Raw genomic sequence first — 72,089 nt, 5'->3', positions numbered from 1 at the left:
CCCACACGCGCGCGCAGACACGCATAAGCAGACACGCGCAGACACACGCGCACACACCGTATTCTTTTTATTTATTTATTTATTTATTTACAGGGACAGTGCATATTAATAAACATTTCTGTCAATATGCCAGAGTTAGCCAAAAGGCTATTTTTCACCTGTAGTCCCTAGACAGATGTCATTCTAAAAGAGAGTAAAAAGTTACATTTTACATAACAATATAACAACTACAATACAATTTAAACAAGCACTAAGTGAAGATGTATAATAAAAACACGGACCAACATCAGACAAATACATGACCACATACACACAAAGCAAGAAGCAAGCAGGAGGCAGCGAAAACAGGTCTAGTATTGGGCTAATGTTGACAGCTCTGATTATCAATTAACCATTGCTTTAACTGAATCTTAAATGTACTGTATGTGGTTACATTTCTAATGTATAAGGGGGTGAGGTTCCACTCAGTAGCAGCTCGAACAAAAAAAACGGTTTTGCCAAATACACTTTTCCCCTCAGGAATAATACAATCTCCCCTCGCTGCACCTTTGGTTCTGCTATAATCAGTCGTTCGAATGTTAATAAACTGACGTAGTGGAGGGGATGATAGACCATGAATAATTTTATAGAAAAAACATAGATCTGCAAATTTTACCATGTTTTCCCAGCTAAATAATATGTGTTTTTGTAATATTGGACAATGATGAGAAATGTATGGTTTCTTATCCAAAATTTTTACAGTTTGTTTGTAAAGTGATTGAAGAGGTTTCAGAGATGTGACACTAGCTTGTGACCAAATGGGTAAACAATAATTCATATGTGAGAAGATCATAGAGTGCATGTACATTTTTGCTGCCTGTGTGGACATTTGATGGCGAATGTGTCTGAAGTTACTGACATTGAATTTAATTCTTTTACAGATCATTTTTACATGTGAATTAAATGAAAGCTTTGAATCAATTAGAACCCCCAGATGTTTATATTCTGACACAATCTGCGGCCTTTCCCCTGAGACAAAGACATCAGGCTCAACAGTGAAGTTATTTTTTGACTTGCTGAAAAACATTGCTACTGTTTTCGATGCATTCAGTAGCAATGTTTTTCAGCAAGTCAAAAAAATACAGTAGCAATGTACAGTAGCAAAAATGCAGTAGCAATGCATTCAGTAGCAATGTTTTTCAGCAAGTCAAAAAATTCTCAGCATTCAACTCAATTTAATATAATTACTGAGTATGTTCAGAATGAAATGACGCTATACTATACAGTATTGTTATCGATAACTAAAACGATCAAAACTATGTTTTCGTGACTTGAAATATGATGAAATAAAATGATTTGATAAAATGATACAAATTTAAATGAAAACTTAAAATATAAAAATAATCTAATTCCAAATATTAATAAATACTAAAAAAAAAAGATGCAAGTGAAACTATATTGTATGCAATGATAAATTAAAAGTAGCATTTTACATTACCTCATTATGTTGCATGTTTGCAATCAACAAGAGGTTTCCAGTTAGAATCTCACCACTATATTCCTATATTGCATTTTAAATCCAGAACATCCGGCACCCGAACATAATGAGTCACAAAATAGACATTAAGATCAGAGTTAATCCTAAAAAAAAAAGGTAAATTTAAGCTTATTGCATTGAGATACAGTATCTAGCACAGTGTCCTTAACCTATTATATTTGCCCAAATGTGAAGAATGTGGTTTTTCAGTGTATATAAACATAGACAATTTCTTACTGTGCACAGTATGCATACGGCATTCTTAGTGGAAATTGTATGCAGTGCTCAGTAGACTGACCTCGCTGATCTTCTGTCATTATCACACAACCTCATCCCTTCCTGCAGGTTTGACGATATGTCTCTGAGAGGAATGCGGTATCTGTCTCAATCCACAGACTCCCTTCACAAACCCAATAAGGTCACAGCGTCCAATGAGTCTCTAGATGAAGGTGAGCAGACATATTTCTTCCCGTATTATACCAGATGCAATTTCCTGCCCTTTCAAATGCTTCAAAGAGAGTCCAACCTAAAATCTTTCAGGGAAGAATGACATTGTCCAGCATGTTCCCTCTTCAGCATGAAAAGCATTAGTTCTTATCATTTTAAAAACAAGTAATAAATTGTCATAGCTGTGGCTTTATGGTTTCTGCATGCATGTGGCGCTCATCTGGGAGAGTTTTGAATCTGCATGGGCAGTATTTTGTTCTTGGCCTTTTTCTACCCTTTCTACTCAATCATTTCCTTCATTCTTCACTTTCAGCAATGTATGAATAAATGTTTTGTTGGTTGCTAAAGGAACTGAGATGGTTGACAGCCGTCTAATGGGGGAGTTTGAAGCAGACGTGAAAGAACTGGAGGCCGACTCCTGGAGCATTACTGTAGATAAGAAATATCTGAAGCAACTCAAGAAGGACATCATTAAGAGGCAGGACGTCATCTATGGTAAGACTGTGGTAGAATTTAATACATCTTTAATTTTCTCTATGGTCAAAAGCATTTGCAGTTCTGAGTTTATATTTTCAAACAACTGACTAAATGAGTGCAACATTTTTCCATCAAGAGGTGCATACATTTTTAATGATCTTGTATTGACAATGCAAGAGTCAAGAACTCTGTCAAGTCTCCTCCAACACATCCCAAAGACGTTCAATGAATTTAAGTCTGGAAAATGATTCTCCATGCTCCCTCCCAACCATTCTTTCACAGTTTAATCTAGATTCACCAGGCATGCTGTAATATGGCCATGATGTGTCGTCCTACATGACTGTTTAAGAAATGAAAAGCTAAATACTCCATCAATTAGGGTTAGAACAAACCCCTTTTTTTTTTTTGTCCGGACAACGCATAAAACATCAAAAATCACAGTGTTGACCTTCACTTGAAGCAGTTACTCTTGGTTCCTTGGGTCAACAATAGGTAAAATGTAACATAGAACTGGGGTATATAACATATAACATCTAAATTAGTTTAAGTGAATAGTTTATAAGTAATTGGCAACTTTAACATGGGAATCTCATGCTGTTCAAAGAGTCTTCATCTCTATGCACTGGCCCAAAATCAATAAGAATGGTAACTGCTGCTTTTCCAGATGTCTGGATCTAAACATCATCTTTCTTTATCAATCCAGAGCTGATCCAGACGGAGATGCATCACCTGCGGACGTTACGGATCATGTCTAATGTGTACAGTAAAGGCCTGCTGACAGACCTCCAACTGGAGGTCCATATGGTGGAGAAGATGTTCCCCATGCTGGAGGAGCTCCTGGAACTCCACTCGTTCTTTTTCAGTGCACTGCTGGAGAGGAAGAAGGAAGCCAGTCTGGATGGGAATGGCTTTATAATCAACAGAATAGGAGATGTGCTGGTCAACCAGGTGAGGGTTTTTGATTTTACTTGGTTAAAGTATTTCTTACTTGGTTAAGTATTTTTTAGGGGCAATTTACTAAACACCATTTTCAACTAAAACCGGAACACTTTTCATGCATTTTGGCCATTCATTTACAATACAATTGCGTTTTTTGGGGTCCTGGAAACGTAAACTTTTAAAGTCCTACACGTTTTTGAAAATCATACCATTATCACCTACTGTGTACTACAATACTACAAAAAACGTAACACGTTTACATGTGTAGAAGAAATGAGTTTGTGCACAGGCGTGTCATTTTTCTTTACAAAGTGACGTCGCCAACTACTGGCCTGGTAATACAGCGTTCTTAGTCGTTTTCACGGATTCGAGTGAACAGGGATTTTTTGACAATGTACCCAAAACATGTAAAAAAAAGAAAAACCATTGTTGTCATGTATACCCTCAAACTGCGGTTTGTGAAGTGATAAACTACAAAAAATCAAATCACATAAATGCTGTGATGATAATATAAAATGAGTTCATAAGAAGTTCAAAATTTGAACAAAATAAAACACCTAGTAAAAAGATGAAGTATTGAGTTCACTCAAGTATTGTTTGTGCATGTTTTAACATGAATTATCAGCAGGTTCATTGTTCATATTCTAGCTCCTGTAGTAATTTATCTCGTGATGCGCTTCAGTTCTCAGACTCTAATGCAGAAAGCATGAAGAAAATCTATGGCAAATTTTGCAGTCGACACACTGAAGCCGTGAACGTCTACAAGGAGCTGCATGCCAGAGACAAACGCTTTCAGGCATTCATCAGGGTAAATTCTTTAATTCTTTATTTTGGTCATTCTTCCTAATAAATGCACAAAGAGATTTGCATGAAAACCTTGATGTGTTTTTGTTTCCAGAAAAAAATGAGCAGCAGTATTGTCCGGCGGATGGGCATCCCAGAGTGCATTTTGCTGGTGACACAGCGAATAACAAAATACCCTGTGCTTTTACAGAGAATCCTGCAGCACACTAAAGGTGACCACCTTTCCTTTGACCAGTTGCGGTCATGAGCTATGATTTTTTTTAAAATATCTTTCTTTAATCAGTCAGATAATTCTTAGCAATAGTGTTTGGACTAAATGGATATTCCAGCATAAAATACATATTTTGTGGGAGCACTAATTCACCCAATAAATGGACAAATAATTTACACTACCATTCAAAAGTAAAAGTTTTTACTTTTTAAAGAAAAGGGTTCATTAAATTTATCAAAAGTGACAGTATTTTAAACACATGCAATCCCCCACCCCACCAATAATCCTCCAATATTTCCACAAAAATATCAAGCAACACAACTTTTATTAAAGTTATTGAAAGTATTATTGCTAATTATAAGAAATGTTCACTGAGCAGCAAATCATTATATTAGAATGATTTCTGAAGGATCATGTGACACTGAAGACTGGAGTAATGATGCTGAAAATTCAGATTTGCATCACAGTATATTTAAATAAAAAAAGCAGATCAAGCCTCAGATCTCCAAACCGACCCATCATTGTATAAATAGCAGGCCAATATTTCTCTCTCGGTAAACACGCTTGTCTTACGGATGGGCCCTCTGCCGCACACATGAGCCACAACGTGTAAACATTCCACATTTACCGCAAATAACTTCCAACTGTTGCACAGTGAGCCTGAAAGGCTTTTTGGTCACGTTCCCAACAAAGAGATTTTAAAATGAATTAGAGCATCAAGTATAACACATATCCTTTCAGGGGCAATTTGAGAAGGAGCTTATAGCTCTCAAGAGGGTTTTATCCTGCCAGTCTAATACGATAATGAAACTAAATGCTTGCTCATTGTTTATAGGAATTTATTACAATTCAATATCATATAAATTGTGTGTATGTGTGTGTTTGTGCAGAGAACGAGGAGGATTTTGAGGACTTGACGCAGGCGCTTAAGCAGGTGAAAGACATAATTGCTTCAGTGGACAGTAAAGTAAATGAACATGAGAAGAAGAAAAAGTTAAAAGAGATCTACGGCCGTACGGACAGCAAGTCCATCACGCGCATGAAGAGCGGCCAGATGTTTGCCCGAGAGGACCTGCTTCGCTGTGGGAAGCTTCTCCATGATGGTCCTCTGCAGCTGAAAAACGCTGCTGGACGACTAAAGGGTAAAACTCTTTAATGTTGTTACGGTAAATCTCGTTGTAGGCCTCATTTCTTCAGCAGTGGGTGAAAAGGAATACTTTTATATATTGGGCATTCTTCCATTTTGAATTTGTGCTGAAATCTGATTGGCTTTATTAGCATCCAAATGTTTTTTGTGTGTGTTTGTGAGTTGGTTTTTAGTTATATGTTAATTGATGACAGATATTTTGAAAAAAGATTATATTGAATTAAGGTGCATTCATGCCATGTCGTAATTTACAAGATCTGAAATTGTTAAAAGCATCCTCGTAGAGCTCATAATTACCCCTTGTAAGCTGGGAATTTTCTCCTACTTGTACCACATGACCGCTGTACCCATCTGATGGCTGCAGATTGATTTAGGTGTTGATGGCGTTGACATAGAAATGCATAATTCCTAGTCCGACAAGTAGATTGTCACATGTTGTCATCTCAAAATTATGCTCATTACTATATGGCGTGAACACAACATTATAAAAATAATAATTATTATTTTCAACAATGTAAATCATTGAATTGAATTTCAATTTATTATTTTCTAATTAAAAGGTACACACAAAATAGTATTACATTATTTTGGTTATAAATATAAAAATGTAATATTTATTTTTTATTGAATGTTTACTGTAATAGCAGCATTATCGTTGTTCTTCCCCCCTTAGATGTCCACGCACTTCTTTTTTCTGATGTCTTTGTGTTCCTCCAAGAAAAAGATCAGAAATACGTTTTTGCATCTCTGGTGAGTGATTGGATTTTGCGTCCTTCTCATTTTTAACATTAGTTAAACATTTAACATTAGGTTTAGGATGTAATATTGACAGCTAGCGTTTAAAATGGATACTGCATATAATGGAGAGGGTTGTTTCTCACGCAGCCCGCCAGTTTTTGAAAACGCAAAAGGAACGAGCGCAAGTGACAATGGCAGGCGTCGAGCATTTACACTGCAAGTTGATTTATCCGCGTTTAATATGTCTCTAGACTGGATGCTAAGGCTTTTCAAGTTAGATGGCATCAATGGCTGCAATACACTGTATTGAATTAATACTATTGTGTAAGTTGGCAGTGGGCGGGATCAAACAGACTAAAACAAAAACAGACATTCTGACACGGAACACACATGTCAAAGTCATAAATAACTGGCTGTAGTATTGTTTTTCAGAGAAACATGTATGTGAACTTAGCATGTTTCCTTAATGTGTATCTGCAAACATATGGCATCTTGATGTGTTAGTACAGAAAAAAATATATATATATTATAATATTTACATACAGCACCTTCAATTAATTTAATAAAATAAACTACAGTATGACCTATAAATTAGCATTTTTTTTTACAGCATTTATTAATCTTTGTTAATGTTAGTTAATAGAAATACAGTGTATTCGTGTTTATAATGGGCTTCTATTAAGGTTCTGCATAGCTTTCTTCGTTCATGGTGTCTTTACAAACCCTTTGCTTTGAAAACTTGGACATTTCTCACAGTCAGAACAAAAGTATCATCCTCTGTTATTTTGGATTAATTTCATCACTGACTTCCTAAATAGACCTATGCTTTGCATTTGGCGAAGAACATGTTTAATTTCATCTAATTTCTGAAGACAGTTTGTTTGTAAATATGACCTTGAGACTGGGGGAAATTGATAATGGGAATATAACGGGATAAGCTGGCCTCATCATCAAGCCACAAGAGATCCATAAGACAAATGGTGCATTAAGTTTAATACTTAGGTTTAGAGATTGGTTCAGATTAGCAAACACACGGTGTAGTTTTTGTTTCCAGTGAAAATGTGTAAATGTGTTGATGTTCAGTTCAATTAGCTGGTTACTATTTTTTTTGCCCTGTTTTTCTCTCCTCCTCTTTCCCACTTTCCATCTCTCTGATCTCTCTTTCTCTCCCTGCATGTTCGTTCCCGTCACTCCGCCCTCCTCATTCTGTCTCATGCTTCCTTTTCTCATCAACAGGACCAGCGAGCCACCGTTATCTCACTGCAGAAGCTGATCGTGCGTGAGGTGGCCCACGAGGAACGCGGCCTCTTCCTCATCACGGCCGGCATCGCAAATCCCGAAATGGTGGAGGTTCACGCCAGCTCCCGAGAGGAACGCAACACCTGGATGCAGCTCATTCAGAAGGCCATGCAATCAATGTGAGTACCAGATATTCTGATCCATGCCTCTCCATTGATACAAGAAATAATATTTTTGCCTAGAAAAGAAAATGTATCACATAAAAATTGTTTAATAAAATTTTTTTAGTGGTGGATGGTTGTTGTTTTTTGGAGAAAACCTATATTCAGAAAGGTAATGAAAGAGTATTTGACGGCCTCTTGTGGGTTCACAGAGAAAAGGACGATGATGAGGGGATCCCGAGTGAAACGGAGGAAGACAAGAAGCTTCTCGAAACCAAAACTAAAGAAATGAGAGGTGAGAAGCTTTCTCTGTTAGCTTACAATATATTTGTATTTTTTCTCCCCTAAACAATAGTAGTGTATATATATATATATATATATATATATATATATATATATATATATATATATATATATATATATATATATATATATATATATATATATATATATATATATATATATATATATATATATATATATATACAATTAGAAAAAAAAAAAAAAAAAAAATATATATATATATATATATATATATATTTTTTTTTTTTTTTTTTTTAGAATATTCTATCACACACGTGCACACACACACATACACACTATTATTAAATATAATCTGTTAGCTTACAATATATTTGTATTTTTATATTTATATATATATATATATATATATATATATATATATATATATATATATATATAAAATAAACATTTATTTATGAAAAAATAAATAAATAAATGGATTACTTAAAATTATATATTTAATAATTTAAATGATAGAAATGTATATATATCTTAAAAGTGGGACTACTAATCACAAACCATATCTTTTGAAAACTTATTTAATGTATTGATATTGATATCTAATTTATGATAGGACACTCAATAGTGTATAAATAATTAACCATCATTTGCTTATGAATCACTTTTTTGCTTTATGTTTGCTGTTGTCAGTGTCAGTGAGGAACATAAACGATAGTTATGATCAATTTTATCACCTTTGTCTTATTTCATTTTTCTCATTACATTACAATTTTATGATTTCTTTTGAGGTGGCGCTGATATACCGTAGCAGTTCAAAAACACAAATAATGTTGCAGGAAAGGGTTTTAGTTTTTATTAAAAAAATCCACATCCCTAATTATTATAAATTTGCACATAAAACCACCTCCTCTCTCTTTTTAGACATGCTCCAGAGGAAAGATGAACAGATCGTTTCACTCCTGCTGGAGAAGATGAAGCTTTTCCGTGAAATGTGCGGTTCATCCGACGACATGGCTTCGCCAGTCAAAATGCTCTTCAGGGCCAACAGTGAGGACGTAACCAAGGGTGAACCCATCATGATAGACGCTCTCAGAGAGGGTAAGAAACGCCACCAGCGTCTTCAGCTGTCCTCCACCTGTCGTCTTCAAACTGATGTGTTATTTATGAGTTATTTGCGTTTGGTGGCAGCTGTGGCAGCATCTCATTTCCAGCTCTAATGTTCTTCCAGGACTAGTAACTCACTTAATGTAATGCGGTTAGTGACGTGCATGTGTGTGTTTATGTGGCAGTGGAGATGTTGCAGGCGCTGGTGAACAGCACTCTGGGAGGGGCGGTCGGGCAGCAGGTGGCCTGCGCTCAGGGGAACGTGGGACCTGTGTGTCTGCCACGAAGAGCCGAGACCTTCGGAGGCTTTGACAGCCACCAGATGAACATCTGCAAATGTAAGACATTTAATGTACTTAACGGGAAATTAATACTTGTTTGTGTAACTACATGCAAACCAACTTCATGTGCCTATTTTACTACAAGATTACATTTTTCATTGTTTCATAATTTTTTAAAAAAAAAGCAGTTAGTCAATGCCTTAACTAACATAAATTAACAATGAGCAATATATTTTTACAGCATTTATTAAAGGGGGCCTATTATGCCTTTTTGGGTCAACTAGAATAGGTTTTCATGTTTGAGATCATTTTTTTAACATTTTTAATTTTTTACATTGTTGCAGCACCTCTCTTCCCAGTCTGTCAGTAACGCTCTTTAGTTCTAGGCTGCGTTCCACTCCACTTTTAGATACGCACTTGCAAACTTCCCAAAGCACTTCCCCTCAGAGAATTCTTTGCCGCCATTTTGAAGTGCGTTCCACCTTATAAAGTGGATGAAGGAAGTTTTTATGGACAGACCCTCGCTCCCTTGATTTTGAGAGTCTATTTCATATGTACACTTCAGGTAGCTATAATGTTTATATCGTGTTCAATTTACTCCACCCCAAACACCTGCTAAATGTGCTCTGATTGGTTGGCTGGACCAGTGTATTGTGATTGGTCAACCATTTCGAGTGTGTTTCAGAAATATCACGCCCCTTACCATAACAGCGAGTTTCAGCTCGCTACTAACTCAAATCAACCTGGCCTAGCTCCTTTTTGTGTATGATTTAGGCAGGAATTATTTTGACACATACATTCCCGGATTAAAACTCAAGACTAGTAACTGTGTTCAGTAACTGTGCAGATATCTTAAAATAAATGTTGAGATTAATATGATTTAGTTGTTATTGTTAGTTATTTGTTCATAATTTTAACAAATCTTAGTGTAATGTGTCTCCAAGAAAACTTTATAAATCTTTTTTATATAAAGCATGATTGATTGCTGATTGGATCCTGCTCACAGTCATTGTGTTTGTGTGGCTGTAGACGGTGACAAAGAGGAAGCTGAAGATCTTCGGAGGACAGAATCCGACAGTGTACTAAAGACGGTAGGAAGACTGTGCTCCAGCCAATGAGAAATTAGCTTTGGTCCACGATAACACTATTTTACCCAGCCAGAATTAATGTTTATGAATCTGAATGTATAAATATAATAATATTTGATTATAATATAATCAAATGTACGGAACGTAAATTCAATATAATTCAATACAATACAATGGTTGACCATTGTATTGTTGTAAATTGGATTATTTATCATTTTAAAATAATGTAAATTACATATGGCGTCTGAAAGCATAATCTGGATATATTAATGGGTTATATCTGGATAGTTTGGTGTTAGTACCATTTTTTTAATTGAAATTATATATATATATATATATATATATATATATATATATATATATATATATATATATATATATATATATATATATATATATATATATATATATATATATATATATATGCATGCATGCAAGTCTCAAAATTTAACTTGAGTCTGGAAAGCGTATTAAGTTTAAAACAGGAAATTGTGTATATACAAACATCTGATAAACATCTTAAAATTAGTGGATCCTCATCTTCACATACATATTTAATTTTATTACTTTAACATTACTTTAAAAGCCCTAAAACAGTCATTTATAATGAGTTATGCATTCTATCTATATTAAACTTATTATATAAATACTGCCCCCTAGTGTCATTTAGTCTTTACTACACACATACACACTGTGATTATATCCTGTCAGGTTTTGTAGCTAATGGCAGTCATTAGTGCAGCGGGAGCTCAGTGGAGGGTGGAAAAATGAATAAGTGTCCATTAGGAGCGGCCAGCATCGGCTGACTCTTTAATGTGCGTAATGAGCAGCGGTGTGCTGGGCTCAGGCCTGCCCTCTGGTAGGTGCTGGGCTGATTAAACACTCTCAGCCGGGCTCAGTAAAGCTGCAGTCTCTGCTTGTCTGCTCCACAGGGAGGAAATGCCAACCTGCTGCTCCTGCTGAAGAGAAACAGCGAGGTAAGACAGAAGAGCATGCTTCTTTTAGAGTTCAGGGTGTTATCCTTTAGCGCTGCTTGGGGGATGCGTGTGTTGTTTTTAGCTGGCTGAACTGGCAAAGAATCAGTGGACTTGGATAACAAGTAGAGATGATAACAGTTTCCGATGACATTCTTGACTTACTTTTAGATTTAAATGGTTGTATGGATTTTTTTTCTTGCCGTTGTGAGACTTCGCAAATGACAGGTTTTCCTGATGACTTGTTTCCTGACAGCAGGTCCTGACTAGTGTGACTCATCTTCATGAACTCTTGACCTCACTTCAGGTGTGTATTCCAAAAAGTTTTATATATATATATACACATACATATATATACATACACACACATATATATATATATATATATATACACATACATATACATACATGTGTGTGTATATATATATATATATATATATATATATATATATATATATATATATATTCTAAAAATATAAGTAAATAAATATATTACAGACACACACACACACATATATTAGTATTTATTGTTGTTATAAATATATACAGTTACTGTATATACATGCTACTCTACATGATTCTGTCCAAATTTAAATGTATATTTATACATTTTAATATGAATATATTTCTAAATTTGTATATTTTCCTCGTACTAGCCCTACAATGTGTTCATATATAATGTCTTGTTTTAATGGTTTCTACTTGAATTTTACAGGCCGTAGTGCTGCAGCAGGACACCTTTATCGAGGACCAGCGTCAGGCCCTGAGCGAGCGCACCCCGTCCCGTTCCTCCTCTCGTTCCTCCTCTCGCCCCCCCTCGCTGGTGGAGCAGGAGAAACAGCGCAGCTTGGAGCGGCACCGTCAGGAAGCCGCCGCTCTACAGCGGCAGCAGGCCGCCCACGCCGAAGAGAAGCGACGCAAGGAAAGGGAGTGGGATGTGAAGGAACGGGAACTGACGGACCGGGAGGTGCTGGTGCATGTGAGGGAGGAGGAGATGCGAAGGAGGAACAAGGAGTTAGAAGAGGCGCAGCAGGAGCTGCTGGGAAGGAAGGAAGATTATCAGAGGGATCTAGAGAGACTGAGGGATGCGCAGAGGAGGCTGGAGAGGGAGAGGGAGCAGATGCAGAGGGAGCTGGAGAGAGTGGAGCACCTCCGGGAGGTGGAGGTGAGGCTTGAACTGCACATTCAAGCAGTGTTTTGGCCTTCATTTCATCAGTGCATCACTCATCAATCATTATTTATTTTTCTCTGAATAAATATCTGAAGGCCTTTATATTTTTACTGCAGTATTTTATCTTCTTTTTTTCTGGTGTTGAGAGCAACCAAATTAGTTTTGAGGAACTGTTTGTGACAGTCATTTAAGAAATTCCAAAAATACAATTACCATGTGCATGACTAAATAAAATTAGATGAATTAAGAAAGGTCTAATTTTAAACTTGATTTAACAATGAACCATTCTCATGTTAACAAACTTCTGAATATTGTCATGACTCGGCATCATTGTCTTGTTTACTCTGCATTTTTTTATATTTGTGAGATTAAAAACATGCATCCTAGAAAATATATATACATACACACATACAACATATTCTGCTTCTCTAATATGTAGTCTTTTTCATAGTAATCATATTAGAACATTATTATATATATATATATATATATAGGTCAAATTTTCTTATCAGGCTGATAACACTAATTAAAATGAACATAAAAAATTAACATATATTGGCCGATATACCGTGCATTCCTAATTAATATTGGTGCAATATTATACAGATGTAAAATAACTATGATATAGATTTAAACTGTCACTGTCACACAACTGATCAGTTTAGTCCTTTTTTGCTGGAAGAAAGTTATAATTTATTTTAGAAAAAGCTTACTGACCCCAAGTATAGATAAAATAAACATGTATTTATAGGCCATTTATGGCTGTAACATAAAAATATTGTATCTTCCAATTTTTTTTATAATAGTGAGTCTGTTCTTCAAATAATAATCTTTTCCAGACAAGCTTTAAGGAAATCTGCGTTCTAACCGACGTAAAGCCAGTCGATTAGTTTGGAGCTTGCTGTTTTGAGTGCTTCCCTTATAGACAGTCTATCAAACAGCATGCATGCTTTGATACTGTGATGCTTGTGATTGAGCTTGTCATTTGCTGCTCCCATTCTGATTTGAGTTTTCACTCATAACATATCCTTTATTCCACAGGCTCGGCTTCAGCGCACCCCTTCCAGCACATCGGAGGACTCTGTAAAGCTCCAGAGCAGCAGCTCCATAGAGCGAGAGATCTGGGAGGGCGAGTTATCGTCCAGCCCCAGGAAGAACTCTTTGTCCAGGATAGACTCCAAACAGAAGGGCCGCAGCCTCTTCTCCCTGGGTGGCAAAACTCAGAGCATAGAGGGTCAAAACCAGATGCCCACGAGACTGCTTCAGCTGGCTTCATCTAAGGACAAAAAGGACAAAAAGAAGAAGAAGAGCAAAAGCCAGTCTCCTCAGGATGCAGGTGAACACAGTGAACTCGCACGCACTAATTCAATAGAGATAATGATAAAGAATTAATTCAGTTAGCCTGCAAATCACAAGCTCCATATCCGTTCTGACTGGAATTGGTAACAAGTTCTCTGACGCAGAACGTCACACATTTCCATTTAAATTGCAAAATGATTTGTCTGGAGGAAGGGGGTTTGCAATAGAAGGTCTTTGCACATACTGAACAAGTGAATGTATCAATCTCAGATGTTTGTTACACTGTCTGTATTTATTGTGGTTCTCAAATCCTGCTGGTTTTTGTCTACAGCATCACATCTGTTGCCTCTGGCGGAGCCTCCTATGGACGGAGAGATCTTCTTCTGCTGATTTACCCATCATCCCTTTTGTCCACATCATTCCCTCTCATGGACTTTCTATCAAATCATGATGTCCCCTCTTCACAGTTTATGCAGTTTATGGTTCATATTACATGTTTAAATGTTACAAATCACACAGAACATGTCCAGGTCATATTATACCTCAAAATAAATGTTTTGTATAAAGGATTAGTTCACTTTAAAATAAAAATAACCCCAGGATTTACTCACCCTCAACTCACCCTAGGTGCATATGACTTCCTTCTTTGTGACGAATACAATCAACAAGTTATAATAATAAATATCCTGAGCCTTCTAAGCTTTATAATGGCAGTGAACGGACCCAAAAAAGTGCATCCATCCATTATAAAAGTAATCCATACAGCTCCGGGGGTTAATAAAGGCCTTCTCAAGTGAAGTGATGCGTTTTTGTTAGAAAAATATCCATATTTAACACATTATGAAGTAAAATATCTTGTTTCCAGCGAACCTCCTTTTTATATCCAACTTAAGGAAAAAACGTAACTAACGATGACATCAGACGTGGCGCAAGTTTTTGAACTGCGGGGGTGTTACATTCTGCGTTAGTTGAAAAAAGGTGGTTTGCCGGAAGCTAGATATTTTACTTTATAAAGGTAAAAAAATGTATATTTTTCTTACAAAACCCAATCGTTTCGCTTCAGAAGGCCTTTTATTAACCCCACTCCCTGGAGTGCATGAGTACATTTGTGAAGAATGGATGCCCCCTTTTTTGGGCTTCAAATTCGTGAGCCCAATTCACTGCCATAATAAAGCTTGAAAGCATCAGAATATTTATTAATGTAACTCTGATTGTGTTCTTCAGAAAGAAGAAAGTCATATATACCTAGAATGGCTTGAGGGTGAGTAAATCATGGCGTAATTTAATTCTTTAAGCAAAATGAAGCCTCAAGTTTGTTTTTATATTTATTATTATTTTGTTTTTATGTTATTTTATTAGGAATAATTCCATTATTTTAATAACAATTTAGCACATTTACCTCCAAATTTGTATTACTGTAATGTGTCCGATTTAGACACACTCACACGTATATATAAAATAAGTAAGTAATATTATTTTATTTTGGGGATAAATGTGACGTGGACATGTTTTCTATAAAATTGACCCAAAGAGCAAATTCCTACAGTCTTAGATTTGCTCTTAGTTTCAAATGTTTGTTTTTCAGATCTATCCCATCTTTCCATACATTGATAAAATGCACAGATAGTCTGAATTTCAGCGTCTCAGTTGTCAGCACTCATTTACAAATCAATTGTTCCACCAAAAGTTTTAGAAAATGCTAAATAAATGCGAACAATTGTAGCTTCCCTTTATTTGCCAACTTTTTAGGAAGAGAAATCATTTCGGCTCATTGCACACTAGAATGACTATTTAAAATTTAATCACAGTTTTAACATTTAAACGGATTAGGGGAAGAGAGGTGGTTTTCCATTTTCCCCATGTCTTCTATTTTCGTTTCTCGAAGGAGTCCCTTCTTTGAAATGCCACCGAGCACTTTAACACCATTCACTTGTTTCTCCGAAGATGACAATCAATTTTTCATTAGCATTCCAAAGACAATGCCCTAAGGACAGTTTTTTTTGGGAGGGGTGTGGGAGGTGGGCCGGCCGTTGTATAACATACCAAGGCATTTCGTGCTAGTTTGAGATTGTCTTATCCTTCTGCATTTAATACTTATGACTTTAGCAGGAACATTGAGCTGTAAATACTGTATGAATTGTAGACTGCTGGAGGATATTTAAAGCTACCTGCTGGACAGGTAACAGAGATAAACATCCACACAGGATAATGTACCTAGCCTATACATTCACCCTTATGGACCGAATGCAACGCATCATATCTAAATGTCAATAATAATAGGTTTAACACCCCATTTTTGCACTCAGTGTCCACTTATTTCATCATACATGACTATTCACCAATCACGCATACAGGCTTTTGGGCCGCTAGAAGGTTTGATGGCCTGATTGAGTTAAGAGTTATTTAATGGTCTAAGAACATTTGTTATTTTTAATCATTTTGAACATTTGTTATTAATTAATCAAAATGTTTTTTTTGTTGTTGTTTTTTTTTAAAGCAGTACATGCTCTTAAGGTCCCATTTGTGCAGGTTTGCATTGCAGTTTTCACCTGCATTGACTTAACTCCACCATGAGGGGGCAGAAGAGATGCATTTTATAATTGAAAGCTCCTTTATGGATTTACATAACTCGATGTCAGAGGAGACACAGTGACGCAATGCAGGAATTATTTCGTCATATGCTCAAAGGGAATTATTAATTTGTAATTTAAGGAAAATGGTGCCTATGGCCTTACAGAACTGTCAGTGACATTTTTGCCCTCAGGAACAAAGCGACAGGGAAAACTCAATTCAGGCAGTATATTGTTGACATTTTTCATAAACGTAACGCATAAATGTAAATTGAAGTTGCTTAGCCTTATGGTGTGCACTAAAATATAACCCAGCATTTTCTCAGGAGTATAGTTTTATTGTTTGCATCTTTATATTGACAGTAAGGTTTCATTTGTACATTTAAGGTACATCTGCTTTCTTGCTAAATTAAAAAAAGAAATAACTAATATCATGTAAATATTTTGTGTAACATGTTTAAATGTAAAATTCTGAAGAAGTTTAATGTGTGATGAATTTTGTAAGATGTGTTTGAGACGTAATGCTTTATTTATCATTGATCTGGTCTCAAAACAATAGACAATGTTTTCCTCACATTAAAAGTTATTGCAAATTTTCTGGAATATACTCTTTTTTTTCTCGTTTTTTAATCTGTTCATTGAACTGGAGGTTGTTGTATGTTTCATTCAAATTTACAAGTGGCTGGACAACAGATCAAGGTTACCTTTCCTTTTAAAAAGATTAAAACATTTAAGAAATTGCCACTGCATAAAGACTTGCATACAAACAGAACCTTTGATCTGTCTTTTTCATGCTGTTTGCTTAGAAAATTAAATAAATAAAAAAAACCTGGATTAATCAAATTCCAATGACACCACTACCTTGTTATTGTTGGCCAGAAATTAGAAATGATAAAGATAATTTCTACTTACCAGTATTTGCATGTCCCTAATCACCACCACTATATGCATTATATGCCTTAATATATTGAAAACAAGTTTTACTCTTTAAGATAACATGGTGATGAATTTGGATTTGAGAAGATTTGAGCAGAAGTTGCCATTTTTGTCATGTTGCTGGGTTCTGAAACCAATATAGGCAAACGTTTTGGGACATCTACCTTTACATGACATCCCATTCTCAATCTGTAGAGTTTAATGTGGAGTTGTACATATGTTTAATACAAAGGTGCACTATTGGGTTGAGGTCAGGACTCAGGTCAGTCATGTTCCTCCACACCAAATTCATGTCTTTTTGGACATTGCTTTGTGCACTGGTGCGCAGTCATGTTGGAACAGGAAGGGCCATCCCCAAACTGTTCTCACAAAGTTGAGAGCTTGAAATTGTCCAAAATGTATTGGTATGCTGAAACATTAAGAGTTCCTTTCTTTGGAGGCCAAGCCCAACCCCTAAAAAAAACAACCCACACCATGCTCCCCCCTCCACCAAACTTTACACTTGACAATGCAGTGCAACCATTCTCCTGGCAACCGCCAAACTCAGTCTCGTGCATCGGATTGCCAGACAGAGAAGCGTGATTCTCTGGTGTAGAGTCCAGTGGTGGTGTGCTTTACCCCACTGCATCTGATGCTTTGGATTGCACTTGGTGATGTAAGGCTTGGATGCAGCTGCTCTGCCATGGAAATCATAGGTGGAGTTTGGGCAGTGGCTAGAGCCATATTTTCACATAATTCATATTTCATGTAATTCATAAATGAACGTGATGACGAGGCAAAAAAGTTAGCATTTTCTACATATTAGACATATACGAATAAGAGTGAATTTGTGGACATTTTAAAATAAAATATTATTTGCAAATCGATTAATCTGATTATTTTAGTAGCCTACTAAAATGAGATCTATTACCATTCTTATTTATTTATTCCCTTAAATCCCTTTTAATCCTTTATTATTATTAATAATAATATTTATAATAATATAAATTATACACCTCCCCCCAGCATACACAATTATGTCTATGATGGACACCCATTCCATGAAGCGCTGTATGCACTGTTCTTGAGCTAATCTGAAGGCCGCACAACGTTTGGAGGTCTGTAATTATTGACTCTACAGAACGTTGGTGACTTCTGCGTACTGTGACCCTCAGCATGCACTGACCCTGTTCTATGATTTTATGTGGCCTTGCACTTCGTGGCTGAGTTACTGTTGTTCCCGATTGCTTACACTTTGTTATAATACCACTTACAGTTGACTGTAGAATATTTAGTTTAGAAATTTCACGAATGGACTTACTGCACAGGTGGCAACCTATAACGGTACCACGCTTTAATTCACTGAGCTCCTGAGAGCGACCCATTCTTTCACAAATGTTTGTAGAAGCGTCTGCATGCCCCCAGAAGTGATTGAAATCATGGAAGTGATTGAAACTTTTGAGATTGTATTTGGAGGGGCTTCCCAATACTTTTGGCAATATAGTGTATTCTGTTCTATATCTTACAAAAAAAAAATATACAAGAACATTTACAAAATTTTGAAAATACCATGAAAGCAACTAAAGAAAGACATATAGAAAAATAAAGATATTTAAGAGTTATATGATAAACAACATTAACATGAACTACTAAGGTAACATCAAGGAAACAAAATGTGTTCACACAAAAAAAGTAGCCTACAGATAAACAAGAAATGCACCAACTTTTTAAAGAGTTAAAAAAAAGAAGATATTTCTTCATAATATTTAAGAAATCTTATGTGGTTTTGTTCTATACCAAACTAAATTAGTTTAGAAGTGAGTTTACTTCAGTTTGAATTGAGGGGAAAGATAATACCATTAAAAAATGAATAAACTTTCCCCATAAAGAATGAAAAATAAATGGCATTAAAGCTGCAAGCAGCGATGAAAGGGCCCTCGCAACCGGGACCACCGCCACCTGCTGGCCTCAGGAAAACAGCCAATAGAGAGCGACATGCATTTAAGCGGGTAAGAAAAATGGCAGTCACTTCAATGTGTCAGCTTCCTGCCATGACAAATATTGGCATGTAGATGTCGTCAGGCCAGGACTATTATAAGATGTGAAGTTTGGGGCAGATTGGACATTGTATGTCTGACTTATAGACAGTAAAAGAAATGGACACAGCGACCCCATAGACTTTCACAGAAAAGTCAAGTCAATTAGAAGCACTCACTTCCTGATGGCTGAGCGTACTGCGCAGCCTCAGACTGAGCTTGAGGACGGAGATGTGACGTAAGCAACCTGTCTGTCTGTAGTTGTGAAAAGTGAAATCTGAATCATGTTGTCTAACTGTTACACTATCACTATCGGCTTCTCCCTTGACTTTATCAGAATTTATGTCTCCACGTCCCCCTGACTGTCTCATAGACAGTAAAAGATTGCTTGTGAGCGTCTCCTCTGTAATTTCTCTACTGTGTGATAGAGTCTCGTTGGTTATGACGCAATCGTTAGCCTATTTTTTACAAAAACAGCTTCTACGGGGTGATAGGGTAAGATACAAGGTAATGGAGCCTTTTATACATTGTCGTGTTTCTTTAGAAACAAACAGTGGACAAATGGAGCCTTTAAACGACTCAGATGTAAAGTTATTCACTGTCAAAGTGACGCAAAAATGAATGGGAGTCAATGGGATGCTAACAGCAGGTGATGGCTTGGTTAGCAATGGCAGCCCCCTATGGCTGGTACGCTTTCCAAGTGCTAGATAACCCCCTTGGACTTGTAACAGCTTCCTGTTTCATAGTGAAACATCAGATTTTGTGAGGCCGCCATGGACACACTCTTCAGGGAACAAAGATCTTCATAATTTAACATCACCAAGACCTTTAGATTAGACTGACTAAACATGATGTTGTTTTGTTAAATCCATAGATTGTAAAAAAACAAAAAACAAATCTCAATATGAGTAGTTAATCACAATGTAAAACGTGCTCTTTCCTGCTGCCAGCAGGTGGTGCTATGACTGTCATTGACTATTGCCATGTAGATACATTCAATGCAATTAGTGGTAATTGAAGGCGTCAAGGCGAGACAACACCTTTCGACGGGTTCTTAACACCACAGTCTGGCAACGGGTCAAAACGGTGTAAGTACTACTAATTAAAATACAATTAAAAATAAAGGACATTTAAAGTTTAAACATTTGTTTTATTATTTTGTAGTCTGTTTTGTATGTTATTTGCCCGGGTTTTTAGGCAAACGATCTAGTTTACAATAATTTGAATACATTTTTTTGTTGTTGTATTAAATAAATACAAATACATTTCTTTAAAATAATTAAAAACGAACCATAGGTTACCATCGTAATTTTGAAATGATTCGAAATTAAAGTTAGAAAAGTTTATGACAACGAAGCTGAAGTCTGTGATTCTGAAATCACGTGACTTGTCGAGACAGGGCTGCAATGCATGCGTACGAAATCGCCCAAAACAGTATTTTACAAAATAATGATGTCCCAATTTACACATAAAAGAGTACGAGAATATTACCACCCAGATTACCTTCTATTTGCGGCGAGATTCCGAAGGATGGACTTTACTTCTCCACGAGGTCACGGGATTTTTAAGGTGGTGCAAACAAATTCTGGCGAAAATGTTTTAAATACATGCTAAATAATATATGTCGTACACACGAAGCAAAATGAAATTTGCCTATATTTTTTTAAACTGAAAGTAAATGACTGTAGCTTTAACTTTCATAGCTTACCAAAAAATTATTTCAGAAGCAAGAAAATACATTTCCAATCTTGCAGTAGTAGCATTTAGGCTAAATGCAAATGTGGATGGAATAGCCTACTAGAGAGCAAAGCATTCTAAAATGCACTGGTCAGTCACAAAACCTCCTGGCCTAGGCAACACCTTTATTAACTCTTTGACATGTTCCTCACACTATTTCTAAACAATTTCTGCAGCATAGCAGGGTGTATATTTATGTATTATACAAATAGATTTTTGACATGAAATGTATTTTCTTGTATTGAAATGTGGATGGGAAAATATATTTTTAAATGCATTGATGACAGTCAATTGTAGAGTGTGTGTAAACGATCTTCACAGCCTGTGTCCTGTGTGTGTTTCCCTACAGCCATTAGCTCTGTGGCAGTGATGCGGGTTACCAACTGTTGGTTGCAATGCTGTGAAACCTGTTGCTAAGGTAACAAACATTCCAAGTGGACTATATTGCACGAGGAGAGAGAGTAAATGCATGCATGCAGGGATCACTGAATGTCTGAATCAAGATTTATTCAAAGAGTGATTTTGCTACAACCCACGAAGAGTGGGGAATTTTCATTTTCACAACTGGCTCAAGTCATGTGTGGAATTTTATTTTTTATTTTTTGTGCTAGATTGCCTCAATTCTGTGTGAGGCTGCTGGATTCTAGGTTCCTATAAAATGTGAAAAATAGGCTTGTATGTAATAGTTTCACTACTACTTTATTATTAAGAATACACTGTTGTTAATGAGGTGTGGAGCTCAAGTCAACGTGAAAAGTGTTTGCAACCGTAACGGGATATATTTTTGAGCGAAACATATGGAAGCTTGTTATGGAGTAAACAAAATATATTGTTAATTTCAACTTTCTATCTTACAATTCTAAAGTCAGAAGTATGAGATGTTAACTTACAATTGCGAGAAGTAGCCAGAACTGTGTAAAAAGTTGCAGTTACCATAAGTCGCATTACACGTAAAACTTACATCCTTGTAATAAATTAATGATGGCTGTCCCTAGATTGAGGCAACATTAGAGACAACATTGTGCTTTGTGTGAGGGGAGTGAATTTAATGTATCCATCCATTGCTGAATTAAAGTATAATTTAATGCATAAAATATTTATAAAATGCCAGCTATTGCCTTAGTAAGACAAAAGATTTTGAAGTTTTATCACAAAAATGTTTATAATGTTATTAAACACAATACAAAATTGAAATGTGGTGGGTGACATAAAAAGATTAAACACTTTTTTTCTAATAGGCAAAAAGATACAAATGAAAGAAACAAGTATTTTGATAAAATAAATTAAAAGAAAGTTAGTAGATGCATCAATAGTGGAGAGAGAATCTTTGCTCTCAGAAGTGAACTTGTTTGAGTGTTACATCACTCATGGGAGATCATTTCTGCTAACAGTTTATCAGTCATCAGCACTGTACCAGTAACACATAAAATAATGCAGATCTCTAATTGCATTTCAGGATGCGAAAGGCTTTTGCCCAATGGACCAGAAACTTTAAATGGGATGTGTGGAAACAATATTGATCAATATCAATACACTGACAATATCATAATTTGATAAAAGCAGCACTGGCCTTAAACTAAAAGCATTCTGATGTCATTCAATGTTTTGAAGTTAATTAAACGCTACTGTATTCTTGGAGCTTTTAAAGGTGAAGTATGTACCAGCATCAACTGGAACTGCAAAATGTTTTCACTAGTCTGTTGTCTAAAAACTTTCAAAGTTCTGTCATTAAACTCTAGATAGGCCGTTAACTCAATCGTTCGTGCCTGCTGTATCAGCAGCCAATGAGCTCTCGATGGACCGATTATACTGAAACACCAACTAGTGCTCACGAGTCACAACAACAACAAACCAGTGTGAACATGAACAAAGAAGCTGATGAGACCGCTTTGCTTGGCGCCGTGGATGGGAAATTTTGTTTTAAAAAACGAAAGGATGGAAGCGTCAACAAGAGCATGGTTGTGTGCAAGCTATACAACAAGGAATTTGCGTATCGAGCCTTAAATATCCTAAGCCTAAACATTGCACTGGTCTGCTGGACTGAAATAAATAGACAATATTTTGTTGATTAAGCTTATGTATTCAGACATTATTCAATGGTATACTAAAAATCCATGTGAAAAATTACTTGTCATTGTTTCAGGTCAAATATTTATATGCAATTAAAATGTGATTAATTTCGATTAATTAATTACAAAGCCTCTATATAATTAGATAATTTTTTTTAATCGAGTCCCGGCCTCTATATATATATATATATATATATATATATATATATATATATATATATATATATATATATATATATATATATATATATATATATATATATATATATATATATATAACATTACATTTTAACAGGTGTGGGAGAAATTACACACTTCAGCTTTGAGGACAGAAATGTATTATTTTTTATATCAAAATGTTCACATTTAATATCATGTTAACTGCATGCCCTGGTTTCAGATTGTGAATTTAATTTGTACTACTATAAACAGATTTGGCATTTAGTCCAGTGTATTTTAATACAATTTAGTGTATAATAATTAGTCTAAAATAAGGATAAATAATTTTTCTTAATGTGAGACAGTGGGGTCTACTTGAATGAATTGCAGATCCATTCTCCTCCTCAAGCTGTATCGTTCTCTAACTTTTCACTCGAATAGTGGCCTTTGGAACAAGTGTCCTTGGGGCTATGGAGCTCTCATGAACCTGCATTTATTAAAACTTTCTAGGTCCTATTTGCATAAACAGAAACGGGTTAGTTCAGACTTAATTGAGTTCATCGCAGTGGGTGGTAAGGGTCTAAGTGTTCCTCAGAATTCCAGTCATGCTCGTATCCTTGACTTATGTGCCTAATCACTTTCATTAAAAGTAAAAGATAAACACCTCTCCAAACTCCACTCTTCAAGCCTGAGTGTAGGATCACACTCGAAAAGTTCAAACGCAATGTACATTGCTTATTTTAGCCTACAGGACAAATGTGATGATTCAGTTGTTGGGGTTGAGTGCTTTTTTCAATTTGAGACTTGTGGAGATGCCTTTCTCCCACCACCGCGCTCGGGTGATGTAGGTGGTTGCTAAGGTGTTGCTAAGTGGTTGTTACCTGTTCAGAGATATTTTTAGCATATCTCCTTACAGTTGCTAGAGAGTGAAATGTCCACTGAGTGGCGCTAAACGAGTTTTTCTGCTTTCTTTAAAACAGAAGAACATGACCGTGGCTGTGGTTTTATTATATGAATAGGTTCTGACATGCTGCGTGTTTCAGAGCGAAGCGCATCACTGGGTTTTAGCAGAGAGTTTTTGTTTTCAGAGTCTTGGACCAGCTTTATCGGTAGGCAAGTAAATGTGAAAATTTAGTTTCCTAGTTAAAAATTGGACATGTATTTGACCAAAATTCCAGAATTGGCAGCAAGCTGACTATACAGTATAGATAGTGTTTATATGGTTGTCTTGTCAATGAATGGGATGCTAAATATCATTTTACATTTTAGCTTTAATATGATTTTGTCCAGTAAATTGGAAAGAATAACATGCTGTAACTCTCACCTTTCAGCATGCTGTGGATTGAGTGGGTTCTGATACTATTTCAGTCAGTCCACTTTTTATATGTTGAATTATTATTACTGTTATTATTACCTGCTAAATCCATAAAAGTAAATATTTAAATATTAAATGTCCTCCGTATTACAGTTGTCTGTATTACAATTTTACTGTTCTGTAAATAAACGTATTAATATTTCTATTATTATTATTATACACACAATTAAACACTAGTTTTTATTTTATTCCAATTGTAATATTTATTGATTTAAATTAGTTTATTTTTTTATTGTCCTTGATCATTGAAGATGTTTAAATAGCACTTTTGCCTCAAATCCATGTGCCGCTTCTTTCCCGAGCAACACAAACCGTCAAAACCTTTGCCGAATATTATAATTAAATGGGTTTAGTTAAGCAATTACTTTATAAGCTATTTAAACAGTGTTGAGTGAAACTCGCATCTGCAGCATGTTGTATATTGAGTGGGTTCTGATACTATTTCAGTCAATCCACTTTTTAGCTCTATGAAATCATTTCCTCCACCGCCAGTGAAATGACTCATTTACTAACTCGCTCATTACTACCAAACTCAATTTCTCTGCTTCCCACTGGCAACAGAAAACCTTCACTTTTCTTCCCATTAAATCAGTGAATTCAGGTTATTTCTATTATTGAGCTAAAAAGATGTATTGTATGTCGATATTTGTTTGGAGTGGAATTGCCTTGCGTAACTTGGTGAAATGATCCCTGTAAGAAAAGCTCAATTTTGTTTTGAGTTGAGTGCAGTGCGAGGAGCGGAATATTCCTTTTTTGATCAATGTTAAGCATTTATCCCAACACTGCTCTGACTGTATATCAAAACACTGTCTCGCCTCTGATATTCATTCATGTATTAAAGTCTGCGTGAAATCAAACTCAAAGTTTTTTGGCTTTTAGAATGAATAGCCAGCCTTATGCCGAGTTCATACTGCTTGATTTTAGCCCCGGTTTTGACTCGCCAACAGGTTTTGTAAAATCACAATGTGCTCTTACACGTGAGTGTCAATCACTGTGTAAATGATCAAAGACGCGATCAGAGAGAATCGCAGACGTCCGTGAGATATTTGGCATGCTAAATATCTGGACCTGTCGGCGATTCATAATCCTGTTTTGTGAAATGGGTTTTGACTGAAAATTACATCTACAATGACTGACAGTCGATGAGAGAGCAAGATACAGGGCAGTGGGAAGTTCAAGAGGAGTTCTAGACCAGAATATCAGTATTTGAATAGATATCTTTACAATCATATCAAACACAAACAAAGCACAAACAACAGCTGCACATTGCAAAATAATTTATTTACCTCCATCTCTCTTTGCAGGAGACAATCATTGCTCAGTGTCTCCCCTGCCATTTCCTCATCTATAATCTTTTTTTTCTTTTCTTTTTCTCTTTTTTGCTGCAAATCAGCACACAGACATTTTGGAATCGCAAGTTTTCTGCACTGTATTTTTAATGGCAATTCCAGTCTCGTGTGAGAACTTCATGCAGTGTGAAACCCCCTGTTGCCAATCCATCGTGCAGTGTGAAAAGAGCAGTGATCCGATGAGTTTGAAAATCGTGCAGTCTGAACTTGACATTAGTTATCTTTAAGCTAGTGTGCTTAAAAACAATGACAAAATTCACATTTAGAAGATATAAGCGTTCAAAACGTACAGTCTCTCACTTCCGCCAACATGGATCAATGATTTTGATGACATCACTCTGCACTCCTGCTTCTCGTCAGATTTTCTGTCCAATCAAATGCTCTCTAGAATCGGAAGCGTCCCACCCTCTACATTATTAATAGATGCTGAAGCTGTGGCTAAAATTGGTAATTTGTTCACACATTCACTATTTTCTACATAGCAAATGGCACGTAGTGCACTATGTAGGGGATAGGGAACGATTATTTTTATTGAGGCGAAGGAAGTCCGGTTAAATGTTATTGTCACACACATTGCAACATCACACACAGTCTGCTCTTGTCCAGAGACACGATAGCACAGAGCGGATCATATGAGCGGATCAACTTATCAGTGTTATATTTTAAAGTAATATGGTGGAGATTATTAGGAGAAACACTAAGAGATTAGGAGGAAACTGTGGCTGTACCTGAGCTCAACGCCTTTGGCTGAACTGTGTTATAAACTAAACACTGGCTATTTTATAAAAGGTGAGGAACTGTTTGATATGTCTCCCCCATTCTTCCTGTTTCAGTGGAAATTATGTCAACACAAGGAATAATGCTCTGCGTTTCAAAGTACTTCAGTGGGCCTTTAAAGTCCCAGTGAACCGGAAGTACCAAGTGAGTTTTCTTCTGTGCTGTGACGTATTTCCAAGTGAAACTGAATATTGAATAGAGGGCAGGGTTTAACTTCAGCGCTCCTCCTCTCCAGCTCGTACTCAGCAGACTAAAGCTTGGAACATGCAAGAACAAAGAAATTTGTTCGTTTTCTTGAGGTGGCAAGAACAAGAAAAAAGTTTGTTTTGACCAGTACATTTCAAACTTCACAAGAAAAGCAGGTGCCGATCATCTGCGTTTCTCTGTATTAACCACGCCCACTTTAAATCTCTGACCAATCACACAATAGTTCTGGGATACCCGCAATAAAAAAGTTCTGCTCAGGCGATGTGTCGAGAACAAGCTGCGAGAAACAAACTGATGTCATTTTGTTTTCACAGCCCTGGGAGCGAGAACTTTTTTCTCTGTTCTTGCGGAGTATGTTGCAGCCTTAACGGTTGGAGGGGATTAGTTAAAGGGTTAGTTCACCCAAAAATGAAATTTCTTTCATTAATGACTCCAATACGTTCCACACCCGTAAGACCTCCGTTCATCCTCAGAACACAGTTTAAGATATTTTTGATTTAGTCCGAGGGCTTTCTGTCCTTTGAATGTAAGTGTATGCCCACTTGCTGTCCACGTCCAGAAGGTAATGAAAACATCATCAAAGTAGTTCATATGTGAAATCAGTTGGTTAGTTAGACTCTTTTGAAGCATCGAAAATAAATTTTGGTCCAAAAATAACTAAAAATACGACTTTATTCAGCATTGTCTGTATATATATATACAGTCCCTGACAAAAGTCTTGTCGCTTATCTATTTTCTAGAAATACCTGATATTAACCTGACTTTTAATTCATTCATTGGTGTTAGAAATAGCTCATATGAAAAGCTAAAACCCTCCCAAATGATGTTTAATGCACTGAAATAAATAATTTTCACAGAAAAAATATTTATCATTTAATCAAGACAGAAAGGTCAAATTTTGGCAAGACAAAAGTTTTGTTGCCTATACAGAAATGGAACAAATTTACTGCAAATACAAAAATATGTCAGCAAATTAAGTTGTGGTGCTGTGAGATCCAAATTTAATATCTTCTATGACTTCCATGAGCTTGAAGGACTGCATCAATGCGGTTTGGCAAGGATTCATACAATTTATTGATGAAGTCATCAGGAATAGCTAAGAAAGCAGTCTTGCATGCCTCCCAGAGTTCATCAATATTCTTTGGTTTCGTCTTCCATGCGTCCTCTTTCATCCTACCCCACATATGCTCAATGATGTTCATGTCTGGTGACTGGGCTGGCCAATCCTGGAGCATCTTGATCTTCTTCGCCTTGAGGAACTTTGATGTGGAGATGGAAGTATGCGATGGAGCACGGTCCTGCTGCAGAATTTGGCCTCTTTTATGGTTGGGAATATAAGAGGTAGCTAAGATTTCTTGGTATTTTAGACTATTGATGTTGCCTTCCACCCTGCAGATCTCTCGCACACCCCCATACTGGATGTAACCCCAGACCATGATTTTTCCGGCACCAAACTTCACTGTTTTCTGGGTGAATCTCGGATCCATTCTGGCTCCAGTAGGTCTCCTGCAATATTTGCGGCGACTGTGGTGTAATTCAACTGAAGATTCATCTGAAAAATCCACCTTCTGCCACTTTTCCTGCGTCCATCCTTTTAGCAGGCTGTGGGCCTTGGCAAATGCCACACGGTTTTTAAATTGTCTTTTGTTTAGTGCTGGCTTCTGGGCACTGATTCGACCATGGAGGCCATTTCGAGACAGAATCCGACAAACTGTTCTGGTTGACACAGGGACTTCAGGTGACCAGGTCTCGTGGAGCTCTGCTGCAGTGGAAAATGGGCTGGCCTTGGATTTTCGAGCCAACAAATGGTCCTCTCGAGCAGTTGTCTTGCGGGGTCTGCCTGACCTGGGCTTGTCAAAAACGTCTCCAGTCTCTTCAAATCTTTTTTTTATCCCCTGTACTTGACGCTGAGACACATTGAAGGTGTCTGCCACATCAGCAGTGGATCTGGTCTTCAGCCTCTTGATAATCAAAACTTTAGTCTCAGGGTGAATCTTAGGCATGTTTGCAGAGGTCTAGTTGCAGTTGATGTGAAGGTCTAGTGTACTGGGGTTCTTTTTATACACACTTGAGACCTAATTGATCCATTATTAGTCACAGGCGAAGCTCATATGACAAGGTGACAGCATGTCTTTGCAAGAATTGACTCAATGGGCTTTACCAAGCTGTGAATATTAGAATACTTTTTGAAAGTTTATTTTTTAACTGAAACATTATCACAAAAGCTGGTGGGATTAAAATGAGCCATTTCTTGTAAAAATATTTCAGCGGCACTTTAAGTCAATTTGTACACAAGCGACAAGACTTTTGTCAGGGACTGTGTATATATATATGTATATATATATATATATATATATTTGTGTGTATGAGAGTAAGGTTAAGCTCAAAATACCCCACAGATCACTTTTTATGCCGTGTTAAAATTGTCCCCTTTTAAGGGTGAGCATAAATGTACCATTTTGGGGTGTGCCCTAAATGCAAATGAGCTGCGGAGCTTCAAGAACTCCAGTTAGCACCCCTGATCACCTCATGCAGATAACTAATGAAGCTGTTCAGCTTTTTATGTTCAAACTGGACAATGGTGAAGAGACTCAAGAAGTAGTGACATGTAGCCTGACAAGCCAGACCCACATCAAGATGTTTGGTCTGGAAACTCACCATTGACAGGGCTCAATCCAAGGGGCAGGATAAACGGTTGTCTTTCAAACTTCCTCTGCACGCGATAGGATAGCGCTACAACCAACCAGAGCAACGAAGGTGAAACAGAGCTCGTTGACAGATTAAACATTCGCTGTATCCGGTCGGCTAAACTCCGAACACATCTTCCCTTTTTAAGAATGACTTCAGTGCCGTTCTTTGTTCTTTTCTCAGAGAAAAGCTTAACTCCAAGTCTTCCAGAATCGCAGTCAAAGCTGATTCGAAAGACCGCCGTTCGCCAGTTTCTGTGTTTACTAGAAGCACGCAAACGCAACTCGGCCGTCATCAATATAACCCCGCCTACCGACTCTATACACGATGTGATTGGTCCGGCAAGAGTTAGGGGAATACAGCTCAGAAGGGTATTGAGAGTTGCTAGACGACACTTGCGGGCAGATTAAATTTGCTGCCGCTAGGGTGCGTCTAGATTTCTAGGCTAAGTGACATGCAGAATGCAACAAGATGTTCCTGAATGGTTAGTTGATTACATTTTTATGTAGCTGCTGTGGATTTTACTTTCTTCAAGTAATTTATTAGCATATTCTGTCATGATAATCTATACATTCTCAACATAGCCCCCTTTGTTGCATGTCCCCAGGGGCTGGTTTATGTAGGTTTTTGGGTTTGTGATGTCACTAACCCGGGAGGAAGCTTGTTGTAGTCCTTAAAAAGCCATTTCTTTAAAAGAAAATATCTCCCTTTGGTTTGAATTTTGAACTTTGTAACTTTGCAGATATATTATTTATGCTCAAACAGCAACATTACACACTAACTAAAGTTAAAAAAGTAAAATCATAATCAGCCACCCCTTTAATAAAACAAACATAATAATAATATAATTATATATAGTATAATAATATAATTAATTTAGATTCGATTTAAACTATGTAATTAAATGGACTTGATTGTACATGTACGTAGTTTCAGATGAGATGCAAACTTTCTGTTTAGGTGCATGTAATAATAGATCAAACCAAACACAAACATTTTTGTTGCAGGAAATGTTGTCTAGCATTATTTATATGTGGACTTCACAGAATAAAATGCACTGTGTGGCCCCCTCAAAATGAAGCAGAGCCTTTCACGTGGATATGCTGTTTTTACAGTTCCTCATCTTCATTCTTCTCAGCTGAGCCGGAGTCAATAGATTTGTCAGCATTAATAATTCCAGGGGACTCATTTCTCTGACTCATTTGTAATGTCTAGCTAGTGACTGCAGTGAATCAATCATGGAACAAAAATCCCTGTTGCCCAGGCAACTTCTCTGACATCTGTCATATTTTTGCGCTTTTCTGATGCCATGAGGTGCTCTTGACTTCAGCTGCTCTTTGAAGCATTTATATCACAGCCAGTGTGAAATTTTCAAGTTAATGAATTCAATTAATGAGACATACGATATATCAAGAAACCAATGCTAAAAACTTGTAACATATGGATCATTGTTTACATATTTAGAGCACATAATGTGCTCTATATGCTATAATACACTAAGGTATTGTAGGCACTGAGAAGCAAACATGTAATTTCCGCAGAAGCTCTAATGATATAGAGCTAATGACCCAATAGAGTTTCATTCAACACACCCAGCAGAGGTTCATGAATATTGTCAAAAATAATGTTCGTACAAAATGAAAACGCTTTCATGTATGGTCTGCTTATAGCCTTTTAACATCTACAAAACGTATATGAGCAATTATTTCATCTGTGAAGGCATGAATCTTTGAAAATTTCTTCCACTGCATCTCATAACAACATCTCAAGACTTTGACTGAATTTTAAACAGACTTACCATCTGAATACCTCTTTAAGTAGTAGGAAATATTAAGCGGCACGACTGTTTTCACAAATATTACAGTTTTCATATATTTTTGATTAAATAAATGCTGACTTGGAAAGCATAAGATACTTCTTTCAACCCTTCTTTCAACCAAAAAACAAACAAACAAAAACATTTGAATGGTATTGGTTTGGTAGATTGAGAATATCTAGGATTGTAAGAAATATCTATACATTTTTTAAATGAGGAAAATCATTGTTGTATAACATAAGGCAAAAAATTGCCGATCTTTTCACTTTCCTTACCTTAGATTGCACAACATAATGGTGTAGTGCTTCTACACTGTATAACATTCTACACCACAGGGATGCTGGTTGGTTTTTGCTTTATTCAGACGTTAAAAATGCAGTTTCATTGTAGAATCTGTAGCTGGAAGCTTTACACCAAGGTTTTCAGCTCATACATTTGATATCTGACTTGTGTGCATTTCAACCCTGTGGTGCCAGTTGCTGTTGGCTACATTTCCAGAGCACTAACACACAAGAGTGTTTGTTGAGAGCTTATAAACATCTTTGCATGATCAAACTGATTCTGCACTGCCCTGCACTTCATGTTTGAAATGAAATAAAAATTGTAAATCTATATTGCCAGCACATAAGATTTTGTTTAGCTGATGGGAAGCGTTGGGTGGTAAAGTTGCAAGTAACATGAGTTAAGTGATCTGATGACTTTTTCAAGTAACTAATAAAGCAATGCATTACTTTTAAATTTACACTAAATATCTGAGTTTCTTTTTTCAAATAAGTAATGCAAGATACTTTGTTTTCCCATTTATTACCTGACTCATGTCCTCATGTTAAGATTAATCGAATGTAGAGCTGTTGTGTGAACTTTCTTCTCCTGTGCCCCATTCTACTTAAAATTGTCCTTCAGTACTATGTCTGGGACTGCGGTGTATTCTTAGGTTTCCTTTCCTTCGAACAAATTTTTACCGGTCCAATCAGCAAACAGAGGGAGTGTCTGAGAACGATGCCGTTGATGTTGTGCGTTAGTTTGAGTTATAGTTCAGTAGTTGCGGCAGAGAAAGTTGCAAACGAAACCATTCATTCCGTTGTGGCACCGCTGCCGAATATCCAGACGTTAAAGCCGGAGCAATAACAATCTTTGCTGGGTGTTTGTTGGTGGCCATGGTGTTGTGGCCCTCCTCTCCAACAGGGTGAATTCGGGAAAAGTTTGATTTTCCAGCTCGCTCCGTTAGTGATGAAGGAGTTGGCTGAAACCCTATTCAGATGGTAACTGTTTCTCATGGGGTCGGAAGGTACTGTCATAATTTTACAGGGACTAGTCAGTTATTTTATTGCCGTCCGTTTCCCATCACCTGCGTAAAAATACCCAGCCGAGTTACCTACTGCTTTTGACAAACATCAGGTGTGTGGTGATGTAAAACCTGTCCAAATCCACATCTCTGAGTTTTCTCTGGGAGTCTGGGTGACCTAACCCTTTAATGACAGAAAAAGCAGTTGGCACTCCAGTTGCATGGTCCAAAGTCTCTTAAAACTGCAGTAGGTAACTTTTGTAAAAATGTATTTTTGACATATTTGTTAAACCTGTCATTATGTCCTGACAGTAGAATATGAGACGGGTAATCTGTGAAAAAAATCAAGCACCTCTGGCTCCTCTCAGCGGTCCTATTGCCATTTGCAGAAATACACCGCTGCCAGTAAGAAACAACCAATCAGAGCTAGGAGGAGTGTCTTAGCAGTGTCAATCAAGCTTGTGTGCGCTGATCACAATCCCCTCATGCACAGCGCGTACAGGCATTCAAATTCAAGGCTAGCTGCAGTTTTGCTTATGGCGGACAAACAAACCAAACTGCCAATTCCTAGAGTGGCACCTGCTCATAAAATAAAGACGGTAAACGGTATATTATCTTACTATAGCTATTTATTACTTATAGAAATAGTGCAAAGTCATATAGTTACATTACATGTATTGCAAAAATACGTAATGTTTTGAGGACCAAGTTTGTAGTCAAAGTATGGGCAGGACATAGTCAGTGTTAATCATATTGTTGATGTTTTGTCCGTACCGGTGAATGTGCCATAACTGTTTATCCGCCGTCATCGATGGCACTGCTTGTTTCCTGTGCGTTCACGCAGGCTCCGTTGTGATGGGGAGGAGCTGTGGAGCAGCAGAGAGCAAGGGGGAGTGACCTGTGAATTGTGCTTGTCAAATTTTCAGGCTAATTTGCAGCGTTTTCTAAAAAACGTCCTACTGTACTGCAGCTTTAATGAGTCATGGGTGTGTTTTGGGCGTAATGTGCAATAAACCAAGTCTCATCTCCCATTCCCTTTAAAAGCCAGTTTGCTTGCACCATGGCGGATTCGCTATTTACAAGGTGGAAATATTTACAGAGAGGAATCCATTTATTTTTAATATTTAGGCTACTTTTGTGCGCTGCTTTTGCCTGCACCCTGTGTGTAATAAGAAGCATGTACAGCATGTAACACAATATTAACGCATAAAAGTAACTTTCACCAACACAATTTTTGAGTGAAAATTGTTTCAAAGTAAAACAAAAACATTTTTTTTCTTGCAAATCCATTGCTTTTGAGATTTTGGGATATATTGTTTCCATCAAAATGTATGTAACTTTTAGCTTGCGTGTTAAGCACACTACTTTGAATTCATCTTTCAGACTTGAAAGAAAACCCAACAAAATACACATTTACATTTGATTATATTATCAACAGGTTATCTTATTGTGTCTGTTGAGAGTATTTGCTAAATTTTTGAAGTAATATAAATAAATATTCGAAATGTAGATATTTACAAAATGAGAATATTTAATTAGATTATCATTTTGCTTATTTAAATATCACATTTCAGAAAAAAATGATAATACAAAACAATTGTATTATACACTGCCTCGTCAAATAAAATAAATATTTTAGTTGCTGTTTGGATTTAAATAGGCAAATTCTTAAGAATTAATAATGATTGGATAATTATTGCAGTGATTTTTATGTTTCTAGCATGTTTGGCAACACGTCTAAACCTAATTGATGGAGTGTGTAGCTTTTCTTTTCTCAAACAACCATTTCTGAATGTTCAGGATGACAATGTCTAGATTCATCAGGCTCAAACTGTGAAAGAATGGTTGTGAGGGAGCATGAAGAATAATTTTCACACATGAATTAGCCTCTCTGAGTCCAGACCTTCAATTCATCGAAAGTCTTTGGGATGTGCTTTAGGAGACTTGACAGAGTGCTTGATTTTTGCATTGTCAGTACATGATCTGGACCAAAAATTGATCACTGCAAAATCACTGCAATAATGATCCAATCATTGACTCTTAAGCAATTTAAATCCAAACAGTGACTTTTTCTGGACGGGGCAGTGTATTGTATTATATAACCATTGTCTCTTTATCTAAAATTAAAATAATACTTTGTTGTTTTTTTAAATTCGATTGATCTCAGGGTAGTGCACTCTTGAGGCATTGTGATTCCTTAAGCACATTATCTGCATGGAGAATTGTAAACACTGAAACACTGTAAAGAGATACCGTATCTGTTTGTCTATAGCTACTTCTTTTTTGTCATGCCTAGATATGGCTGGGACCTCAAGGGGTTCGGAGTCTGAACCTGCCTCAGTGTATGGGGTTGTTTCCCCTGTTTTATCAGCCTCCAGGCAAAAAGTAATAGCACACCTCTCCTCTGTAAGCTCATTGATTTGAAGCATCATTCAGGACTGTAGAATGAACTGGATGAGTTACGAGCCAAAGTTTAATACTTGAGCCATCAATAGTAGTATTAGTGATGCATGCAAATTAAGGTTAGAACACAACAGATCAATTAGAACACAGTTTAGAGAACCCCCCCATTCATACATTGCATTTTTGGGTGAACTATTAATTTAGTCTCTCTTGCTCTTCACAGATGTTATCCCATAGATCGTTGCATGAAAGATCTCTTCCAGGTATTAAAGGGAGCACATTAAGTTGTTGACATGTACTGTATGCCAGTAAGAGAGAAGGAATCTTTACCCAAGGTTCCCCACTGCTCTGCCACACTGCCATCACTTAACACTGCGTACACTTTGGCACAGCAGATGGCCACTGACAGTGAGAAAACAAGCATGGACATATCAGCATGAGACGCTGGTGAAAGGGACAGATACCCTAAAGTTTTAAACTGTCCATCAGTAATATCCTGTCTCCTGACCTCACGGTTGAATCTCTTTATCTCATAAAGAAATGAACAGAAATTGTTTATTGATGCAGTTGCGAGTCAGTTTCAAGTGGATGTAGTGCAGTGCCGCGTAGACCTACCTTCAAACCTTTTAAACCATTAGAGGTCATGACATGAGAAATCAAATTTGACTTGAATGTTTTGGCATGTAAGAGGTCTTTGTACCATTAAAACATTCTGCAAGTTTCATAAATTAAAACATTCTCCTCATTATAAACAAAGCATTTATTTAAGCAAGCAAAATGTCTTTTGCAGGATTGCAGGATCAGTAATGTCACACGGGCAAATACATTTGCATATGGCAAATGTACATTATTACTGATGATGTTTATAATGATGTCTACAATGTTTAACTGCTTTTAGATTATCATTATGTGAAAATATTTTTTTTTTTGAACCCTAGGAAGACAAGCTCGTCTCACTTTAGTGACAGCTAAAGGGAATCATTTTAACATTAAAAAAATAAACAATATGACTGTTTCCAGAGCAAGACATTGACAAAGTTGACTCCACCCACTGGCATTCAGGCACTTAATGGCAGACATTTGCTTACACCGGATGAGTGTTGCTTCAAAAGCAAATAGAACCCATTATAATCACTGACACTGTCTACACTGGATACAGTATACAAGGGCTATTCAGATATTTCCCTGGAGGGCCAATGCGCTGCAGAGTTTAGCTCCAACCCTGATCAAACACATGCACCCACCTGTGATTTTCTAATGATCCTGAAGACATTGATTAGCATGTTCAGGTATGTTTGATTAGGGTTGGAGCTAAACTCTGCAGTGCATTGGCCCATTGGCCCAGGGCAAGATTTGAATAGCCCTGCTGTATACAGATGAGCGTTTATTTTCTACATACTTCACTCGCTTGAGTCGGTTGAAAACAGGACAAAGGGAAGAGTTAAAGAACGTTCGACGCGTCCACATTAAACGGCTCGTTTGTGTCTCTGTACAGACTTCAGAAGGATGCCAGTGCCGGAAACAAGTAGAAGGTTTATTTTAACAGCATCTGCAATCGTGTCGGATGATTATATGTTTGTTAAACATTTCATTTTGTAATTGAGGCACAGTGTGATAGAGATTTTGCAAAGAAACTTTTGTTGAAAGATGAAGTATTGGATCTGACAGCAGCTGCATTACAAACCGCAAGTAAATGATTTCATAATGCTTTGTTGGTAAATGGACAGTGGATAATGTTTTTTAAAACACTTACTCATGTGCAGTAGCTAGTGGGTGTTGATACGCAAAGATATTAGCCAATCATAACTGGCTGCTTTCTCACAAGACTATTCCCTGTAAAGGCCTCATCAATACAATTTTTTTAAAAAAAATTTTCATGATCATGACAAACGTTTTTTTCTCTGTAGAGATGAAAACGTTATCATAATGATTCCTGTTCACACAGATCCGCAGAAACGTCTAAAAACGCTCTATTATGCATGCCAGACAAGTAATTGATGTCACTTTGTGAAGAAAGACTGTGCTCGCACACATATGCATTCAAACATGCATCATGTAAATAAACGGCCACAATGTATTACAAGTTTTTCGCTTTTCAGTTGAAAACGTTGTTGTGAAAGCGTTTAAATTATCACTGAAAAGCTTCTTTAAAAAAATCTGTATAGTAAAAAGCGCTATATAAATGAAGGTGACTTGACTTGCCTTGACTTAACAGTTTTCTCCTGAAAAGAAACTTGCTGTTCATCAATTATCAGGTTGTTACTCTATTATTTTTAATGTACAAATTACAGTCACTTTTTACAGTGTATCTTCAATATACTTACATTGAACAGTTTGCTCATGGCACTGCAGTGTCACACAAACGTTAGCTTGGTTAACAAGTCAAGAATTTGCCTCTTCCAAGGACGTACCATTGATCAGGTAGCGACTAACTCAGCATTAAAATAAACTTAAATACACATATTAACATTTATTGCCATCTAAATTACATAAATCCCACATAAAAATGTGAAACGCTTAAAGGGGTACTTCAGCACTGGGAAGATGAATCTGTATTTAAACTGGGTCATCAATGTAGTAGAAATGTGAAATAATTTTTGAATTTGGTGCCTTCTAGATTGAGAAAAGACAGAAAATGTAGTTTTGTCTCATGGGGATGAAAGACTACAATTCCCAGAATGCTTCACTGCCATGTGAGGACATTCCCAAAGCCACTGCTACTGGATTACTGTGACTGAGTTGGAGAAGACACTACAATTAAAAACTGAACGTGTCTGTTCAATATAATGAGTGAGTCACCGCGCGAGTGTCACAGCACTGAGCACTAACTGCAGGATCAGATAAATGAGCTGATGAGCTCGTGATGAGAGCTGAGGTAATCGCGACTACACTCGCGGCATACATTCACAACGCAAGTTCAGTCTGGCGCATTTCAGTTCATGCCTTTGCAAGCTTAACTTTCATAGAAATTAATTTGAGAAGTTAAAAGACTTACATTGCTCACCATAGCTCCGTTTAAATGAGTGCCTGTAGCTGCGAGCTGAGCTCTGAGTGTAATCTCCATCCCCCATGTGCGGGTTCAAAACATGCGGAAATGGCTCCCTCTGCTGGCTGTAGTCTTTAGCCTTTGGCCAAACATTCCTTTTTTCCAATTTTTCCAGAAATAAAGTGCATAAATCTCTTGTCTCAGGGGGATATGAGGGGGGACAGCACAATCATTTGAATATGTTCCAGGGTTTCTACTGATACAAAGCCATATGCTAATCGCTGAAGTAACCCTTTAATATCAAGGCAAAATATGACAAATTACATCTTTGCCGTTCCAATCACTCTCTCCACAAACAACACAAATGGTTTTGTCGAACTTTGAGTGCCGTGCGTTGGCGATTCATTAAAGAATCAAGGAGGAATTCAGCCGCAAGACAGATTTCTGTGTTTTTTTTTTTTGGAATAAGGTAGGACATGTTGACCCTGCTGTTCTAGACTGAAGGTGTTGTCATTGGGCTTGTCATTAGTGTTGCACCAGGCATCCCTTCACCTCTTTTTCCATCCTGCTCTATTCCCCTTATTAGCAGCGAGCCCGGCCATCTGCACCAATCTCCCCAATGAAAGGATGGGCATATGGCGCACAGAACTGGCACGAGGTGCATTATCATATCAAACTCGTTCTCTCTCTGCTCCAGGGAATCGGCCACGCACCCACTGCTTCTTAAACGGACTCCATTACATCGATCAAACACCTTGACGGCACCTCACACTCGCTCTCTCTCTCGTCTGTGAGAGGAATGTGTGCTTTCATAAATATTTGACTGCCTCTCCTTGTTTGAGTCTTTCATCTCTCGCTTCTCTCTGGCCACTGAGCAGAATCAGCACAGGATCTAAAGCCTGAGCTGGCAAACAGTGGCCACTGATGGCAAGACTTGTTTTCTTTCACATGCGTGTTTGTGTTTGTTAAAGACGAGACAAATAAGATACAATAATAATTTTCACAGTAAATATTGAAATGGTTTGTTTATATGTTAATTTAGGCAATCGTTGCTAATAAAGTCTTAATTTATATTTTCGTATTCCTAATTTTGTTTTGGGGGATTCCTACAATACAAAGGTCAACGTCACTTAAATTGTCTCATAATATAGACTCAAAAACAATGATGCTGTTCACTTTTTTTTTATTTTATTTTTTATTTTTTTTAAAGAATGTAAAGAATTTTTGATTTAACACGTATGTATCAGGTTTCTGGTTCAAATGTGATTGCTTCAGGTTAAAATTGAAATGGTAACTTTTTGACTTGTTTTCATTTTGAACTTACCCAATCAAACAGGACTTCCCATCATGCTTTGCAAAGGGCTGAATAGGGAGTAAATATTTACTTATTGCAAAACATTTTTTGTTGTTGCCATTTTTGTGTGTGTCCCTTTAAATGCAAGTTAGCTGCTGCTCATGGCCCCCTTTCAGGAAGGGGCGGAGCTTGAAGAGCTAATGTTAGCAGCTCTGATTACCTGACGCAGTCGCACCATTTCAAGAGATTCTGTCAGTGTCGGGATCTGTTCAGCCTTTTATGTTCAGAGTTGAGTTCAAACTGGAGTCGAACAGTGATGGAGAGACTTAATAAGAATTTACAACATTTTAGATAGTTGATGAATTTATGTAGCTGATGTACTGTGTTAACTATCTTCAAATCATTGATTAGCGTATTCTGTCATGATGATCTATAAATTGCTTGTGGGAACTGTTGTAAGATGCCTTCAGAGCCAGAGAATATATGCTGCATGAAGATAGAACATGTATAGTTTAGTTTGATTATTGTTACAACTGATGTTGTCATCTTGCTTTGATGACATGCTACTGCATTTGTATTACGTACTGTATTGGAATTAATGTGAAAAGACAGATGAGCAGACTTCCAAATGTGCTCTACTACAACAACACTTCCCCTTCTCTAAAGCATCCCAACATGGTCTCACCCATTTGTCGTGTGTTACCAAGGCCAGGGTTTATAGATTTTAGGGTCTGTGATGTCACCAACCCACAGTGTTGGGGTAATGAGTTACAAAGTAACGGATTACAGTAAAGATATTACTTTTTTGAGTAACGAAGTAAAGCAAAGCATTACACAAAAAATATCAGTAACTAAACTACTTTACTAGACTATAGGAACATGCTTTTGTGCATTACCCAAGTTGTGTTTGCCTGTGTGTGGAGTTTTTTGATCTGTTTAAGTGTTCCGTGCATGCGCTGTGTGTGCTTGCCTCAGCACCGCTGCCATAGAGATCGATTTGAGTGACGTAGCTCCTAGTGGGAGGAAGGAGACGGGACAGGGCGGTTTGGCCAGTGGCGAATGTGATGTTCACATTACTTTCGCTTTAAATAAACATTTTCACTTTTTCTGCTGTCTAATGATTATTTGGAAAGAAAACCAAATGGAAGCCTACATGTTAAAGCAATGAATGCAACCTTTAAAGGGTTAGTTCACCCAAAAATGAATAAACCCTAATGTTGTTCCACACCTGGAACTCTTCAGAACATGGAACAAATTTGTTTGGGCAGGTAAGACAGGAAATACTGACGACTCATTTCAGGCACTTCTTTCATTTGGGAAACAATATCATGCACTATAGTCTTTAAAACTTTGCAGACCTTACAAACATCTATATTAGACACCACATGAAAGACATAGCTGAAAAAGCATAATAGAAAGGCACTTTAAAAACAATGTCACAAAAAGTCACAAAAAAGAGGTTTATAAGATTCTCTATGACCTTACAGTGCATGACCCTAGTTTATAATAATGCAATTAAAAGAAAAAAGGATATTGATTTAGGAATATGATTATCTGACCATTAGTGTTGTTTTTGCTTCTGCATTTCAGGGTTATTTTTAACTAAAACCATAAAAATTAATTACTTTAACATTTTTTTTAAATCAGTTAGTTGCAAAGGCCATATTTAAAATGTTCGTTTTTATTTAAGTTGAAGTACTCAATTAAATGAAACGGATAAATTGCTTAAACTTTTAATTACAATTAAAACAGAAAGTGGGGTGAATTCAGAGTGATTAGGACACTTTTTCAAAGTCATCTGAATGGCAAAACGTGTCTCAATCACCCTGAAATCACCCAATAAAAATAAAATATAATTCAAAATATTAACAAAAGCTATAATAGTATATCAGTCATAACATTGCTATGCAAAAGACTCCTCTTATGATTTGATAACATTTGCAAACAGCTTAGGTTACAGTTTCGTTCATAGACAAATTAATCATTAATAAAAAAAGTTAATTCAGTCTATTTTATTGTCAAAGATGCTTAGTAGTCAACATTTCATCTAATAGGTTTTATAATGTAGCAGGGGGTTGATCTTTAGTCCTCTGGATGCCATACAATAGCATATATAGCGAAAACAAATGAGTTCCTCTGGATCTTCTGTACATAGAACAAGCTCAAAATTTAGTGCTGTTATCTCTGAATTGTTGCCAAAGCAACTTCAGCAGGGACAGAGAAGATTAATCTTTAATCTCATTCCAAGTTTCCCAGCTCTCCTCAGAGGATACGAGATATTGTGTTTACCTTTTTGTTTCCTATAAGGGCGTTTTTTTTAAATGCTTTTAAAAAAAATTATAAAAAATATTACATTTGGCCAAATATGCATTTCATATCAATGCAGTATGAAGACACATAATTCAATCACAGTTATTAAGATGGGTATTCACATGGTCAGTTAAGTTGCTATACAGATTTGATAGCAACTTAACATAAAACATAAAATTATGATATTTGTTTTTTATTTACATCTATTTTACAGATTTGTCTCAAATTACTTCTTTAAAATACATTTAACCTCTTTCCTACACGCACACGTTTTTTCTTCCAGAAAAAAAAAATCTTAAACACTCACATGATTGTGCATGCAAACACAGTAATTCTGAAATTAAAATAAAATGACAAAAACAGATTGTGTTTGTAAAGCAAAAGTTCAAAGACCACATAGTACATTTTGAAATGTTAATTTCACATTCCTGTCACCTATTGATGAACCATTGCAGCATGAAAATTAGATTAAAGCTGTTTATCATACTTTTTAATCTAAAAGTAAGTTTATGCAAGGAAAATGAATATATTTTGTTTGAAAACATTGCAAACAGAAAACAGTAATTTTGATGTTTTTGACTGTTTTTCACCAGTTTTGCATTTGGCTTGGGTCAATGTCACTACTGGTAGCATAAGGCTATACCAGGACCCTACAGCGGGTTGCACGGGCAGTCCAACTCCTCAATCAATATGTGCCATTGCCAGAAGGTTTGCTGTGTCTCAAGCACAGTCTCTAGAGAATGGAGGAGATTCCAGATGACATGCAGTTACTCTAGGAGAGCTGGACAGGGCCATAGAAGGTCCTTAGCCCATCAGGAGGACTGGTATCTGCTCCTTTGTGCACAGAGGAACAGGATGAGCATTGCCAGAGCCCTACAAAATGACCTCCAGCTGGCCACTGGTGTGAATGTCTCTGACCAAACAATCAGAAACAGACTTCATGAGGGTGGCCTGAGGGCCCGATGTCGTCTAGTAGGTCCTGTGCTTAGTGCCCAGCACCGTGTAGCTTGATTGGCATTTGCCATTGAACACCAGAATTGGCAGGTCCGCCACTGGTGCCCTGTGTTTTTCACAGATGAGAGCAGGTTCACCCTGAGCAGACGTGACCGTCGAGAAAGGGTCTGGAGAAACCGTGGAGAACATTATGCTGTATGTAACATCGTTCAGCATGACTGGTTTGGTGGTGGGTCAGTGATGGTCTGGGGAGGCATATCCATGGAGGGACGCACAAACCTCTACAGGCTAGACAGTGGCACCCTTATTGGGATTAAATCCTTGGACCCATTGTCAGACCCTACACTGGTGCAGTGGGTCCTGGTTCCTCTTGGTGCATGACAATGCCCAGCCTTTGTGCCGAGAGTATGCCAGCAGTTCCTGGAGGATGAAGGAATTGATACCATGGCCACCCCACTCACCTGACCTCAATCCAATAGAACACCTCTGGGACATTGTGTGTCCCTCAGTGATGCCCTGGTCAAGATCTGGGAGGAAATACCCCAGAACACCATCCGTTGTCTCATTAGGAGCGTGCCCCGACGTTGTCAGGCATGCATACAAGCACGTGAGGGGCAATACAAACTACTGAGTACCATTTTGAGTTGCTGCAATGAAATTTCAGCAAAATAGACTAGCCTGCTGCATAATTGTTTCACTTTGATTTTCAGGGTGTCTTTGAATTCAGTCCTCTGTAGGTTTATAATTTTCATTTCCATCAAACGATGTGGCATCCTTTCTTTCATAACACATTACCTAGTCCATATTAGTATAGCTATCCAGCATGATATTTTTCCCCATTGAGATCTGATGTGTTTTCAAAGTGTTATACGCTCGATAAAATTATGACCACTGACAGGTGAAGTAAAAACAAACCACAGATTATCTCTTCATCACAGCACCTGTTAGTGGGTGGGATATATTAGGCAGCAAGTGAGCATTTTGTCCTCAAAGTTGATGTTTTAGAAGCAGGAAAAATGGATAAGTGATTTAAGTGAGATTGACAAAGGAAAAATTGTAATAGACAACTGGGTCAGAGCATCTCAAAAATTGCAGTTCTTGTGGGGAGTTCCCAGTCTGCAGTGGTCAGTATCTATCAAAAGTGGTCAAGCGACAGGGTTATGAGTGGCCAAGGCTCATCATCACGTGAGTAGCAAAGGCTAGCCTGTGGGTTCCGATCATACATACAAGCTACTGTAGCTCAGATTGCTCAAGAAGTTAATGCTGGCTCTAAAAGAAAGCTGTCAGAATGCACAGTGCATTGTGGACAGTGAACCCCTGTCCACTGCCGAAAATGCCAACAATGGGCACGTGAGCATCAGAACTGGACCACAGAGCAATGGAAGAAGGTTGCCTGGTCTGATGAATCACAATTTAGTTTACATCACTTGGATGGCTGGGTGCGTGTGTGTCGCCTTACCTGGGGAACACATGGCACCAGGATGCACTAGAAGAAGGCGCGCCAGTGGAGGCAGTGGATGCTTTGGGCAATGGTCTGGAAAATCTTGGGTCCTGCCATCATTGTGGCTGTTACATTGACAAGAACCAACTACCTAAGCACTGTTGCAGACCATGTGCAACTTTTCATGGAAACGGTATTCCCTGGTGGCTGTGGCTCTTTCAGCAGGAGAATGTGTCCTGGTAAGCAAAGGAATGGTTCAGGAATGGTTTGAGGAGCACAACAAATCTCAATCAAATTGTCCAAACCAAAAGTCCAATGGAGGCCTCACCTCACAATTTACAGGACTTTTATGCCTGACTGGTTTATATATCTCACTGATTTTTGCTGTAGTTCTTGTAACGTTTTAAATTTCAAAGAATTTCACAATGTTATAATTGAATAATAATTGAATAATAAATTAAGTAACAGCATGGTACAAAAAGGTAAATACTTTTGACATGTCCCCATGTATATACTATGTTATACATGTAAATTGTCATAATATTTCCATTAAAATTGAGTATTTTCCGTCTAATTTCAAACAATTGTATGAAAATAAACAGTTTATTATTATCATCACAAAATTGTTGTATGAAATTATGGAAATTCCATTCTTTATTGCAGCCTTTGAACTGTTTGAGGAGATGAAAAACATGGGTCATAAAAAGGTGCTCTTATCCATCAGTCCTTGAATTAGCATGATTTTTCAAGCACTGAATAATGAACATGAACTATTGGTGTATATTATCTACGTTGCATTTACATTTACATTTTAGCCAAATTAAATCAGTATCTTGTAACACAAATAATATCCTTAAGTGATACTGTTCTGGTGTCCCATTCACTTTCCCCATCATTTAACTGAACCGTTTTTAAATGATGGTGTTATAAAGTAAAATATTTTTTATTCTGTATCTTGGGGCGAATACTGCACTGAACAGGTGAGTTCATAAAGTGGCACTAAATCGCAGCAGAGATCTTAATGAGACATGTTTAATGTGCTTTCCTCTTCATATGGTGGCCTGAATGAGTGCGGTTGAGAAGTTCACCCCCTGTGGATGCCGTTATCGCAAACCCACATACAGCACTTAACAATCACCTTATATATCAGTGTGTCCAATCAGATATTAAATGGAGTGTATGTGAGAAGAGAGTCAAATAAATCCCTCTCCGCCAGAAGAACCTTTACTGCAGAAAAACCCAGCTCGAGCTGACTGTTTCTTCTGGAAAGGAGTCAAGTACAAGCTTCTTTTAAAATGAAATGCAAAAAGTCACATATACTTTACTCTATGTTGTATGGTAAAAGAGCACAATAGGTTTTGTGGGTGGTCGACAGGAATCTTAAGGTGGTGGTTCTGAAAATATTAAAAAATAAGACAAAACTAGCTATAAAAAAAGATAAAGAATAATAAAATACCAATACAAAAAATCAAGATAATATTTTATTTTAATTCACCCCCTGATTTCTAGACCTGAAAAGGCATGTTAAATGAATCAAATTGTAAAACTTCACACTATAACAAAACATGTTTTTCTCAATGTTCATTTAACCCTTTTAATGAAAATTATAGGCACATTTAATTATTGTTTGCAAAATAATGCATGGAGAATCAAATATGTTTTTAAGCAGAGGCTCTGTTCTTTCATTTGGTATAATAAAGGTTCAGATATTCATACAATTACATTTTCTGGGGGGCATGGAATTTTTTATAAAAATTATCAAAAACCCTGGTGGTGGCTGGCAAATGTAAATGTATTTATTTAATGTATTTTTCTTTAATTAAACAAAATAATAATTAAGCACGTTTCCCCCAATAATTGCCTTTCAAAATAACTCTACACTTAAAGCTACACTGTGTAACTTTTTTAGTTTATTCTTAGCTACAAACACTTAGTTCTTTAAAAAAATATGTGCTCATTAATGTATATTTACTTCTTTCACGTAATAAAGTATTCTCGTAAGTTTATAATATGCCATTGAAAATACATACGGGTGAGGGGTTCGAATGCTGGTCGCCATGTTGCTCCTCCATCTTTAAAGTACATTAGCCAAAGAGGGACACCCGTAAATTCAAGCTTTGCCTTTCACGTTTTAACACTCGATGGCACCGTGTCGAATGTGAAGAGGGGGATTGTCATGTTAATCTTGGACTAAATCGGCCACCGTAGGAGTTAAAACGAAAGCGGAATTGAGAGGAACAGAAACTAATATTCACTGGATGGTCATATACCTTTACACCGCTAGATGGGGGAAAATATCACATATTTTTAAAGTTATAAAAACAAAATATTTTTGGTAACAATTTATAATGTTATGAATTAATCGTTGGTAAATAGTTAATTAATTAATATACAGTTAATATACATTAATATACAGTTAAAGCTGCTGTCCGTAACTTTTTTTGTGTTCAAGATTTACAAAAATTATATAATGAGAACGTACAACATGAATCCATTTTCCAAACCGTGTTTTTGTCTTACCCTGAATCATTATGGTACACTTATAATAAGTATTTATTTTGGGACTATTTCAGGCCAGACTGGTAGGTACCGCTGCGGAGGAGCACAGTCCCTGTGTGATCCGCCATAGACATAAACAGAGAGAAGTAGCTCCGGCTGCAATGTTCTTCCGCAAGACGCATGCTGTTCTGTTTATTAACCACTACAGTGCTAAAAGTTATGGACTGCAGCTTTAAATAGTTAATTAATTAATATTCATGATTTGGATTGCGTGTCAAACTGCTAAAATCACGTGACATTGGCGATCTGAATCATGAATCAATCCGCTGATTTATGACCGTTTGAATCTTTATTTGAGGAACACGGAAGAGAAGACAATGCTGAATAAAGTCATAGTTTTTGTTATTTTTGGACCAAAATGTATTTTCGATGCTTCAAAAGAGTCTAACTAACCAACTGATGTCACATATTGACTACTTTGATGATGTTTTCATTACATTCTGGACATGGACAGCAAGTGGGCATACACTTATTATTAACAATTAATTTGCACTAATTTAAATATCAAAACTTTAAAGCAATGCTCTCGATTCAATACGAGAAGCACAGGAGGAAGCACACTTCATTTTTACAGTAAATTACAGGGTTTACAGTAATGCACCTGTAATGAAAGTCTATTACACACCATTTACACAAGGAATTAAGTTCCTTTTTCCTAAAACATAATCAGAAGTCCATCCATCCAGCCATTCAGTCACGTTACACACTCATTTTTGCATGGAGGGGAATTAACAATACGTGACCCTGGACCACAAAACCAGTCAAAAGGGTCAATTTTATTGAAATTGAGATGTATACTTCATCTGAAAGCTGAATAAATAATTAACTTGATTTTACCAGTTGTCAGGTGGAAAATGTCTGACCATTTACCTTAAAGCACCACAAAAATATTGAAATAACTGCAATCAAGTAAAAGTCTGTTACTTGATAGGCAAAAATACTTCAAACAAATCCTGAGGAAAAAGCTGTACATTAACTTTGCTATAATCATGAATGTCTGCAATTGAGTACTAATAATATTCATCTGAACCGTCTAAGAAATGCGAAGCGCGTAATCCTGTAGCCCATTGTTTGATGTAAGCTGATCAGATAGAGACAAAAGTACCACTCCATTCAAGTATCACAGCATTAAAGATTCAAGCATGAATAATGCCTGTATATGAGGTACAGAATAAGACACGGAACTAGAAAACATGCTCGCTTCAATTATTCATGGCTAAAAGAGAGATTATAATGCGGTGGAGAAATCATAGATATAATCATGAGAAAATGTATTAAAAAAAATCTGTATTCTTTCTGATCACTTTTGCTCATGGAGGTCAGAAGTGTGTTTACTGATGCAATACCTGAAGTAAATGAAACACAGAACAAAATAAGAACTTTTCCTCTGTCAAGGCCGAGGATGAATATGAACAGCTAAGCTCGCCATACAAGTACATAAGATGTTCCTATAAAAATGGGCTCTACATCACAATGTCAGCCAGGTTACACATTATAGAGGAAAGTGTAAAAATTCAACACCAGACAATCAGCATATTCATCATGTCACGTCAGATGATGGCCAGAGATCCGTGTGTCATCCACAGATTGTAAAAACAGAGTACTGCTTGAAGATCATAAGATCAAAACTTAAAAAAAAAAAAAAATCCCTTTATGGTTTATTTTAGTTTTCTGATCTCAGTCTTGCATTGGAAAAGCTGTCATGTTTTAGCAGGATTAACACACGTTCCTGCGGATCAACATATTTTATGTCTGAAAATGTAGACCTAACCCTATCTTTACCCTTAACGCTAACCTACCCAAAATGTACTCTTTTTCTCAGAATTGAGTTTATATCTTACAATTCTGACTTTGTAACTTGTAATTGTCTTTTATAAAGTCTGTAAATGTCTGTAATATTAAGTTGCAATCGCGTTATAAAGTCACAATTGTGTTTTATAAAGTCACAATTGTGCGATATAAAGTTGTAATCAGTTGTTATAAAGTCACAATTGTTTTTGTATAAAATCAGAATTGTGATGTAAAGTTGCAGATGCTTGTTATAAAGTCACAATTGTGTTTTGACTCGAGTGCAGAAAATGAGGATTTATTAACAAAATAAAACCGAAACAGAAAAACCGAAGAACAGGGGAAAAACATAAACTAGAAATATATATAAAAACTGAAAACATACCAACACGAGGAAATGGGAGACATTGACAGTACAATGATCTGACAAAAGCCTTATTCGGACAATCATGAACAGTAATTGTTTCTCATGTGGACGTCCGTAAAAATATATTTGCATGCCACCTCAGTGATTAAAGTCGTGCATTCGGATGGCGATTTATTCACGGTGGAGGAGCAAGTTTAGTGATCCTGCGCACCTGGGAACGCTGCTCACGTGGTCAGTCAAATGATTGTTTGTCTGCTGTAAAAATGTCATATGCTTGGAATAAAATATTATTTAATTTAATAAAAGGAAATTATTCATTTAAATCTCCTGTTTAAAACATATGTACATTTTAAAATGTGAAAATGAGCAGAAGTTAATACAATGCTGCAAATTTAACCTATACAACATTTTCTGCCGTAATAACGCCTCATTTACATGTTTTTTTTTTCTCTCTTTTGAGCGGTGATGAAAGCTTATTATTGTAAATACTTTCCAGCATTTCAGTAATAACAGTGTAGGCTAGATCTTTAAAATACATCCAAATTACAGGGAAACGCAACGATATGGTGCTCCGCAGTGGTCAAATAGAATATAAACAGAACATTATGAAATTATTTTTTTTTTGAAAACTCAGAGATGTGGATTCAGATGGCAATTAAATCACCACACGACCTTGGTGTTTGTCTAAAACAGTAGGTGATTCAGTCGGGGATTTAATATCAGACCCTGTAATTGATGAAAATACCTTACGACCCCACAACCCCCCTCGTAACATTTCCAAAGCACAACAAAATGGTGACCAATCACAACACACTTGTCCAGCTGACCAATCAGAGCACATTGCATTTTTCAAACAGAGCGTTTACGTGAAGAGAGGTGCTACAAAAACATTTTTTGAACATTCAAGCATGAAAACCTTTTCTAGTAGACCCCAAATCTAAATCAAGACTTTGTAAAAAGGGCATAATAGGCTTTCTTACTGTTTTAACATATGCTTTGCTAATGCTTTCCCAGCCTAGTGCTACTTACATTAAAAGACAACCAACAGAGTCCATTTGACCTTACCCCTGAGCTAAGAACATACTGAGGAAAAAAGAAAGAAAAACATGAGCTGTCCAGTTTTCTTTTATTTAGTGCTGGAAGGAGAAATATGACTCTATAAAAGCAGAAGGATCTGGAGAGCTGAGCGTTGCTGAGATGGGGTGATGCATCGGGGGTATCCGCCCAGTGACAGTGACATATCGGGGAGCTCTCTGCGGCTGAGGCGAGGCAGGTGTATGACAAATGGCACAGCCAATCAGGAAACATCTGTTATTCATCATGCCTCCACGCCCCAGCACTGTCCCTCAAGCTTCTACCTGCAGCGGGGTGCCATAGGCTCCAGCCAGGCTTAAAGATGGCAGTCGTGCCCGTAGAGAGCTCCGGGCAGACAGTTTAACCTGAGTAAAGTGCCAAAAAGAGATGACGGCTCACAAGTGCTGGCACAAAGGCTTGCTTGCAGAATAGTGTGGAGTAAATCTTAGAAAGGAGCGAAACAAACAAAAAAGAAAGTATGTTATTGTTCATCTGCTTTACATAGAGGTGGACTATAATCTGAGATGAAAATTAACCCTGTAAATGTATATGAAATAATAGTAAGAAAAAAAGATCGGAATATAGACCTCTACTCTTGTGAGATCGTTCAGGATGGCTTCTGTTCTGCAGCAGTAGCACAGCGTTTGGTAACACTTTACTTGAAGGGGTGTGCATAAGACTGACATGACACCTTCATAATCATGACATGACACGTGTCATGAATATGAAGGAGTTTTTATGCATCTTTATGACAACTGTCATTAAGTGTCATTCGCTTAATTATGTCATTTTTAATGCAATGATGACATTTCGGAGTTGTCTTTGGTATGACAACTTGACATAAACCAATACATCATAACCTGTCAGTGTCTTTGTCATGACAACTTGACATTACCAAGACAACATAACCTGTCATAAACATGACATAACAGATTATCAAATTTAAGAAACTTACTTAGCTTATAGGGTTAACTTTAAACTGTTATGTGGTTGGTTTTGATGTTGACTGAGGCCATTATAATGTCATACATTTTTTTCAGTGGCACAAGTTTAATTTGTCATTAAAATGCAATTAGGTGTTAATACGCTGTCAAATTATTTTTTAATAAAAGCATCATTAATATTTTTCAGTTCACAATGTTTTATTTTATTTTTTAAGTTTCCTCCACCAGCTTCAACAGAAGGTTAGATAATAGACAATTTCAAATGTCTTAAAAATATAAAAAGGAGTTTGAGAAATAAAATCAATCATTTAATTTTTAAGACCTGCCCTCTCACAGAACTGACTCTTAAAAACACAAGGCATGAATTTATACACAGGTGACCAGCACCAATTAACGCAAAAAGTGGAAAACATGTACACAAATAATGGCCATTACACAAAATAAACATATATATCAACATCATATACACACATAAACAAACACAGAAAAATAACACTTTGTCAAATGACTTCACTTTATAAATTATCTTCCGATGTATAAAAATAAGAGAAATAGTCTTTAGAGCCCCACCCCGGGCTGAACAAGGAATGGTTGTGGCTAGAGCCTAGGCCGGAACATTATATATAGGGCCAACGTTTCCGCCCAAACCCCATTTGACGGTGCACCAGCACACGAGACTCCACCATAACAAACGGAATGGTAAGAATAAACTCAAACTTTTCGTTAAAGAGTGAGCGAAAGTTTAAATAAAGTATATTAAACCCAAAATAACGTTGTTGTGAATTGTTTTTACTTACTGCAAACTAAATTGACATTAAACACCTAAACAAACTAACCTGACTGAGGCTCTGTCAACAACTGTTACAGCGTACACATTACCAGTGGTGCCACCATAGACATCATAGGTGTATATGTCTATGCCACTCTATCATTTTGAGTTATATTAATAGTTTTTAATGACTCTGTACGATTTCCTCTATGATGCCATATTTCAGGTCAAGCTAAATATTCATGACACTGTTATAAAATAATTTGACAGAGTATTGACACTTAATGACATGTTAATGACAAATTCAACTTGTACCACTGTAGTTTAGGTCAAGAAATATATTCATGACAATGTTATGAAATAATTTGACATAGTATTGACACTTAATGACATGTTAATGACAAATTCAACTTTTACCACTGTAGTTTAGGTCAAGAAATATATTCATGACAATGTTATAAAATATTTTGACAGAGTATTGACACTTAATGACATGTAAATGACAAATTAAATTTATAAAAAAATCATGACATTATAATAGCCTAATGACAGCCAACGTCAAAACCAACCACATGACAGTTTAATAATAATAATAATAGTAATATATTTTATTTATAACGCACTTTTCATTCCGAAGAATCTCAAAGTGCAACAAAGGGAAAAAATAACAATACATGAATAACAAGTAAAAATTACATCTCAACATCATGCCGGACGCTGATGACGCTAGCCTGGTGCAAACTTCAGCCACCATGCAGTTCAAGCCTGAGGGAGACCACCAGTGAGCAGCCGACACCCAGAAGAGAGAGCAGCCGCAGCGAGCAACATCAAATGTCCTTCAAACCAAAACCAACCACAAATTCAAACAAAAACAGAAGAGAAGTGGTGATAAAACGGCAAACAACGTCCTCTCAGTGGCTGCCAGCAATCAGCAACAGTCCCAATAGTAGCTCTGTTAGACTAGTCACAAACATAAGAAAATATAATAAAATCTAAATTTAATAGTAAAGTTAACATGATTTGTGGGTGGAGAAGCGGCGAACAGACAACGCCAGCATCCTCTCCCCCACGTTGCCTAGCAACTAATGTAATGTAAACCCAAAAAGCTAAGTAGTTTCTTAAATTTGTTAATTAATCTGCTATGTCATTTCATGTCTGTTTATGACAGGTTATGTTGTCTTGGTAATGTCAAGTTGTCATGACAAAGACACTGACAGGTTATGATGTATTGGTTTATGTCAAGTTGTCATAACAAAGACAACTCCGAAATGTCATCATTGCATTAAAAATGACATAATTAAGCGAATGACACTTAATGACAGTTGTCATAAACATGCATAAAAACTCCTTCATATTCATGACATGTGTCATGTCATGATTATGAAGGTGTCATGTCAGTCTTATGCACACCCCTTCAAGTAAAGTGTTACCGCATGACTTAAACAGGCTAAAAAGCCATTTGTCTGTCCAGTTGCTCAGAAGTGAACCAATCAGGCTTCAGTATTCGGAGTTTCCCCCATAATCGTCAGAAAACACTGATGCTGTTACTTCAGGATATGTCTACATTAATCCTAATAGATTTAAAAAATGAGTTTTCATTTCAAAACGCTCTCTGCTTTCCAAAAGTTTCTCAATAGCACTGAAACGTCGGAAAAATAAATAAATTCACCTTACAGCGCATACATGAACCCTCACAGAAGCTCACTGATATGACACAGACAGAACAGACATCATAAAATGAACGCGCAATTCTTCTGGCAGGATCATTTTATTTATATCTCACCATTCATTGATGCATCCAGGTCGCACTCACTCAACATTATATGTTTGGTCGAAAACGCAACCGCTCTCATGTTTTGCCGGAGGACAGCAAATGCAAGTACATTTTCTGCTATCTTTGCGGGCTGTAATGTTGTGTGTGTGTGTGTGTGTGTGTGTGTGTGTGTGTGTGTGTGTGTGTGTGTGTGAGAAAGAGAGACTGTCACGCACAGAGTAACATATTTTAGCAATGTGTGAAAGTTAATAGCTCATATCAGGCACAATACACAATGTCAATGGGTTCAATATGCGTCACATGACTAAACTTACGTCATCGTTTTCAGAAACCTCAGTTTTCACAGCCCACACTCAACAGGAAAATGGCGGTTTCAAGTTTATCAGCTTTGGAGAGCGTTTCCAAAAAGCTAAGTTGCTGTTACTAAAAATGGCATCTCGGTGTGGACGGAGGGCCAAAACATAGAGGAAAAGATGCGTTCTCAAACAAGGCCTCAGGGAACCAAGGTTACATGAGTAACTGGAGCATTTGTATTTAAAAACGGTTTTATTTGTTTTTGCTTTTTAAAATAACATGACATGACAGCTATGGAACTGAGGGTGTCCAGTGTGCATCTGTGCTAAATCTTTTGTATTGTCATGTTCTATCAATGTATCTTTATGGAATCATTCCGTCTTTGGCTTCCGTACAACAAAATTCAATTGACTTCAGTTGACACCTCACAGCTGCACATTTCCAATCCTCCTGGGAAGGTTGAACCCATTTGTTTTACATTTAGTGTCAAGGCAAAAACATAGCTCTGTAATAATTCAAAACTGAAAAAAATTGGATCCCTGAGTTTATACAGTAGGATTTTATTTGATTCTTTGTGGATTCTTGAAAGATTTTTATTTGGTCATATTAGATTCCTTTAGAATTGGTTGCAAAATTCCTCCAGGAATTGTATTAGAAAGCCTATATAGATCACTCAGGATTTTGACCAGTATAGGGATGCACATTTTATCAAAATAAAATGCGTAAATGGATAGTTCACCCAAAAATTTAAATTTTATGTTTATCTGCTTACCCCCAGGGCATCCAAAATGTAGGTGTGTTTGTTTCTTCAGTAGAACACAAATGAAGATTTTTAACTCCAACCGTTGCTCTGTGCCAGTCATATAAAGCATGTCAATGGGGTGTTTTTTTATTTAATGGGAGTCACTATGAGAGTAAAGAACACACACATACGAATTCATATTAAACCCTGTGGCTTTTGGCGACACACTGATGTCTTAAGACTACACACCTACATCTTGGATACCCTGGGGGTAAGCAGATAAACATACAATTGTAATTTTTGGTGAACTATCCATTTAATAAGTGCTTTATGGCCAGAAGACTGTGATTAATTAAATACATAGTCTGCATGTAGACTGTGTGTTACAAACTAGGTGTATCAAAACTCACGCAGGCAAAGGAGAAGGAGAACTTTTTAATAAAAAATGACTTGGGAACACCCAAAACACTAGTATATAGGAACGTCAACGGACAAACACTGAAGAAATACTGAGAACTAAATGCACAGAGGCAAACGAGGTAATAAACGAGGCATAGGTGCTAGATATAACTGGACACAGGTGATGGAATTAAACTCATTATGACAATGGCGAAAAACTAAACAAAGGAACAAACTCAAAGACAAGCAAAACAGCCTAGACATGTAACTGTATGCTGTTCCGATGAGATTTTACCCAGGAAACCGCGAATGCTCTAACAGAACTTTAGCTAACGTTCTGGCAAGGTACTTTCAAAGTCATGAACAAATATTCCTACAAAGTTAATAGTGATCGTCCAAAGGTCTTTATTTCACACAAGAATTGGTAAGTTTATGACAGTCATTCATAATACAGTAAGAGGCCAATGGGTTCATGCAAAGTGGAGGCGGTTACATGAGCTCATCCCATCACAGATTTCTTTTAACAAGTTACTGAACAAAATCTATGACCATGTGACTCATTTTGTGTGAAGTTGTGATGGTTCACTTTTTTTCCCCATTCGTCAGGCTGCATGCCTTCAGTGCTCAACAAGCGATGTTCAAATACTAAAATATAGTTTGGTTTGACTTTGAGTGCTGTTTTAAACCACCATCAGAAATCAGGCAAAGTTTCACCGACGTTACAATCACATTCATTCGTAAACAACTCTCTGTTCCAAGGTGAACTCAATCACAATAGATACCCCTCCTTTATTCTGCAGATAAAGCATAAATATTTCACTCTTAACAGCTACATTGTTCAATTATTCAGTGTGATGCATGTTGTACTCCTGAAGCATCGAGAGATGGTTTTGGCATTCCTTACTTGAATATGAGACACGTTATCTATTGAAATGACACTTACTTTAAGATTATAGGCTACAACTTATTACACAGCTCTCTGGAATACTTACTGCTGCTCAGTCAAGTGGAGAATTTCTTTTTCTTTTTAATTGATCCATTTATCAGATGCTTTTATCTAAAGGTAAATGACTGGTCCGGGTGAATTGACTACCCTTTCGTCCGTAATCGCACTTTCATGTCTCCCATTTCCTTCCGTGGCCCCGCAGTTGAAGATTTTATTGGTCATGTCAATCATAGTGTTGATTGCCTACACAACACTAAAACAAATAAACCATTTGGTTGTTTGCAAATAGTGATGAGGTTTTTTTGCCTGTACATGATGACAGAGAATGAGAGTTCTGCAGTAGCAGTCCACATGGAAGCTACAGAATAAAAGATTAAAATATCTCAAAATAAAGACTTTTTCTCAGAATTGTGATATAAACCTGCATTTGTGAGGAAAAAGTCAGAATTGTGAGATTAAAATGTTTCTATATACAAACTGTTATAGGTTTAAATGTTATACAATGCTTTAACTGTAGGGACATTACATTACAACACAATCTCATGGTAATGCGTATCAGTAGTACGAGTGCGAAATCTCGTGGAATGGGTACGCCAAAATGAATTTTGGCATGCCCAAATGCTTGGGTAGGATTAGGGTGGTGGGGGGTTCGTACGTATAATACACCATAAAGTGCATATCATATGCACGCGAAAAACAGCGTACCATATACATTCCACGAGATTGCACACACGTACTATTTTTACACATTTTCGTGAGATCGGGCTCTACCTTACTACGCCCCCTATATAAACTGTGTATGTGAATATTATATAGCTCTATTATTGACATCAAATTCATCATTTCATCTGTCCATTTAATGGCTTGAAATAAATGTCTGGGTTTCGCTTCAAAGGGCGTCCTTGACATTGGTATTCTGTAAAAAAACAAAAACAATGAAGATGATGCTTTTTTTGCTTTTCAAATCTGACATTACAATACAATTTATCTGGATAATCTATTGGATTGCCAAACAATGTATTTCTTCTCTAACTCCGTGCAACGCGCCCGTTCTCCTCCACTTGTTGCCACTGCGTCCCAATTCAGAGGCTACATCCTTCAAATGTGACCATCGTTTCCCGTGAAATGAAAGATACAATTGATGGATCCTCATGGCCTTACCTACCTCAGTCACAATGCAGTCAGGCAAGAACCGTTCTCCTGGCAACGGTCAAACTCCGACTCGTCCATCGGATTGCCAGACAGAGAAGCGTGATTGGTCACTCAAGAGAACACGTCTCCACTGCTCTAGAGTCCAGTGGTGGTGTGCTTTACACCACTGCATCTGATGCTTTGGATTGCACTTGCTGATGTAAGGTTTGGCTAAGCTGCTCGGCCATGGAAACCAATTACATGAAGCTCTCTACACACTGTTGACTTGAGCTTATCTGAAGGCCACGCAGTTTGGAGGTCTGTAGCTATTGCACACTGTGTGCCTATGCATGCGTTGACCCTGCTCTTTCTTTTTATTTTGCTTTTTAGTTGCTGTTGTTCCCAATTTCACTTTGTTATAACGCCTCTTGCAGTCGACTGTGGAAGATTTAGTAGTGAGGAAATTTCACGAATGGACTTATTGCACAGGTGACAACCTATAACAGTACCACCTTTGAATTCACTGAGCTCCTGAGAGCGACTCATTCTTTCACAAATGTTTGTAGAAGCATATGTATGCCTAGGTGCTTGGTTTTATACACCTTTGGCCATGAAAGTGAGTGAAACCTGGTTTATATGATTTTGAGGGGTGTCCCAATACTTTTGGCAGTTTAGTGTAACCATATTTATTGTAATTTCTGTGTCACCAAACAGAAACCTCCAAAACCTCCAATCTGGTTGAAACAAACTGTCCTGTCCCAAACTCACATTATTAGTTGAGCCAATGTTGAGATGCTCAAACAGAGCAATGCCACAGTGTTACGCTCTGCATATTAAGTTGAAATAGAATAAACTATTTTAACACTAAAAATATTACATACACAAATTAAAAACATCAGTTTTTCTAATTTGAATCTAAAGAAAATGTTCCAAATAAAAAGGGAAAAAAAAATCAACATGTTTTCTTCCCCTCACTAATGCACTTCTGTTGATTATCCCTGTACAGCTTGCAGGTTTTAAAGAAAATATTTCCGGATGAATGATAAAAGGCCAGACTTGAAAAATTTGAATAAATAGAAACGGGAGGAGATTGCTGTGCATTTCATAACCCAAATATTTTCAAACTTTTTGGCATGTGAAGGCAAGTAAGGCAACCAATAATCAGAATTTGTCCTCTGCATTTAAAGGACAACTCTGGCGAATTTTTAAGTTTATCTTGATCGTTAGATCATTGTGAGTACCGTCTATAGAAAAATAAATGAACCGGATTGATCCTTGCAACACGGAGCTATTACAGTTAATGCCCAGAGCCCCCACTCAGCTAAAACGGCAGCTATGGGGGCATAAACTTAAAGGGTGTCTTTGTGCCTCTTAAAGGACAACTCCGGTGAGAAATGAACCTAGGGGTAATTAACAGATGGTTACCAAGTAGATCGTTCTCTGGGATGCGTTTTAATGAAAATCGAATGTAAAGAGTTTTATCTTTAAAAACAGATTAGCTTATAACACTAGTCTATGGGGCACACAGTAGTGAAATTAAATCGCTAGTTAATACCACTAACAAGGCTCAAAATAGCCTCACACTAACACGGTAGCATAATGAGGGTCCCTACATGCAAACCGAAGCATTGAGAACTTTGTAAGTGTACAAACAGTTTAATAAGAAGATAATTTATAAACATAGTGCCTTACACGTTCACGGACAGGCACCATCTTGGAAAACAGTCTCGACTAATCGATCCACGAGCGCTGTTCTAAGTGAGCTGGTCGATAGGAATTAAGTTTGTGAAATGTAATAACATGGACATTTTTAGTTTTATTTATTTATTTTATCTGCTGTGTTCAGTGTTTTCTTCCGGAAACAACGGACCATATGAGATTCCAAGTCACAGTTCATCACTTAGCAGAGCGCTCGTGGCTCGATGAGTCGAGACTGTTTTCCAAGATGGTGCCTGTCCGTGAACGCGTAATGTACTATGTTTTTAAAGTGTCTTTTTATTAAACTGTTTGTACTCTTACAAAGTTCTCAATGCTTCGGTTTGCATGTAGGGACCCTCATTATGCTACCGTGTTAGTGTGAGGCTATTTTGAGCCTTGTTAGTGGTATTAACTAGCGATTTAATTTCACTACTCTGTGCCCCATAGACTAGTGTTATAAGCTAATCTGTTTTTTAAAGATAAAACTCTTTACATTCGATTTCCATGAAAACGCATCCTAGAGAACGATCTACTCTGTAACCATCTGTTAATTACCCCTAGGTTCATTTCTCACCGGAGTTGTCCTTTAACAGACACAAAATGCAATTAAAATGTTTGTCCAACATGAACAGGTCCCTTACATGACAACGAGATGAGTTTAGCCACTGAGCCATTGTTTAAATTCACCTAGTGGTTTAGGCGGCTAGCTGTAGTCTTGCGCTGAAGACCCGTGGGAACTCCGTTGTAGCTGGAAAAAGGCAAATAGTCCAGTTGGGAAGAGCATCGTGTGTATGAAGAAGCTCTGCTCATTGGCTCATCGGTTCTCAGTATCGAATGTGTCCAAAACAAATGGTTTTGGATTATGTACTGCTGATCCGAGAACCGCTGGTTCGCCCAGTTCACTAAAAAGAACCGGTTAAAAAAAACGATTCGTTCGTTGAACCGGACATCACTAGAGTGATGATCCGATCGGGCTCACAAGTGAAGAAGAAATGGTTCTCGTTTGTGCCTTTCAGAATTGTGGCAACAGAATGCGAAAATTTGCAGCGAACGCTTTGACACGGATGACACAACACACTTACACAGACATAACACAGCAGGGCCGGTTGAAGAAAAATGCCATTCCGTGGTCGAAGACGGGTGCAACCACTGTGGAGGTAATGTAAACTTTATTTATCCTTCCATTTGGGCACACACGGCTTGAGGAAAGATGTGTAGTAATAAAATAATCATGCTTTACACACACAACGCTCTTCGCAACTGGACTATTTGCCTTTTTCCCCCGGCTACAACTGTGTTCCCACGGGACTTCAGCACGATACACAGCTAGCCGACTAAAACACTAGATGAATTTAAACAATGGCTATAAATCATTTAACTCTTCCAAGTTAGTGCACACACATAAGAAGCAGTGAGTAGTGAATACACACACACACACACCGACACACACAGCAAACCATGGACAGTGGGTATAGCCATTCCTCAGTCATTTCCTGCCGGTGTTGAGAATCAAATCCATTCCACGCCCCGCAACATTTGGGTTACAAGTACGACTCTCTAACCATTAGGCCACAACTTCTCATAAATATTTCCATTCCCATTTCCAAATATTTCCAACCCTAAAAGGAAGAAGTCCTTCTACTTTGGCTGGCCAACTGGACTTGCTTAGACACAGCAAAAACCATTCATTTACATCAGATTTAAAGTCTAAATTTACCCAATTTACCACCTTAATAGATGTTCATGGTCCCTGATTCTTCAGTATACTTTATTTGTTCAAAGACAAACTGTATTAACTGTCAAATTTGTGTTGTCAATCAAAATAAATTACTTGCTTTCTCTAAAAATACTTTTCTTATTGGCTGACATCTTCCAGGCAGAATGTGTGGTGAAAATAAAAGCTATTTAGGCATTACTGTATGCTATTGTGGTAGGTAACAACCTTTAAAGTGCCAGTATTTATCACAGTAGTTTAATGCAGGTTAAGCATTATCATTAGGATATGATGTGCTCTCAAGGGTGAAGTTGACCTTATTCTGCAGCCCCCAATCAACCATCTTTGTTTACAGCTAGAGACTAAAACACACATGAGCTTATTGTTAAAACTTTTTATTAAAACAAACGTTATTCCAAAGAGACTTGAAGTAAACTGGGATGTCTTTTACTAAAGAAGCTACTTTTTCCAGTTAAAAATCCACTTGCCATTGGGAGGTAGTTGGAGGCTTATTAGATTTCCACTGGAGCAGACTATGGCACCTAGCTAACAAGGAGGTAAAGGATAAATTATCCAGTAACTTAATTAAACTACACTGTAAGAAAAAATACACCATATCTACTCAATAAAAATGAGGCAACAGATTACAAGCAATATTATTACATTTCACAAGGTTTGGTATTGAGTAAATATTATTAAATGAGACCCTTAATAGTTATACATTTAATATAAGTAGATTTGAATAGAAAACGGTACAGAATTAATTATAACCTAAACAAAAATATTGAGTTGATTTGAAAAAGATAAACTCCCTAATTTGTAAATAGTACTAATAAAAATTAATTAGATTCTACATATCATAATTGAGTAATCATCAACTACATTAATCTGCACACTGATTTGAATTTAATCAATGCAATTAATTAAATCTAAATATTCCTTTCTTATAAATATGGCCCAGAAAGTACAGAATTTAAATACTCAAGAATTTTATTAACAATTCACTTTTGTGCTTTAGACACATTGTAGCACATCATTGAACACTGCAACCAGTTACATTTCAAGCCAGAAGATGGATCTTGCATATCAAACCAGACATTTTAAAAAGGAGAGAATGCTGACTTTAAACTATTTTGTAAAAACAAAAATAAATGACATACAGAATGGTGATGTGTCCATAATCCAGTTTCCATGCTTTATGACCTCACTTAGCCACTAAATTGAATCAATAATGATCTTAAAGAAAAATCCTCCAGATGTGCATGTACCAAAACAAAAGCAGAAAATTGTAATTTGTACGAAGTAAAAAACATTTTGTACCTTGAACTAGAAATCTCACTGACATTCATGGGATAAAAGTCCAAATCAGTGCTAACTTACAAACATAGGACTTTCAAATGTGCAAGTTGTGGAAGCTAAACATTGTGTAGCAAAACATGTACACTCCAACTACAGTCTCAGTTTCAAGCCAGAAGTTTGCTCACGCATTACAAACCAGAAATTATAAAAAAGGACAAAATGCTGACTTCAACTATAAAAATAATATTAAAAAAGTGCTATGAAGATCTTAAAAATGAGAATACTCCATAATGGCCCAAACATAAATAATACAAGTGCAAATTGAACAGAATAAAATACATTTGTACTTTGAACTTATAACAATTGAAATGTCATGACATTCGTGGGACAGATCAGTGCAAACTTACAAACATAGCACTTTCAGCAATTTTCAAGCTCTGTAGAAGATAAACATTGTGTAGCACAAAAGTCTGCACAGCAATTTCAAGCCTGAAGTCTCAGGTTTCAAGACTTCTGAAGACACTGAATTTCAAGTCTCAATTCAAGCCTGAAGTTTGCTCTTGAGAGACTGGACTTTGCTTGAAAGCTTTGAATCATCCAGTTCCAAGAAAAGTTTTTGGAAGACCTCGAAGGTGTACTTTAGCTGTGTGGGATAATCAAGATTCAGCGCGTAGGTCAAGCCAAGGAGGACAGAGCAAGCCCTTGCAATATCTCCAAGTCCTGTGATGACTTCCACGCCCTCTATGACGATCCCAATGTTCCTTGGGCCATTGCTTGTAGAAGCTCCAGGCTTTGGGGTCACGGCCGATATCAATTTTTCATGTTGCGATTAATTGAAGTTTTATCACGATATACGATATTATCACGATATTGAAATAAGTTGCAAAAAAAAAAGTGTTGCCATAGCATAACAGCTTTAAGAACTATTTTTGTAAGAACAAAAATAACTGAATGTTTAAATACAATAATGCATTCTTTGGTGCAATAATGCACCAAAATATATACAGCTCTGGAAAAAATTAAGAGACCCCTCATTGAGAAATCAATGTTTTGTGGTCTCTTGATATTTTTCAGAGCTGTAGAAGTACAATTTTCAAACAGATTAAATTGCAAACAAATTAGGCTATAAAGAACAACAGGTAGGCTTACAAATTACAATAATGTCTCGTTATTTAATGCATTCACTAAGATTGAGCAATAGCTACATTTGGTACAGAAAGTATGATGTTTTTGGTAATGTTAGTTAAGAAATACTGATCATTGTTAGTTTTATCTTAGGTCCATTAACAAAGTTATTTTGATTTTAATGTTATTAAACAGTAACTAAGAAATTAACATAGAATGATTCATTCTTTATAAGTATTTTTCATTGTCAGTTTGGTAATAATGAATTAACATGTTAACTAATGAAGTCGTATGTCTCAAAGTTTTACTGAACAATAACAAATAATCAGAACGTTCTAATTATTAGGGCATGTTGTAGTCCAGATTAAAACATAAAAATGTTAAAGTTTGAAAATAAATAGCCTATTAAGTATTTGGTGCTGTGATGAACAACATTGAGATTACAAAAACGAATGGATGTTTTAAAAACTACACGCGGTTTTTGTTTGTTTGCGGGGTTCCCGGGGTAACAGCCGCATTCTGCAGTTCATCAGCGCCCTCTGCTGTCACTGAGCGGCACTTCAGCAGCGTGTCTCCTTCACCCATTCAGTCATGTGCAAACGCACGTTGGGCTTGTTTATATCTGAGCGCGTGTCCCTTTGACGCAGAATACAGCGGTGTTGAGCATTTATACGGTTGATTGGCAAAGTATTCTTGAATGCATTATCAAAAAAAAAAAATTTGTTAATAAATTATTATTTACAATATTTTAAAGTGCCCACGATAACAATATCGTGCATATTCATTATCGTGATAAATCGCATTATCGAAAATCGGCACATGTCTAGACCTGTTCAAGTTCCTCCAAGTTCTCAGCGTCCTGCAACATGAAATTGTCATTGTCTTAGTATGAAACTGTCAGAAATATATTGCAAGCGTATCACATTACTAGAAAATACATTCATTATTGTTTTCATAGCTTATAAATCTATTTTATTTTCTCGCAGGCCTTGGTGTCAAATTGGTCTGTTGTTTTGTTTCTTCTCCATTTTGATGTTTTTGTACAGGGTCCATGCAGGTTATAAGTCAAATTTAAGACCAAATTTAAGACATTTTAAGACCATAAAGATGTAAATTTAAGACCTACACGATTACCCGCATTACCAAAAAATATTCAGATAAAAAGAAATGCTGAAGAAAATCATCATTAATTTAATTTACAGATAAAGGTCACATATCTAGATCAAGCACCTACTTGAGAAATTAAGGGCAGAGGCTGTTGTCATGATGCTATGTAAAGCCCTTTGAAACTAAATGTTTGCAAAATGTGCTATACAAATAAAATTGCCTTGCCTCGGATCAATTTGTAAAACAAAAAGCAGCATCTTAAAGGCATGAGCTGTGTTCGCTGCTAGCCGCTAAGTACGGACATTACCACAATAAAATTAACAGATGCATGGAAAGAAATAAAATTGCGGCTCTAAAACGTAACACTGTTAATAGACTGACTTCACGTGGATTTAGCTAAGTTAACTTCACATTTGCAAGTTGCAACAAAACGGTGAAAAAACAGAGAGAAGTTACGTTACCTGCCCCGGGAAGACAAGCTCCACACACGAGAAGTGAAGCCAACGGAACCACGTCAAGTGACATCTGAAATATACGATGCTCTTCCAGCGATAACCCCAAATATTGCTCTTTATGGAACCTTAAAATTAAACCCAATGTACTTATTTACGCAATTTCATAAAAACATACTGAGGATATTATATTAACACGCAAAAGACCTAGGAACCATGACAGTAAAAATGCTAACACACATCCTTCAAAATAAAGTCAGTGTCATGTCAATCTTGAGTACCTATAGAGTAGCATTGCATCCTGCATATCTCCGAAAAGTCTTTATTTTTTGTATAATTATATAAGAAAGATGCGCTGTTCCGAGTCTTTCCGAAAAAAGCCGAGCGGGTGGGGGCGTGTCGTGTGAGCGGAGCTAAATAATGACGTGTGCAGCAGCGCGCTGCTATTGTGTTGAGTCGAGTGCGTCGTAAAGCTGTGTCATCCCTAACAGCGGGAAAAAAACTTTATTCAAAATAAAAATATGGCTTTTAATCAGATACAGCCAAACATCTATGATCCGGAATCAGACCCAGAGGCTGCAGTTGAACAGGAGCAGCAGCAAAAACGACTAGAGCAGGACGTCTGTATGTGGTACAAGTTATACACTAACTATATAATATGCTTAGCGACTTGTGTTATTTACATATTTATACTTGAATTAAATCGTCATATTTTTGTCTTTGAAGGTGTACATGTGGGAAGTGCAGTTGTGCACGTGTGTGTGTGTGTGTGTTTGTGTGTTTACGCGTGGTTTGTGTAGACAAGTAAGCGGACTGGTTTTGCACGGCAGGCTAGTGTTTACATAGAAAGACACGGAATAGTAGCGCATTTGAATGAAGAAGCGCGCTTATTTAGTTCAACATATTTCCCCCCTCTTTGTGTATTGTTGAGTGCTTTTACAATACACAAACATAAAGTTACACATATAGTGGCCAGCTAAACAAATGTACACGCACTACACATCGCATGCTCCATTGATCAATTAACTATACGTGATCATGTTTGGGCTACTTGATGAGCATAGGTAGAAACACAGACATTTGAAGCAGTCTCACTCACCGCCTGCGGTTCTAACGTTGGGACTGCTCCATCCTTCAGCATTAGGCGATCGGGAAAATCCGGCGTCGAGCTGGGCCTTGTTTATGAAACAGTTGGCACCGAAATGCAGCGAACAGATATAAACATTCGCACAACTCAGTTGCTGATCCGGAAAAGCAAATTACATCCACTGTTGCCTTACCGCGGGGTTTTGGGGGAATCTGTGCAGGACTGTCTTGGTCTGGCAACCAAAAACGCACTTTTTTGGTGACATTGTTATGTGCACATCACCTGTCCAGCAGCCTATGAGCCAGCGCTTTGATGGGCGTAGCCTGTTGCTTTCGCTCTCTCCCTCTCTCTCTCTCACGCGCTTCCGGTAGAATTGTCCGTAAGGCCCATACAAGGAAATTCCACCCCCATTAACGTCAAAGGGGACGCATGATCTCAAAAAACTTGCCGAAACTTATGACTAACCGGAAGTAGTATTTTTGACAAAGAAATACTCCATCAAACGTCCACCTTAACTTTTGAAACTTTGTCTATGTTTAGTATGGGAATCCAAGTCTTTAACAGTGTAAAAAGATCAGTATGCATGAAACAGCATTTCACCCCCCCTTTAAAGGCGCACTTTGACAGGAAGTGCTTTTCAATTTAAATTTGCCTGATTACATTCATTTGAATTCACTCAATATTCTCTCCATTTGGGATTAGATAAATATAATGCTTAAGTTTTATTTAACTACAATGGGTAGATTTTATTCCAACCATTTTTATTTTAAATTGAATTAAATATTTGCCTCAAAATCATAAACACAATTATTACACGGCTCTGTGAAATACTTGATTCTGATTGGTCAATCGCGCATTCCAGCGGTATGTTATTTCCAGATAACACCCGCTCATACGGGTACTACGAGTTATCTTGACCGGTACTACTTCTGTGCTTAACGCTGGCGCCATTTTGTGGATTAAACAGCCATGGGTTACAATGGAAGACTTCAAGGCAGGTTTCCTTTATAAAGTTTTAAATATGGATATTCTTCTTACACAAACGCATCGATTCGAATCAGAAGGCTCTATTAACCCATCGGAGCCGTGTGGATCACGTTATTTGACAGACAGCTGCATTTTTTATGGACTTCAAACACAACTACAACTACTGCTTGGATTAACGTTAGCCTGGACTTTTTAAATATAACTCCGATTGTATTTGTCTGAAAGAAGAATGTCATACACCTATGATAACTTGAGGGTGAGTAAATTATAGGCGTGGTTTCATTTTTGGGTGAACTAACCCATTCAGCATTAATTTTCAACATTTAGCAAGGGCATATGGCAAATCTACAGCAAAAGATAAAGGCTTAAAGCAGGTCGGAACTGTTTTTCTTCGTGGAAGCTTTGCGTAAGAGCTAATAAAATATTTAATCTCAAGACAATATTTTGTGTCTAATAATTATTTTTTTGAGACTAGTAGCCGTGTAATAAGCGGGATAATGTACACCCAGCCGGTTGTTATCGCAGAATGAACCCTTATCACTCTGTCGGGGTTTATTCTGCGATAACAACCGGCTGGGTTTACATTATACCTTACTTATATTGAATACATTTTAACCAAAAACATTAATTCAAATCTACATGACCACAATCATTTCTTACAGTATAAGACCAAATATTTGGTACCTCAAAGATTGCTATATCGAGCAAACGTCAATTCTAGCTTTTAACACTTTAGACATATAGTAGTTGTAAAATAATTGACCCAAAAATTTGAAATGGTAAAAAAATGACTCAAATTGCACTGAGAATCATGACATCTGTTACATCTGTCTTTAATATTAGGAAATATGGTAACACTTTAGAATACTGTTCCCGAGTAACTACACAGGATCAAATGAATATGCATTGACACTCTAACTACTATTAACTCTAGAAACTCTAAATAATGAATTACTAAGTAATAATAGCGCTCAATTGAATGAGGTAATACTCAGTAACTACTTTTTTATATACCTCACAAAGGACTACTAAGAACTACAGGTTCATAATTAATGTGAATGATGCAAAATGTATTATTCATTCTAAAGTAAAGACTATGATAACTCACAAGTTATGACTCCAGTATTACTGCTAATTGACTAATATTAGTACTGCTAAGTAAACTGCTGATTATGTGGATCAGTCTTAAGTGAAAAACATGATAACTCTCTTAATATTGACTAAAATCTTTAAGCTTTTGAAGTTTTTGTAAGCTTTGTATAATTATTTCGATCTAAAGTGAAGATCATGATAACGCTAGTAATGACTCGTTACACCATTTCCTTCGGAAATAAATTACCATCCAAACTCTTACAAAAAGCTTACCATGATTTCATATTAGGAAATTATCATGATTTTCCCTTAAGAATACTGAACCAAATGATTAGTAGTACTTGAAGAATTTGATAATACTTGAGTCATTACTAGTGGGTTATGATCTTCACTTTAGAATCAATTATACATTATGTATTATTCATGTTAATTATGAACCTGTATAGTTCTTAGCAGTCCTCTGGGAAGTATGAAAACAATAGTATTCTAAAGTGTTACCGGAAATATTTCACATAACCGGGCCTTGAAAAAATGAATTTTGTTTCACTCATGAAAATGTCACATTATATTGTCATTTTATGTTTTCCATTGACTAATGGTGTCTGGTTCCATTTTTGTGTGTGAAATAGTGTGATGCATCATCTGTTCTGTAAAGATGCATGCAGACCACCAGTCCACAGTCCAGTGATGTTTCCAACTCATTTTAAAGTAGATCACAGTCCCACCTGGAAATCTGCATAAACTTTAAATGCCACGTGTTTTTCACAAAATAGACAGAAAAAAAGATGAGGAATTAGGTCACTGTTTGTAGGCTTTTTTTTTGTTGCTCAACACCAAGGTTGAGTCTCTCATAAGTACAAGCTAAGAAACATAAACAGATTTGAGGATTTTTTCCCATGTCGCATCTCTCCCGTTGTATTCCACATGGTCTCGGTTTTTAAATATATTCACAGCATTATAATTCTCTATGCTTTAAAGAGCTGTAAGATGTCATTGTGTAAATCAGAGAGAGAATATGAGGCTTTACTAATAAGACATCAAAGGTCAGGGACGGATCTAAAATTCTGCCTTTAAAGAGGTCACGAAATGTATTCTGCTCCTCACGTAGTTCAACACAATGAAATATGAATACAATTTCCATTTCATTAAACTGTGTTGCAGCTTAGTGTGTTTTAGCGCTCATGGCTTTAAACTGTATTCAGAAGTGCATTTTGCCAAAATAGAACAGATTACCATATTAAAATATTGAGATCGACAGCGATTGGTTGGCAGTGAATTATCTCATTCATATTATTCAGCAGTCAGGCTTTTTATTCATAGTTTATTTAATGACAAACACTGTCCATGGCTCATTAGTCGCATCACGCATCATTTTCAGCAATGTAAACCAGAAGCGAACACTTCGTAATTGGAAACACCAGGGCTTTGGGTCAGAGTTTGGGTCAAAATTTCTGAAACCTAATTAGATGGTTTTCTTGTTAAGTCCCTGAAAAGATGGTTGCATTATTCAATTGCATGTCAAAAACAAAACCACAAATACACTGGGTGTTATAAGTCTTGACCTTTAAATGATTTAAAAAATAAGTCAAGTCAAATAAGTTTTGTCATATGCATAATGTATTTAAATTATGCACAGTGATGTTTTATGGTTTTGCTTCAGGACACAAATTTGACATTGGACATCAAACACAATGAGCAAACTTTATTATTTCACAGAAAGTCCTAAGAAATCAAACTTTAAAAAAATCTTAAGGTAATATATTAAACAGTATGGAACAATATACTAACATGTTTGGATTCTACATTTACATTTAATCGTTTGGCAGATGCTTATATGCAAACGACTTACAAATGATGAGAACAGAATCAAATCAATATTAGGGCAACAATATGCGAGTGCTGTGACAAGTAATGTCTTTTGAATTATATTTTATCTTTGAGGAAACATAAATCTTTCCGCTGCCTTTGTTTGTCAACAGATCAAGAATTACTTGTAAGATTTTAATGAATCCTTAACTCCAAAAGAGTCAACAGAAGCGTAAAGGATCAAGCTAGAGCAGACACCGCTCTGCCCCAGTCCCATCTCTCCGTGCAACATTTTCTGGGGCCACTGCACTAAGAGAATTTCATCAAACGGGGTCTGAAATGCTTTGGCACAGAACAAGAGACGAAGAACAACTTGAGCGTTGCAGCGCTGCCTGGCGTGTGTCAGGGAACATGGTGCTCTATGGGTCCACTGAGTGCTGCATAAAACACCTGCCAACAATGACAAATCACCCGTAATACCATGCCATGCGTTTCCAAGGGAAGCACAGACAGAACATTACCTTCATTTCTAGATGTCAAAAGACGCTTTATTTTGATGGATCTTGCCAAAGAGGTGGCAGACTGTGTAGCATGAAGTCATACAGATGAGTAGCTGACAACGCTTTGAGCAACCATGCTCACCCACATTTTTTTTTGTTGCATGTTTTGCTTTCCTTGTCTCAAATTTGCAAAGTACATGACAGCTGACAGAGAATCAGGGGTTACATATACTAAAATCTAGTAAAGAAAACAATTGTCTTCTCAACAATTCTCATTGCCTTGTTAGTGTTTATCAAGACTGACTGCTTCATAATGTTTCAAGAAACTATTAAGTGCATGTGGGAACCATGTTACATTAATAAAGTTTCTGTTTATCATAACACGCAACAAATAACATTGATCGTTGCCATTTTTGTGGCAGTGCTTCCATAGAGCGGAGCAAAGCAATTCTCAACCTGGTGTTTTTTTTTGTTTGTTTTTTACATTGTATTGCAGAATTATCGCCCAGCTCTTCATACACTATAAGCTCTAACGCTCAGAATAATTACATGGTTTGAGTAGAGCCAACTCAAATTAAACTAATTAGTTAAATCAAATGAACTTTTATGAGTATTTAGACCTTTTTCTTTTGAGGTCACAAAACACGCATTTTAAGTAATCAGATTTTTTTTAATACTTTTTATTTTACTTGATTCATGTTTATTGGGAGATTTAGTAGTGTTTAATGTTTTATGGTAGGTTAGGAGTAGCCTGGCTCTGCCCTCCTACGTACTTACATATTTTCAATTTCCTTCAGTACTACGTCTGGGACTGCGGTTATTCTTAGGTTTTCTCTGAACAAATTTTTTTGGGGTAATTTTTGTCTTTCATCCCCATGAGACAAAAATACATTTTCTGTCTTTCTCAGGCTAGAAAGCACGAAATTCAAAAATAATTTCACATTTCTACTACATTGATGACCCAGTTTAAATACAGATTCATCTTCCCAGCGCTGAAATACCCCTTTAAAATAAAAACGTCTTCAATGAACTTAAAGAGGTGTGAGAAAATAAAACGTGTGAGATCCGCTTCATATGCAACAGAAGATCTTGAAGTTACAGTAGCCACTTATGATGACAATGTAAAGAACAAAAGTAATTACTCAGTAAATACGCAATGCTCTTCACTAAATTACTTTTGTAGCTTTACTATCTACATAATTTATAATTTATGGTGTGCAGACTGATAACTTTTCAATTTTCAATCAGGTAGGAAAGAAGGCACAGGTATGAAATATATTATGGGTTTAAGTGAGGATTGTTTTTTTTTTACTTCACTTTCAATAAAAAGTTTTTACTTTTCAATAAAGTTTTTTTTTTTTTTTTTTTTTTTTTTTTTTTTTTAATGCAACTTATTTTCAGATTTTTTTACAGAAATGTATTTTTTTTTTAAATCAGCAGTAGGGGCATGTCCACTCATGATGGGGAAGAAGCAAGTATATAATATCATATCATATCATATATCATATCATATCATATACACACAATCACCTAAAGGATTATTAGGAACACCATACTAATACTGTGTTTGTCCCCCTTTCGCCTTCAGAACTGCCTTAATTCTACGTGGCATTGATTCAACAAGGTGCTGAAAGCATACTTTAGAAATGTTGGCCTATATTGATAGGATAGCATCTTGCAGTTGATGGAGATTTGTGGGATGCACATCCAGGACACGAAGCTCCCGTTCCACCACATCCCAAAGATGCTCAATTGGGTTGAGATCTGGTGACTGTGGGGGCCATTTTAGGACAGTGAACTCATTGTCATGTTCAAGAAACCGATTTGAAATTATTTGAGCTTTGTGACATGGTGCATTATCTTGCTGGAAGTAGTCATTAGAGGATGGGTACATGGTGGTCATAAAGGGATGGACATGGTCATAAAGGGATGGACCACCGCTGGCACCAACAACCATGCCACGCTCAAAATTGCTTAAATCACCTTTCTTTCCAATTCTGACATTCAGTTTGTAGTTCAGGAGATTGTCTTGACTAAGACCACACCCATGCATTGAAGCAACTGCCATATGATTGGTTGATTTAGATAATTGCATTAATTAGAAATTGAACAGGTGTTCCTAATAATCCTTTAGGTGTGTGTATAATATACAGTACACGAGTATATACAAGCAAGAGTTGGTTTAGTCGCCAGCATTAGCACAC

General features: G+C 36.8%; 1 protein-coding gene and 1 long non-coding RNA gene across 6 annotated transcripts in view; both read left to right on the top strand.

Moving 5' to 3' along the window:
* The window catches only part of LOC137076665 (A-kinase anchor protein 13), a 60,417-nt gene extending 43,384 nt beyond the window's left edge, over positions 1-17,033 (top strand). For 4 of the 5 annotated variants that reach the window (XM_067445184.1, XM_067445183.1, XM_067445181.1 and 1 more), the window contains 17 exons: positions 1,862-1,965; positions 2,312-2,458; positions 3,144-3,388; positions 4,062-4,187; positions 4,278-4,395; positions 5,285-5,536; positions 6,215-6,291; positions 7,516-7,697; positions 7,892-7,974; positions 8,865-9,041; positions 9,233-9,385; positions 10,358-10,419; positions 11,349-11,393; positions 11,647-11,697; positions 12,106-12,555; positions 13,603-13,897; positions 14,192-17,033. In XM_067445184.1, the coding sequence (XP_067301285.1) occupies positions 1,862-1,965; positions 2,312-2,458; positions 3,144-3,388; positions 4,062-4,187; positions 4,278-4,395; positions 5,285-5,536; positions 6,215-6,291; positions 7,516-7,697; positions 7,892-7,974; positions 8,865-9,041; positions 9,233-9,385; positions 10,358-10,419; positions 11,349-11,393; positions 11,647-11,697; positions 12,106-12,555; positions 13,603-13,897; positions 14,192-14,250 (2,626 nt within the window). In that variant the 3' untranslated portion in view covers positions 14,251-17,033. The remainder of the gene's footprint in view (positions 1-1,861; positions 1,966-2,311; positions 2,459-3,143; positions 3,389-4,061; positions 4,188-4,277; positions 4,396-5,284; positions 5,537-6,214; positions 6,292-7,515; positions 7,698-7,891; positions 7,975-8,864; positions 9,042-9,232; positions 9,386-10,357; positions 10,420-11,348; positions 11,394-11,646; positions 11,698-12,105; positions 12,556-13,602; positions 13,898-14,191) is intronic. The other variant, XM_067445182.1, reaches the window with a different exon arrangement.
* Positions 17,034-20,369: 3,336 nt separating this feature from the next.
* LOC137085643 (uncharacterized) lies at positions 20,370-70,095 on the top strand. The gene is made up of 3 exons (XR_010907211.1): positions 20,370-20,469; positions 21,468-21,536; positions 69,559-70,095. It is a non-coding gene; the product is annotated as an uncharacterized lncRNA (long non-coding RNA).
* Positions 70,096-72,089: the final 1,994 nt, after the last annotated feature.

Source organism: Pseudorasbora parva, chromosome 1 (assembly GCF_024679245.1).
Source record: "Pseudorasbora parva isolate DD20220531a chromosome 1, ASM2467924v1, whole genome shotgun sequence".
NCBI lineage: Eukaryota > Metazoa > Chordata > Actinopteri > Cypriniformes > Gobionidae > Pseudorasbora > Pseudorasbora parva.
This window is presented reverse-complemented; position numbering and strand designations above follow the sequence as displayed.